The sequence below is a fragment of the Lactuca serriola genome, chromosome 7 (assembly GCF_051521515.1).
Source record: "Lactuca serriola cultivar US96UC23 chromosome 7, Lser_US96UC23_V15, whole genome shotgun sequence".
NCBI classification, from domain to species: domain Eukaryota; kingdom Viridiplantae; phylum Streptophyta; class Magnoliopsida; order Asterales; family Asteraceae; genus Lactuca; species Lactuca serriola.
Window position 1 is genome coordinate 161,939,263 of NC_136414.1, and position 72,089 is coordinate 162,011,351.

Sequence of the window (72,089 nt, forward strand, 5' to 3'; positions counted from 1 at the left end):
GGATCTTTGGGGACTTTGCATTCATGTTGGAACTTGACAAAAACATACATCTTATCTTTATAGTCATACTGATTAGTGATTATATTGTTTATGTTTATATAATTGGTCTATATTTTTACGTTAAACAAGTTTATGTGTAGTTGGTTTACTGGTTGTAAATAATAACATGATAGAATTTTCAGATATATGTATTGTTATCCGAATCCATATCCGAAAAATCAAATATCCGAATTTCGGATATCCGAAATTCCGGATACGGATTCGGATAACAATATATACTATCCGGAATTTTTGGATATTCGAAATTCCACCTATGTTTCCTCAGTCCTGAGGTCACTCATACAAACTTTAAAAGACCCCAATGGTGATTAAGCAGCTACGAAGCGGTTATGCATCATAACATAAGGCTGTTAAGCCTTCATTCTTGTTATTTTATACCCCTAAACCCTCCCACAAGATGATCTTGTGATTTAGAGAAGGAAGAATGGATATGAGGCAATGTTGTGTGCGTATGGATTGGATTAGAGAAGAAAACCTAATGAGATAATCAATTTCTCCATTTTTAAGTTAGTAGGGAATTGATGGTGTTTTTGATGAGTTGAGCTAATAGAGTTAGATTATGCTAAGAAAGTTAGCATAGTTAATGAAAGTGTTTAGATACATTAAACAAGCTTGTATATGATTCCCATGAGTGAGATCAATCCTATGAGAGTTAGGGTTTGAAACCCTAACTGATGACGTTATGTTGAATTGATGCATTAGAGTAGATTATGATGAATTTGGTATTATGAGATGCTTAATTCATTAATTGGATTGGATTAAGATTTAGAGAATGAAAAGATGTAATTTTGATCCATTAAGTGGTCATTTTGACCTTAAGAGTCATTAAGCTCTTAGTAGGCTAATACAAGTATTAAGCACTTGTATACGTGTATGATTAGGCCTAAGAGCAGAGAAGATGGATCTAAAATCCATCACTTACATAAATGAAGAAAGTAGGACAATTAGTCTTCACTAACTAACAAGGTGGGTTATAGTTGTGACATACAAACATACACACACACACACACTCTCTCTCTCTCTCTCTCGCTTTCTCCTTTTAAATTGTGTTATACATTTTATGCATGTACACATGTATGTTTGTATGTAAAGAGTCATGTACCTGAGCATGACATAGAGGAAGACAGGATATGATTATAATGATTATAATACTATGTAAGATTGTGTAAATGTGATTATACGTGTAAGACATATATTTAAGCATGTATGTATAACCAAAGTATGTGTAGGTGGGTAAAAAATGGAATAAGATTACTATGAGTAATACCTATAAGAGTAAAGAAAGATTAAGAGTATATGTAATATAATCCTATGTATGAATAGATGATGAGAATGGTGTTTATGGATACCTAAGCGAAAGTAGAAAGAGACAGAGTTTGATTATATGTAGAATGATCATAAAAGTATGTATGTATGTCTAGACATCACTGGTGTTGTGTAGAATGCGTATATGTTACTAGACATATATAAAGATTGAGTACTTAATGTGTTAAGTACTAGATGAGAAATAGAATATGTCTTGAAGAGATAAAGATATAGATTGTCCATGGGACTAGTGTTATGTGATGAGCCAGATAACAAAGATAGAGATGAAGAGAAAGATGGTTCCTTCGATGACAAGAGATAGAAGGTTCCTACGAATTAGAAAGATGGAGGCTTCAATCGATGTAGGAAATGGAGAAGCTATAGAAGAATTGAAGCTATAATCTTTGTAGAAGACGGTGGGAAGCACAACATGGTGGAAGAAGGAAATAGGTGGCAATTGAATGAGGAATGGCCGATCGGAGGATGATAAGGTTATGACATGCAAACACAGCTTGAAAAAACCGGGTATTGAGTCAGCTCAATATCATCATTGTTCATAATCCAATTATAAATTAATAGTACGTATAACGATAATAATGACATATCAAAATTATGAGTAAATTACAAAAGTGGTCCATGTGGTTTACCAAAATGTGTGGTTTTGGACAATTTTTTTCACGCACGGATGGTCCAAAACTGAAACTTCAATGCAAAATCTATCCTTCAAATTAATTGTCCATCTAAAACTTCCATTAAGTTCACTTGTCTTTAAAATTTAGGCATTTTCATCCTTTCAGGTATTTTTTTCCTTTTTAGTTTTATTTTAAAAAAATATTAATCTATTAAAATATTAATCAATTCAAAGAAATATAGTTTTCCCAAAAATCACATATCCGTGCATTTTCATCCTTTTAGGTTGTATATACTATCCCCACTTCTTATCCCTACTGGTAATCCATCGTCCCCTACGTATGCTTGCTTCCATCCCTTCTGATATTCCTTTGCCCATTTTCTGTCAATTGGGATATCGTCTCCCCCACACACCTCATCAATCTCATCCCATTGTCCAAAAAATTGCAAGAACTTGTTACCAATCTAAGGCTTATGAACGTGGCAGTCAGAGGAGGAGGCGGTCGATCTACGGCTCAGTCCATAAAGGCGATAGACGAAAGAGGATGATGGTGAAGCTAAAGTTAGGTTTCTGCAACTAGAGAAGATGAAGGGAGGATGCAATGTTCCAAATCAGGAAACCATGAGCATCTATCCACTTCTCTATTTTTTTTTTATAAAACCATAATCGAATTGGTTTTCATTTTTATTTACTAGATGTTTGTAGATGTGGAAAAATGAGTTTCTAAGTTTTTGTTTGTAGATCTCAAAAACCTAAAGATTTGTTTTTGTTTTCATTTTGTATGTACATAAAATCGAGTTTGTTAGTTCATGATTCTAGGGTTCTCGATTTTGCAGATCTGGAAAAATATGGTCTTTTTCTTAAGATATAGAAAAATCAAAATTATAAAAATATCCTGTTCTTGAGTGTTCTTGTTCCAGTTTGAGTGTTCTGGAAAAATTGAGTGTTCATGTTTGAGCTTGTAGATCTGAAAAAAAAATTCAAGTGTTTATATTTACACTTGCAGATTTGAAAAAATCGATTGTTTTGTTCTTCAAATCTAAAAAATGTGTTTAGCCGGAGATAGTGGTGGCGATCGACAGCGGTGGTGGTTATATTTAACAGAGGGTAAGTATGTAAAAACCTGGAGGACGAACATGCAAACGAGCAGGGGGCTAGGTGGAATCCATCGTAAATGGCAGTAGCGGCAATGGTTTCCGGCAAAACAACACACACACACACACATAAAGTGAATGTAGGTAGAGTGATATTTTTAATTTTAAATATTAAAATAATAGGAAAGAAACCACAAAAATAACAAATACGTCATTACATGAGGAGAATGTGTGTAATGCCCCGACTCTCAGGTATTAATTTTATAGTTTTATGTTTCATATTGAAAGGTTTACTCGACGAGTTGGAGGCCCTGACTCGTCGAGTAGGAACGTGGTTGGCCGAGTGTTTAAGTGACCAACTCGCCGATTTGGAGGCATGACTTGACGAGTTGGAGCTGGAGGATGAAACCCTAATTTCTGGGTTTTTGCACTCTATTTAAAGGGTCATTAGCCTCCCTTGGCCTCCCTACAGCCCCTTGTGAGTCTAGAAACCCTAAATCGTCGCTTTCTTTTCATACTTGTGTGTTTTAAGCTTGGAAGGTGGACCTGGGTGAGAGGAGCGTGAAGATCAAGAAGTTTGAGGGAAGGAACGTGTGTGGATCTGAAGTCTACCCCAATTTAGCATCATTTAAAGGTATCAAGTCGTTACCTTGATCTCCTTCTAGCTAGATCCTTCTATATTTGAGTTTTAGGTCCATTTTAGCATGTTGGTGTTCATTTCGGGTGATGAACTAAGATCTGAAGTTGCAACTTTAGATCTAGGCTCATCTTGGTCCTTATAATCATAAAGTTTCAACATTTAGCATGTTAGTGCATTTTCCTTGCCTAGAATCTCTTCTTTAGCTTGATTTGAGTCATTATCACCTTGCATGTACGTAAAGTTTGCAACTTTACGTAAGAAGTATGCCTTAGGAGCTTAGATCTGCGTTATGGAGTTTTGGAATGGCTTAAAAATCATCTGAATGGAGAAAGGATTGAAGGGACTCGACGAGTTGCATGGTCGACTCGGCGAGTCCTATGAAGATTGTCGTGCAAGGATTTCTGCATGGACTCGGCGAGTCAGTTAGGGTTTTCCCGACATTTGGACATGCATGAACTCGGAGAGTTGCAGAGAAACTCGACGAGTCAACGGAGGATTTCACGACTTCTCGAGTTCAGGAAGGACTCGACGAGTCGGTGAACTACACTCGTCGAGTCAGGTCAACATAGACTATTGACCTTGACCATTGACTTGGACTTTGACCATGGGTTGACTAGTTGACTTATGGGGTATTTTGGTAAATTGGAAATTTATGAATATGGTCCTATGGTAAATATAGGTGGTGGAGTACGTGGTGGTGATTTGAGAGTTTGAGCTTATCACTTCAGTTCGACAGTTGTGAGGTGAGTTTTCCTCACTATACTCAAGGGTGTAAGGCACCAAGGGCGGCCCTTTTGGATTGTTATCCTGATATGCTATATGCTTGTGTATTTTACGATCTATTAGATCGGTATCCTGGTAGATAGGATGGTATATGTTGTTATGATCCGTTAGATCAATATCCTAGTAGATAGGGTGTTATATGCGGTTATGATCTGTTAGATCGGTTTGTTTGTCTATGGACTGTTATGTGGTTATCTGTTATATGTGCACATGTTTGATTGGTGGTTGAGGCTTATCTGCTTTGTGTGAAAGCTAATAGACCTGAGCATTCCAACCCGATGGTTGTGGGCCGTGAGTATTCCAGCCCGAGGATGATTAGACTCGTAGTATGTGGGCATTCCAACCTATTGGTTGTGGGCCTGGGGTATTCCGTCCCGAAAATGATTGGACTCATAGTATGTTGGCATTCCAACCGGATGGTTGAAGGCCTGGGGTATTCCAACCCGATGATTGACTGGACCCATAGTATAATGTTCGTGATTATATGTATATTGTTGTGTGTATGAGTATTTTGGGGGAACTCACTAAGTTTTGGGCTTACAATTTCAGTTTTGGTTTCAGGTACCTCAGATGATCGTGGGAAGATAAATACGTGATCGTACAACTCCTCACATTTTATGACTTTATTTCTGGGATGCTCTGATATGAAACTATTTTGAAAACAAATTGTAATGATTAATGGTTTTAAATGTTTTAAAAAGTTTTAAATTGGCTTGAATTTTATGGTTGTTATAATGTGACTAACTTAACTGGAGAAAGATAACGGAAGTTATGTCGATTAATCAACTCTGTATCGAAGTTTCAATTTTAGACAATTCGTACATGAAAAAAAAATGGTCCAAAACTACACTTTGAGGTAAACTACAATGATCAATTATGCAATTTATTCTAAAGTTATATATTAGGCCACGCAGTTTGAACATTTAATCTACTAATCTAATAGGCTAACCAATACTGCAATTTACTCTCAAGTTATCTACTAGGCCATGCTGCTTGAACATTTAATCTACTAATCTAATAGGCTAACATCTAACGGTCTAACCTACCAATCTAATAAGCTAATCCGTCGATTAATCCCTTCTTATTTATTATCCTCTTATTCAAAATTTACATGCAATAGTTAACTATTGAAATAATTTATTTTATAATTTAATTTATATGACATCTTAAAAAGGTAATTATATAATAAAAATTAGAACCTTGTCCTACCTAATAAATGAAGGTTTTTTTTGCCACTTGTCATCTTCTTATTCAATTTGTCACATGGCTTTTTCTTATTTTTTTAATTTTTCTTTTTTTTCCACTTGTCATTTTGTTATGTTTTCTATTTTCTTAAATTATAAATATTTATATTTATATTTTGTTTTCTATTTTCTTAAATTATAAATATTTATATTTATATTTGACTAAAGGTTTATCTATGAAATGTATGCATTCAAATAAACACGAGAATAAATGCTCTAGATTATAATCTTTCCAAAATAATACAATTTGGATTTCAATTTACCATTATGTGATTTCTGGTGTTTTTTCCATTTGATTAAATGCCACTATAAATATTATATTTAAGCCTAAATTTAAGAGTATGTTTTTTCTCTACGCCATTGAATATTTTCAAAAATTATGAAAGATATAATATATTTAAAAAAATTCCATGTTATCCCTTAAAATTTGGCCTCTAATTAGCTATTGACATTTAGCCCAGCGGTATCAGGTGGTGCCCTCCCTCTTTGAAGTCGAGGGTTCAAGTCCTGTCGTGGACATAAGTGAAATAGGTGTTGTTAGCTTAGGAGTAGATTAGATTTGCCGGTTCAAAAAAAAAATTAGCTATTGACAGCATAATATACGTAGTATATCTTCACCAAATCGACACCCATGACTATCAACACCACCACTTAGTGTCGTAGTCACCATTACCTTTACCACCACTCTGTGCCGCCGTCTATCTACAAATCCTAAAAGGGCCACCATCAACTACCATTCATGTGTCGATGCTTCTGTGTTACTGCTGCTTCTCCTTCTTTTCTCTTTTCATTAGCGATGGTGGTGTCGGTTTATGGTTGTGCCTTCGATTATGTATCAATTGCTCTTCTTCTTTTGATTTTTGTGTTATAGAAACCTCTTGTAGGAAATGTGTTTTATCGAAGCAAACTTTAATTTTTCAAATTCCTTGTGTTTCTGTCTGTGTGGTTTTGTAGTCCGGTGTCATGTTTCTTTTCCACGTCTCTTTTCATTAAGCTTTTATTTTTCAAATCCTTTTTTATTTCATCAGTTTTATGGCAGGTTTGAATGGACATGTTAAAATTACACGGATTTTTTTTAAAAAAAATCTTTTAAAAACTTATAAATGTGGATTTGTTTCATTTTCAGCTCGATTTTGTGTTTTTAATTTATTTGTTCGGTTGCAATCGGTAGGAGATGAGTTACATGAGATCAAATATGTTAACAGGGCTAAAATAGCATTAAGAGTTTTATATCGACCAATTTTTCTTCTTATATGTAGAATTAGCCTATTTGGAATTACCGAGTTAATCAATAGTTTAAGCCCAATGCGTGATTGAATGATTGTGTGTATCCGTGTGATTAATAACCTCTAGTGGTTTGATTGCTCATTCGTCTCTTATTAAAAGATTAATTTTTGAAGTTTTAATTGGCCTTGGACAAGGACTATATTATTTTATATATAATCTATAATTTTTATATAGTTAAATATAAAGTTATAGTTAATAATTGTTTGGTTAACCTATAAAACCATAACCAAATCGTTAGTTATCGTTTATCAAAAAATAAAAACCAAACCATCGATTTTGAAAATGGTTTTGTTATTATGATTCAGTTATATTGGTTAATTTGGTTTTGGTTTGGTTTTTGGTTATTATGTTCACCTCTATTAAAATGAGTAATGTTTATATTTTTATATTTAATTTTTTTAATCAACCCGTATAATATACGGGTCTCACACCCAGTTAGAAAATATATAAGAAATTTATACAAAATGAGAGTAGTCGGACGCGATGATGACAACTTTTTTCCTTCATGACTATATTCAAAATTCCTCCACTAAATGAAATCAAGCGTCATTTACCATTGTTGTAAAGAATCCTTATATTGTATCATCATTTCATTTATTATAAGAGAGAACATACTTGTAATATTCCATTTGTGATATTATTTTTTCTATCATGGTTACGATGCTTTTTTTTTTCTTTTATGCTTAACAGCTTAAGATTTTTTTTTCCTTTTTTTTTTTCTAATTTTTTCAGATGTAGCAACAAAAATTATGAATTACATTTAAGAGGTTAAAGTTTATTACACCATCCATGTATTATTCAATTTTCTTTTATGCTTAACAGCTTAAGATGCTTCTTTTTCTAATTTTTTCAGTTGTAGCAACAAAAATTATGACTTATATTTAAGAGGTTAAAGTTGGTTACACCATCAATGTATTATTCAACATCAAGTTATTATGGGTGCACCACAAACAAGATTTTGCGAGCAAATTTGAAGATTAGTTCATTTTGATAGAATTTTCCGATCTCGACCAAATCTTATGATTACGATCTTAAGAAATGTAAAAAAAATGTAAGATTCTGATTTTGATAACCTTGAATGAATGAATATAATATGAATCTCTTTATGATTTGTGGCGGTTGATTTGGTTTTTGTTTTTTTCAAAATTTCAAAAGCTTTTTTATCTTCATTTATTTTGCTTTGTAATTTTATGTTTGTAGTTTTAGATTTTCTTTTTCTCGGTATTTGTGTTTGTATTTAAGTTGAGACAAACTTGCAAAAATGGTTCGTGTAGTATGTCAAAAGTAGCATGTTTGGACCAAAAAAGTTTGGACTCGCATCAATGGTCCAATAGTTTGATTTTGTTGCGAATTTGGTCCAAAATGTTTTATACTTTTTATAATGATTGATTTTGCATTGATATTTTTCTTTCAATCATTTTATTACAGAAATCAAAAAAGTAAAAGAAAATACATCTCTCTCTCTCATAGTCATAATGTTTCTCCATACCATCTGATGAACCTAACAACCACCGGCGGAGGTGACGACGAGGAACTCCACCTATGATCTAATTCCTATACCACCATCCTTTATCTCTTGCTTCACACATCACCAGATATGTTTCGAAACCCTAGCACCGCCACCCTTCTCATTGGTCTCTTTTCTAAGCGTCAATGGCGACGAAGGGGTATGAAGGCAACGGTAGGGTTTGATTTCAGTGAAGAAAGATAATAATGGATCCGTAAACACAAAGAACAGAAGCGACGTGTTCGTTATAGGTCTAGAAAGACGATTCTGATGTTCGGAGAAGACGAATTAAAAATAGCAGAGCGTGATTCCGACGTCTGTCAGCAAGAAGGGCGGCGACATATATAAGGTTTTTGTAGATCTTGAACAATTCGAACGGATGTGTATGTATTCGTTTTCAGGTTCATCAATGTGGTTTACATCTCTATATTCGTGTCAATTTTTGGATTTTGTATATGAGAAGGCTAGAGTTTTACAAATCTGGTAATTAGTGCTTGTGATTTTACAAATCTTGTAATAAGGTGTTCTTGTGGGTTAACAAATCTTATTGTTATTCTTGCTTTAGAAATCTGATTGTTCATGTATTAGGTTTGATCTTCATATGTTTAAGAAAAATTGAGATTGGTTGTTGTATGTATATGTTTGTGTTGAAGTTGGTTTAAATCTTCCTCTAGTTCCCAGATCTTCATCTTGTTCATCTTGAGTTTGAGTTGTAGATCTAGAAAATTTTGTTTGAGTACAATAGATGGTAGTTACCGGTGGTGACTGGTGGTGCGATTTTGTTGATCGATGGTGGACTGGTGGTTGTAACATCCCGATATCAAGGTACTTCCAGTGTTGACCCTAATGTTTGAATAATATTACATCTTTGCCCTTGGTATTGAAAAAAAAAAGATTGCAAAATAGCCCATAATGGCAATATGATAATGTTGGCCATTGTGTTGTACGCTGAGCGTACGTTGTGTATGCTAGGCATACACCTCGTACGCGAGGCATATGTGAGGATCATGCAAACCCTAATTTTTAGGGTTTGGTTTATATTTAAAGCTCATTATAGCCTCATATCTCATTCTTATTCAGCCTCCCCCTGTGAGAATCGACCCCCAAGCAAACCCTAAGTGAAAGAGTGCATTCTTAATGCCTTTGGAGTGTTAGAAGTGTTCTTGAAGAAGAAGTGAGTCGTGGAAAGATCTTGAACTTTATGAAGCACCTTGCATCTGAGATTTCTCCTTGTGAGCAAGCTCCAGAAGGTAAAAAGTTTGCATCTTGATCACTCCATCTTGTAGATCTAGACATTTCAATTCTTTAAGTCATTTTTTTGTCCCAAAATGGTGATTCTTGAGCATGATATGTTCTTGACCCATTAAGTCGTCCTTTCAAACCTTAGGAAGGGTCTTGAGTCATAAAAATGTGGTCTTGATGGATGATATTGCTTCATGCATTCTTTAGAAGGTCTTAATGCATTAAGATATTGAGTTAAGCACTTAATGGAAATGCAAAGTCATAATGTTGGAAACTTTATGACTCGTAGTAGTATTTTGGCCTTGGATTTGAAAGATGGACGTAAGGGCTTGAGGCATTAAGCTCTTAATGAAGATTTGGGAAGTCTGGGTGTATACCATGCATAACCTGGAGTACGCAACGCGTACGTGGTCAACCATCCTGACTGCGGTCAAGACTTGAGTACGCCCAACGTACTTTCGAAGTACGCCCCACGTACGCGTTATGTGTCGCCTTGGTTGAGTTAACTCGACTAGGTTGACTCAGTTGACTTGTTAGTTTTGACCAAGTTAACCAAGGGTAATTTAGGAAATTGTGATTATTTTATTAATGGGAAATGTTTGGACAATTAGGACTTGGGTGGAGCCGGTATTCGGGGGTCAGAGTATTGATCAGTTTTCTTCGCCAGGCTGTGAGGTGAGTCTTCCTCCTTGTACTTACGGGTCGAAAAGGCACCAAGGCTGGCCTACTGGATTGTAGATCCTATTACATGATAGCATATTGTTATCTTGTAAAGATCTGTTAAATCGATATTATGGTATATAGGATGTTAGCATGCGGTAGCGATTTGTAAATTTGCATGTTTGTCTAATGTCTGGTTATATGTTTATTTCTTACGTTTATGTCGACATGTTATGGTTGGTTGGGTTGAGGCGTTCTTGCTTTGTGTTGAATGCTAAGATACCCAGGGGGTCCGAATAGACAGTAGGCCCTATGAGGCGGTCCAGTCAGGCCGAAGGCCCGGCGAGCGGCCTGGATAGGCTGTAGACCCTACGAGGTGGTCCAGTTATGTCAACAACTTGGGAGCAGTCTGGATAAGTTGTAGGCCCTGCAAGGCAATTCAGTCAGGCTGAAGGCTCGGTTATGCATGTTGTTGTTTGATATGTTGTATTTGGTGAGCCTTTGGGGGAACTCACTAAGCTTTAGTTTACGGTTTTAGTTTATTGTTTCAGGTACTTCTGATGACCACGGGAAGGCGAAGACATGACCGTACACATCCTCCAATTTTGGCTTTATGATTTTCGGATACTCTGATGTTGATAAACAATTTGGAAACAATGATTTTGTAAATATTTGGTAACTAGGAGTTGTTTTTAAATGTTTAAATTTGTTGTGATTTTTAAGTTGTTACAGTGATGGTGGTGATGGTCTTTTAAAGTAATTATTTTGAGAGAGAGAGAGAGAGAGAGAGAGAGAGAGATGTATTTTCTTTTTTTCTTTTTGTAATAAAATAATTAAAAAAGGGAAAATACTAAGCGCAAATCCGTCATTATAAAAAAATATAAAACACTTTGAACCGAACTCGCAACAAAATCAAACTATTTGACCACTAATACCAGTTAACTTTTTTGGCCCAAACATACTAGTTTTGACATACCAAATGAACCATTCTTGCAATTTTGTCTAAAGTTTATTAAAATTCGAACAAAAAATCAAAAAAGAAAAGTTTTAACCATTTAAGTTGCAGTTGTCCGAGGTTGAAAATCAGGAAATCAAACGACCAAAACTTATTGTGCAGTACACATGATAGGAGATTAAGAGTTATCCACCAAGTCACACTTGTTATTAAATTCATGATCAATTCAAAAGAATATAAAGTTAACTTTTCTTCCGAAAAAATACATCACGTGAAAGGTTTGGACTAAACATGTACACTAGCAATGTATCGTCTATAAAATCTATAGTTTCTTGTTTATGTTATTAGTTAAAACTTGTAAACTAGTTATCAAAGTTTAAAGATCAATGGTGGTTTCAACTCAAGAGATTGCAACAAGCGTATCTAAACCATGGCTAGACCTTAGAGGCAAGATTGTGATGGTTACCGGTGCATCCTCAGGTATTGGCAGGGAGTTGTGTATCGACTTAGCCAAAGCTGGTTGCAAGATCATCGCTGCTGCACGTCGAACCAAGAAACTGAAGGCTCTATGCCATGAAATTAACAACATGGAAATCTCTAATATTCATGCAAACGAAGGTGAAGCCATTACGCATGATGTCTTAGCGGTGGCACTTGAGCTTGATATCAGTGCCAAAGGTCCTGCCATCGAAGCCGTTGTGCAAAAGGCTTGGGCGGCTTTTGGCTGCATCCATGCTTTGATCAACAATGCCGGTTTTAGAGGTAACTTCAAATTCTTTTTATTCTTTTCTCTTTGTGTCGGGTTAAATTTTTGTATATCTCTTCGTAATTTATGTTTAAGCAAGACTAATTTTTAATCCAACGGGCGATGATAGTCGTCCTTTTATCAGATATCAATGGTGATTATTGAAGAGTTTAGATTTAGATACAAAAGTTTTTTTTATTTGAAACGGAGTTTGAATACAAAATTTAGTTTGAAATATTAAGTTATAAAGAAAGTGTGAGTTTTCGTTTGCAATTTATATGGAGTTTTAAATTCTTCATATAAACGTATCTATTATTGAATAGCTAAATATGTGGTAAAATTTGGCATTATCCTTGATGAGTTTGAAAACTTTGAATCTAATCTAAATATATAAAATTATTTATAAGTCGATCCTCCCTAATCCCTATATATCATCTATTAGTAATTAGTAATAAAGTTTCCATAAAAAAAAACTTTTTTCGTTCTTTTGATTCTTTCGACGACATATACATACCATATACAATTGGAAAATACATGCCCTTGTGTTAATCAATGTTTGGCATATATTTATCATAAAATAATGATTTGGTTCATTTTATATTTAATCTAATCTTATAACAACTAAGGACAAACTTAAATTGTTTGATGGATATATTTACAAAAACTTACAATAACTTTAAAAGTAAACGTATCACCATAATAAATATATAGGAAGATGTTAAATCACTTAAAAGTCTCAAATTCATCTAAGTAAAATACTATCATATATTTATTTATGTTAGAATACTTTAAACGAAATATAAAAAAAATTTGAAAGTTATTAAATACTAGGTATAAGACCCATGTATTACATGTGTTAATTAAAAAAAATTAAATATAAATGTTTAAATATTTAAAAACTTTTGATTTATAATAAAATAAGAAAAATAATGAATTATTGAAATTGATTTTTTTTATCTTTTAAATTTAAATAAATAAACAAAATAAATTAATAAGCTTTAATTTTTTTATTTTGAAATAAGAAGGTAAGTTCGTTAATAAAATTGATATTCATTTATTAATACATTTATTGTAATTGTTATACTAAAGTTTTATGTGGAATTTATTAAAATAGAAAAACCATAAAATGATATGTTGAAAAGAAATTAACTCAAAATAACCACAAAATGACATTTGACAAATTGAATGAAAGTGTGATATGTGGCAAAAAAATTCATTTATTAGAATAGATCTATGTATTTATGCATATAATAAAACATTTGTACTATAGATATTACTAGTAATTGAGTATGTGTTTTATCGCGGGTTTTTATGTGTTTTTGTTGCGTATTCGAAAAGTAGATGAGGGAATATATCATTTTATAAAATAAAGGAGTTGCAAGTCACGGATTATACTAAGTTGAAGAAGAAATATGAATGAGTGAAAGTGATATTTTAAAAAGTTGAAGGTGAAGGAGGTGAAGGTGGTATTTAAAAGAATAGAAAATAGTCTTTTAACAAAAAGAAGGGTTGCAAGTAACGGATTATATAAAGTTGAGGGATTAAAGTTGCACTTTACGCATTGACATACTTATACATTGTGCATTAACAATTGTAGTGTTAGCTATAGTGATTTTCACTGTTGAGATGATGAAAGTAACATTCTAAAAAAGAGAGTGGTGGAAAATGCATTTTACAAAGTAAAGGGGGGGGGGGGGGGGGAGAAATCGTATTTATATATACTATGGGATAAGCACGAAAGTTCAGAAAACGAAGGGGTAAAAGTGATATTTTACAAAGTTGAAGGTGAAGTGGTGAAAGTAATATTTTAAAAAGTAAAAGGATGAAAAGTATCAATTTAGAAAATAAAGACGTTGAAAGTAATAGATTATACAAAATTGAGGAATTAGAGTTGCACTTTAAGCATTGATATGTTTGTATATTTTGCATTACCACTTGTACTATTAAGAGGACAGGACACGCACAAAAGTTTAGAAAATAAAATTGTGAAAGTAACATTTTACAAAGTTGAAGGTGGAGGGGTGAAAATGATATTTTAAAAGATAAAATGATGGAAAATATCATTTTACAAAATAAAGGGGTTGCTAGTGACATGTTATATGATATAAGGTTTATGAGTGACGGATTATACAAAGTTGAGGATTAAATTTGAAATGCATGTATTAAACACTTGTACATTATGCATAAAGTCATATACTTTTACCAAGTATATGTAACTCACATAAAATATTTGATTTTTGTGTATATTTATAATGTATTTTCTAACAAAATAGCAAAATTATCTTTCTGTGTTCAATTATATCAAAATAAATCCATAGATATTTTTTATTCAATTATATCAAAATAAATCTATAGATAATTTTTAATGTCTCAGATATCATATACGACTCACAAACATATGCTCTTAGTGTTAACAATGTTTGACCTATATTTATCATTAGGTGTATTTCCGCGCGTTGCATAATAAAACAAATATATAGTTTAAATATGTTGAAATTTATAATTTTATCTATGGGTTTTGGTCATTTTTTTATATAGGCCTATTAAAATTGAAACCTACGACCCTAGAATATTGTAACCAATCTTGGAACATGTTATGTTGGATTTTAATATTCCAAAACTGCTCCTAAAATTATAGGTATTGGGTTTCTAATTTTTTATTACGGAATAAATTGATTGACTAATGAAAAAATAATTAACCATATAAATTTTTGATAACATAAATACAATGAATTATTGGAAAAGTTAAAATTATAAATAAAAGATGTTTATAATTGATGTCAAAATATTTTGTCATTGATTCAAACTATACTAATAATAATTATAAAACTCAAAATGAGTTTTAACCCTCATGTGTTACTAGAAAACATAAGTTATAAAACAATTAAACGATTTGTATTTTTATGAGAGTCTCGTGCCATTGTGTTTTTCATTAGCATAAATAAAATTAGATGTGCAAATTGCAATGGCTAAATCTTATTTCACTTTTAATTATCTTACAGTTAAATCATAAATGTCTCATTTAAAAAGATCATGAATGATTAAATGATTTGTAATCAAATAATAGCTGCAATGATATATAAACAACTCAAATTTACCATTTTTATGGAATATAACAAAATCAATTTTAATAAGCTTTATCAACTACATAATTGTCATCTATAGAACCATTTCCATGTAAGCGATTGTGAATATCCAACACAACATGAAGACCTATAAAATTAAACGCCGACATCCACTCCATTACATCATCCTAAAAATTACACCCAATGAATCTTTTTAAAAGTCTAGTTTTACAATTTGAAGTTGAATGAACATTAACATGCACCATCTTGCAAACTCCATTATAATTTATACGACATGGACTATTAGGTTAAGAATTTAGACGGTTAATTGCATAACTTCCTTTTGGGACCCCGTTGAACATGATTATATCTTTCATGAAAAGAAAATGCAAAACTTTAAAATAAATTGAACCACCAAAATTTTAAAATCAAGAAGCATGAACTATGCTAGTTGTATTCATTCTTGTTTTGTATTGTTGTGAAGTAGTATTATTGTTTGTGTGAATCTAGAGGCAATGATTAGAGCATCTTCATATATAATATTTTTCATTCCAATCAAAATCATAATTATATAGTATAAATTTGGATAATAAGAAAGAAGAAAATGAAGCAATATTTCTTATCATAAACTTCCATATTTCCTTCTCATCGTCGTCTTCCTCTTTATTATTATTTATGCTCTCTATCTCTTCCTTTTTATTATTATTTATGCTCTCTATCGACAATCTTTTTGTATGGAGTTTCTAATCTACCTCTCAACCACTTACATAACTCTTTAAACCATTCTAATAAAAATCTACCATTGTGAACTATATATATTAATGTTAATCAATTGGTATCAAAAGAACCATTAAGTATCAGAAGTTAAAAAAAACTATTGAGTGGTAGTTGTTAATTAAATGCTAATAAAAAGTTATGTAGGTTTAAATAGATAATATGGAATCATTATTATAAAGAAATATGAAAAGATATGAAAGTTTCAAATGATTGCGGTGATAGAAAAAATATCTCCTTTATAAGTATAGTATAATAAAATAAAATTTTGTTCATCTGAAACTTTAATCTAATCTTATAATAACGATGAAAAAACTTGCATCGTTTGACTAATATATATAAAAAAAAAATTAAAAAGATAAATTTCATCACTTAAAAATCTCAAATTTACATAACTAAAATGGTATCATATATTTATTTACATTATAATTTTGTAAATAAAGTTTAAGAAAAAAAAAGCAATTTAAAATACATAAAATATATATGTATTTATTCGTATAATAAAGCATTTGTACAATCACATATAGCTTTTAATAACATGAAAATGATTATATATATATATATATATATATATATATAGGGTAGTTCACATGAAAACACTAAACAATGTGAGAAGGCGATAACGATTCTCAACCAATCATTTTATTTATGAAATAATATTTTAAATATTATTGGAATATTTAAAATTAATCGTGTAAGGAAAAAACTATGAAAATGAAAAAAAAAATCGAATATGTTTCCCATTTTAAGGGATATTTAATTGTTTTATTTTTTAAAGTAAAATGTATTAAGAATTCAAATTTATTAACAGTGCACATTGATATGCTTGATTGAGATTCTTAATCTGATGTCTTACTTATTATTTTATAAAGAATATATTATGTACTAAAAAACCTATGAACACTACATATTCATATTAGAATATCAAAAACATCATATTATTTGTAGCATTATTATACAAATCCAATGTGAATACACAAACAAACAAATTTTATTAAAATTTCCATTAACAATACAACTTTATCAAATACAATTTAAACTAACAAATACAATGAAAATTCAATGTTTTCATGAATCGTGTTTGCAAATTTGACATAATTCAAATTAGAATATCACTTTTTTTACAAAAAGTTAACAACAAACTTTAGCTATGAACATACGAAAAAAATACCAAATAATTTTGAATAATTATATAAATCATAACATATTCAAATATACATTGTATTATGACAATAATAATGATATAATTATTCCTCATAGAATATTCGATATAAGAGTTATTCAGATATGAATATAAGCATATATCGATATGAATGATATCATCTTTCATTAAGAATATCTAAAAAATGGTACAAACAATATTCATGATGTAATATTATCATTATCATAAAAAAAGATATAATTAATATCCATTTAAGAATATATTTTCTTTCATGATGAAATACATAAATAACAAAAACATAATCAAACTAATATCCATATAATAATTATATATAACTTTTAATATATGGCTACTAATAAAAACTACTCTTCACGAAAGAATTATAGAAAGAAAGGTGTCTAACATGATTGTTTAGTAAAAAAAATTATTAACTTTTTAATGAAACGAATTTATAACTAAAGTGAATTTATAACCCATTAGACAAAACTCATATTGCATATTAACACTTTTAAAATCAATATTTAACTTTCATGTAATGTCCTAATAATAAAACCCAAAATTTTCATTTTAAATTAAAAAAACCAGTATTCCATAAGCATCATCATAAGAATCCAGATATGACAAATGTGTCAATCATTACATTATATCAGAGTAAGTTAAGAAAATTAGGAACGAAGTGGTGTGTGCTCTACAATCATCCCGAGCCCTTCCTTTTTAAAACAAAAGTATCTGAAACATAAACTGAAAACCGTAAGCACAAAGCTTAGTGAGTTCCCCAACATACCACATACCAATCATACAAATGGGCCCATCCCTGGGGTTCATTCCAACCTGAAAAGCAAGTATGGGCCCCGCCATGGGGTATATTTCAACCCGAACATATCACACTGGGCCCCGCCCAGGTGTATATTTCAACCCGAACATATCACAGTGGGCCTCGCCCTAGGGTATATTTCAACCAGTCATGCCATATTGGGCCCCGCCCTGGGGTGTGTTTCAACCCGATCACAACATGTATTACACATGAACTAGCATACTATATATTTAGATAATAGGCCGACCTTGGTTCCTTCGACCTGTAATACCGAGAAGAGACTTACCTCGCACTGTTGAATCACACTGATAACTCCCTGACTGCTGATCCGACAAATCCCCGAGCTATCAATATTAAATAACATCCAATTAACAATTGGATTCCAATCCATAACCATCAGACCATAACTAGGGCAAATGACCAATTTACCCTTTACCTAGTTTGGACCAAAACTTAAGCCCAAACCTAATAATCCAAAAGGCACAAATACCAAATAATCATGCAAGGCCCTAACATGGCCTAATTTTCCAAATTGGGCCTAAACCCCTCCATGGGCCTTAATCCAAGGTTCAATAACATTCTTAGCCCAAAAAACTTAAATTCTGATGGCCCTACAAGGCCCTAAACATCTAAGCCCAAACTATGGCCCAAACCGAAGACCAAAAGATCTGAGGCCCACTCTACTGAGTACGTGGGGCATACTCAGCTCGTACGCGCATCATACTTGCCTTAGGGCTTATACGCTAAGTGTACCCTAGCATAGGGGTATCATTTGGACCGGACCGGACCGGTTTTGGAGAATATTGTGGACAGTGGACCGGACCGGATGAGACTTACCGGGTCTAGGTCTAGGTCCGGGTTTTCCAGTTCTTGGTCCGATACAACTTTATATGCATACGGTACAACTTGTTAAAACATGTTTTTGAGTTTGATACAACTCGTTAAAACGAGTACGTTGTTGGGCTTAATACGTTACAACTTGTTAAAATGAATAATTTTTGGGTTGGTTGTGGTAGAACTCAGAAAAACGAATACATTTTCGTTTATTGTGCCCTTTGGACCAGTCAAACTTTAATTATTTATACTTTATACCATTTGTTTGAAGGATTTTAACTCATTGAATATAACACCAAAAACAACAAAATCATAGTCTAAATCATCTGCAAACTTTAAATTACACGTTGGAAAAAAGTGCATGTCAATCCGACTTAAAACAAAGGAGATATACTTGTTTAAAAATTTTCACATAATACAAAAGTTTAAATTTCTCGCTGAAAAGCTGAAATATTTCAACTTTGATATCTCGTCTTTGAAGGATTGTAACTCACTGAATATAACACCAAAAAACAACAACATTACAGTCTAAAATCATCTACAAAATCTAATTACACGTTGGAAACAACTGCATGTAAATCCGACTTAAAACAAATGAGATATGCTTGTTTAAAGAATTTCATAGAATACAAAAAGTTTAAATTTTTTGCTGAATATCCACATCTACTCAACTTGGAATCTGAAGTATCGAAGTGGTCTGGTTCCCTGACAGACTGCCCGCATTGAACCGTTACTAATTTCATTCCACTTATCTCCCAAACTGTCTACTCAACTTCTGATTATTTGAGGTTCCCACTAGAAACAACATCACAGATGATACGTTGCTGCCAACAACCTTACACTTGACTAAAGTGATTAGATATTCCTTCGAGAGAGGCTCATCCTGATGATAACAATTCCATGAACATAATGAGCAACGTGAGACGAACCGAGAGATGAACTTTCCAGGGCTGAACAACATACTGCTTCCTTTTACTACCAAACTGACATACTGTTGTTGAAATTCTGAAGCCCCATTCTTGCTCGACCCCCACGCAGATAGAACCAATCTAATTCACAATCATAAGAGCCTGATATCCCATCAAATCTGAGACCATCCTTTAACCCTGAACCCTTCAACTGATACCCTTGGCATACATATTATTTAATTCTCATCCCACTAAAATGAAGACCTTGCACACCAACACCCGCGATTCCCAATGCGAGTTCTCGCCAAGAACCAACTCGATACCTAACTCAGAACCCAAAATCCAAGGATGTACTCTTGCATCGCACCTGAAACCTCTTGATTTACGACAACCCATCACTAAACCGGGATATAATGGTTCCCAAACCATCGCTGAGACTACCTGTCTCGCACTTAGTCTAGCCACCAGGTTCCCAAGGGTCCAAAAGACAAAGATATCCTTGCCAAAGCATCCCTTTGTGCCACTCACTGACCACACAATCCTAAAACCAATATCCAAAACCTTGACTCAACGGTATCTACCAGGTCCCATCTACATTGCCATATACACACAAGCCTCGCCTATAGGTCCCACCCAACTAGATCTAAATAGGCCCGACTCCGGCTCGGACCTCAATGGTCCTCAACATAAAACGAAGAAATGCCCCTTGAAAATCTTGTCCATCGTGCCCAAGGTACGAATTGATCCCCCTTTACACTTATGACCACCTCAAATGATAGGTTACCTCCAACTGATGAATGCTACGATCCCCTCGCAGTCTTACCATACTGTTAACCAACCATGGTCTTACCACATTCAAATAATCTCAACCCCAATATTTTGAGTCAAACCCGTATCGTAATGAATTCCCAATCAGGTGTCCGGGTCATGCTTCGAACCCTAAAGCGTTCATCATACAAGAACAGACAATGAGGCTCTAACACAACCCTCAACCTGGATCCATCCACAAGCTTGCTATTCAGATGGCGTCGACCATATGTTGGGAGTTTCCTGAACTCCCAACTCACATAACTTCAATCCCGTCCACTAAGGTCGTATCTCCTCCTGAATGGGATGTGAAACTTACCCTAGTTTCACACCCGATCCAATTCCCAGGAATTATAGATTGATACTCCCCCACTTGGACTCATCGAAGCTCTCCTAACCCACGAGACTTGATGGGTTCCCAACCCATCTATCTTCATATACATGAACCCACTATGACCTGCGCTTACCAATACTAGCGTTCCATTGCTAGTCAAACCCGATATTGCCCAAATCCTTAAATTCAAATAGATACTTTCTAAGATCCCAACAACCCGATAACCCCAAATGATTCCCATGATACCACACCATATCCTTAAGTTCTTATACTGGTGACTAAGAACCATAACCCTTACTCTGAACTGGCGAATCTTCTCCCCAACTTTCATCCTCAAATAATCATTGAATTCTAACCATCTATCACCCATGCGAATATGAAATTCCCCTGACACCTCCACTGACTAAACAACTCATGCAACTGTCACCGACATCTTCTTGCTACCGCTCCTTTCCTAGCAATGGTAGTGATTGAACCCAAAGGTTCTTCCATGTAAAACTGTCGATAATACTAGAACACTTGCTAACACGACTGAACTCTGACTTCATTGCAGAACTAATCAGCTAATCTGATCATAAACTCTTTAATCAATACCCTTGAATTAATTTCGACAAAGACCCAAAACAACAACCAAACATCCTGAAACCCTCTCAGCAAGATGCGACCCACTAAAGATTCATGGCATGTAGAAAAACATATAACAATTCTTAATGACATAACCCCAACAATAGCAGAGAACTAAACCAGAGATAATGCTTACCCAAACTAGAACAAAATCCCAAGGCAATATAAATTCTGATAATAACTAAGAAGAAAGCAAAAGATAACATATTCGCAATATTGCCTAAAGAAACCCTGACCCTCTCTTCTTGTCGAAGTACCTGCGATGGAACCTGAACTGTCCCAACTGCTAAGTGGGGCAATTCGCCCTGATATGACCCGACTGATGACAACGATGGCACAATTCTACTTCCAGTGTCCATTCATGGAGGAAATGCCCTTTCGTCCGCACCTGTCGCACTTAGATCTGCTACGCACATCCTCCTGTGCCCCTATATCCTTCATGCAACCACCACGACCTCTCGAATCTCTAACTCTAGCTATGGCAATGTCCAACTGATCTGATCGTCGAGCCAGACTATGAGTCCGCCTCCTCTTCCCCAGTTGCCTATCTGAACCAATCTTCGAATCTTGGGTTACCCTGAACCTCCCATTAATCGCTTGGACAACCAAGATCCGAACCTCGAATCTGGTGACCAACCTAACAGCGACACACCCAAAAATGTTGGGTAACTCCTCGCGTAAGGCTAGCGAAACCTCCACGACGATCCAATCATGGAATCTAACCTCCTGAAAATGTGGCGCATGACCTACCTTCGATCCTAAATGATGAGAACTAGCAATGTAATCCTCCTTCCCAAAGGAATCTTAGGATCTAAAAGCCTTGGGTTCCAGATGAGCCCCTAGTTGCCCTGATACAATCTCATCCTGAAAGCCCCCGATATGACCATCCAATAGCTCTAAAATGCCTTCCTTGACCGAACCAAAGATCACAGGAGTCCATTTTAGCATACCGCGGGTAATCTCCGACGAGAAGAACTCTCGCATGTGCTCATCAATCGACTCAGTACCTGCACCTGAACCGGAACCAGAACTTGAACCCCCTTCTCGAGCGCTCAACACCATACTGAAAAACAACCAACAAAAGATCAGAACATACCCAAGAATCCTCATCCCTCAGGCTTCCTAGATTCTCCAATACTCTCCTCGATTTGAGTATGGATCATGTGCTTTCAATAGTACGGGTCGAATACTACCTTCCACACTTATCCATACTTTCCTCAAGAATCTTCCCGAATCCTCTAAGTCAGATTCTCAAATCCATACACCAAGCACTCGGAAACCAACACAACAAAACCAACTGAAGCAATCCCTAGGCTTTCCTAGGTTCCCGACTTCACCCTGCCATCAACTGCTGAAGAACTCCTCATAATGTCAATTAGTTACTTCATGAACATAATCACATGCAACAAAGCTCAGATAATCCTTCGAGTAAAAGGCTCATCCCTACAACGGTTAGACTCAAACGAGAGCTGTGCAATAGGGTCAAATCCATCACTATGGGATTATTCAATCTTTATTACATGTGACTTAACATGTTCACTTAACAGCTAACTCACATCACTTAAGAGTCCCACAAAACACAAATCAAGCAACATTTGAGCAGTAGCACTCCAACCCATAGAATGATCAAAGAGCATTCAAACTCACACGCCACAACTCATGCTAGGAATCTCCACCCTCACTGTCGATTGCCTTACGCGTGCAAATTATACACAGTACAAGATCAAATAGACTGTCGAATAAAAGACTCTACCCTAGGACCACAACCAAACGAAGAACATGAAATAAGGCCAAATCAATTATTCTAGGGCTATAAGATCCTAACCGTATACAATTTTTAAAGCATACACTTAGCAATTACTTATACCAATATACATTCTTATTCCATCATAGCATCTAATGGTCCCAAGGATACAAAGCATCATATATCAGGCCAATCTATCACTGACTAATCAGCACTGGCATGCAAGTCTACCATCTCATACAATAGGCATACTTAGGCATCTCTCCTAGCATTCTATCATGCAAAAATTGAGTAGATCCTTAGCCCTAACTAGCATGCGATTCACAAATTCATATATCATATCATGTCAAATAACATGTATGGGTATTTTAGGAAGATTTACTTGAGCTCGGCTGATTGCATGCATCACACCCCCTTTATCTTTACAAAACTCTTTTTGGTAGTTTCTTTCCTTTTTCAAAAATCTTTTTAAAACCCGTTTTCTTTTTAAGAAAATCATCAACTCCTCAGTTTGAGTTCAGTCACACTCGAGAGTGTGCCGAATCCCTCAAACCAAGGCTCTGATACCAACTTGTAACATCCCAATAATAAGACCCAAAAATTTCATTTTAAATTAAAAGAACCAGTATTCCATAAGCATCATCATAAGAATTCAGATAAGACAAATGTGTCAATCATTACATTATATCAAAGTAAGTTAAGAAAATGTGGAATGGGGTGGTGTGTGCTCTGCAATCATACCGAGCTCTTCCTTTTTAAAACAAAAGTACGTTAAACATAAACTGAAAACCGTAAACACAAAGCTTAATGAGTTCCCCAACTACCAATCATACAAATGGGCCCAACCCTGGGGTTCATTCCAACCCGAAAAGCAAGTATGGGACCCGCCCTAGGCCCTCACTCTAGGGTATATTTCAACCTGAACATATCATAGTGGACCCCGCCCTGGGGTATATTTCAACCCGAACACGTCATAGTGGGCCCTGCCATGGGGTATATTTCAACCCGTCATACCATATTAGGCCCCACCCTGGAGTGTGTTTCAACCCAATCACAACATGTATTACACATCAACTAGCATACTACATATCCAGATCATGGGCCGACCTTGGTTCCTTCGACCCGTAATACCGGGAAGGGACTTATCTCACACTGTTAAATCACATTGATAACTCCCTGACTGTTGATCCAAAAAATCCCTGAGCTATCAATATCAAATAACATCCAATTAACAATTGGATTCCAATCCATAACCATCATACCATAATTAGGGTAAATGACAAATTTACCCCTTACCTAGTTTGGACCAAAACTTAAGCCCAAACCTAACAATCCAAAAGGCCCAAATACCAAATAATCATGCAAGGCCAAAACATGGCCCAATTTTCCAAATTGGGCCCAAACCCTCTAATGGGCCTTAATCCAAGGTTCAACAAAATTCTTAGCCCAAAACACTTAAATTTTGATGGCCTAACAAGGCCCTAAACATCTAAGCCCAGGCTATGGCCCAAACTGAAGACCAAAAGATCCGAGGCCTACTTTGCTAAGTACACAAGGCATACTCAGCTCGTATACACAGCGTACTTGCCTTAGGGCTTTTACGCTAAGCGTACATGCTTGTACGCCCATTGTACCCTCGCATACAACCAACTTCCATATTAAGCTCTTATTCCACAAAGACTTTACTACACAACCTAGATCTGACTTCCTTGGACTTATTTATCTCATAAAGTTACTAACTTAGTGTTCATGCATGGCTAAATGAAACTCTTAAGCTTAAAAAGACTTAATATGCGACTTAATGCATGCATGAGACCCAACCCCATAAAGTTGGCACCTTTATGCATAAAGAAATCCTAATAAGCTCAGATCTAAAAGGATAAGTCTTGTAATCGTACTAACTCAACAACCAACCCAAAAAGGGATCAAAGACATAAAAAATCGAGCCATAAACAGATGTAAACATCTACAAGCCAAGGTAGGAACTTGATACCTCAAAAGTCTTTCAAAAAGGGTGATGATTCTGGATCTATAGGCTCCTCACCAAGCAAAGCACATTTAATCTTCTTTACTTCCTTCATAACGGGAAAAATAACCACCAAAATCTTCTCAAGAGCTCAAGAACACCACAAAGAAGGCTTAAGGGTCGATTTAGGGTTTTAGGAGGTTTGGGGCTGGTAAAGAGGCCAACCTAAAGACTTAAGGTGCTTAAAGAGGGTACAACACACTCAAAATTAGGGTTTCTTGCACTCCTCCTATGCCCAACGTACTCCTCGTACGCCCAACATACAAGGACGAGGCTTCGCGATCATTCCATCTTGGTACGCTAAGCGTACATCAGTGTACACCCCGCTTACTTCACTTCCCACTAGTACACCCCAAGTACTAGGGTTACCCTTAAACCCTAAAATACTCCAAAGACCATAACTTCTTTATTATAAATCCAATTTCGACGATCCTTATATTCACAAAAAGGTAACGAAAAGCTCTACACTTTTATCAACTCATACGTGCCTTAGGATTTCCCAAACATAAATCCAATTTCCATAAAAGCTCGAGCTGACACTTAACCAAAATACCCCATGGCTCCAAAACATAAACTGAACACTCGAATCATCTAAACTACGTCACCCACACCCAAATAGGAAACGATTCGAGAGAGGACGTTACAATTCAAACACAATATTTTAGTGATTGTACATGCCAAACATAAATGTAAAATAGATGCATTATCATTTATTTTATTTTGACGGAAATAGAGAAGCCAGACTCCAAAAGGCATGGTATCATTTCTTAAATTTGGGCTAAAATTATGTGTAGGTTTATTTTATCTTGACGGAAACAAGAACATCAAATGGATGCTAGAGTTTTTTTCCCATAAAATTAGGGTTTGAATTTAAATTGGTTATTAATGACTATAACAAATACCTAAAATACCTTTTTATAAATATTTTTTTAAAAGATTAATTAAATAAAACGAATGGCTAAGAAGTGTTCTCACATTCCCACTTTATTTGATGTTTTTATTTGAACCTACTTATTTGAAGATCATTGTGACATATAGGGGGAGTTCTTCAAAGGTATGAACCGATTTTGATTTTTGGTTCCGAAATGGGGTTTTAGGGTGGGTTTCGTTTCAGATTATCTTTGGATACAAAGTTCTACATGGATGATGACAAGGGCCCTCTTTATGACTTATGTGGGTTACTTACCTTGACTTTTGTATATACCTATAATTAGGCATGTTGTACTCCCCGTGTGTGTGACAAGATGTAGTTCTTATGTGAGTTGAGATGCTTTAGCCTACGGTAGATAGAGTGCAATTTCTTTTTTTGTAATTTCATCGGAATAGTTGATTACAATATCATGTTCACCAAATCATATCGTGTCGATTGTGTTCTTATCATTTTCCCATGTCAAATTTAGGTTTAATGTCACAACACATTCTCACATTCCTAACATTTTTTATATAACTAAATGGACCTTACTCTCTCTCTCTCTCTATATATATATATATATATATATATATATATATATATATGTGTGTGTGTGTGTGTATGTATGTATGTATTCTTTATTGTTTGTGTGAGACCAAAGTTTCAGTAAAAATATTGACCATTATATATATATATATATATATATATATATATATATATATATATATAAAAGGGTAAGAAAGTGCACAATTTGCATGTTTTTTAGTCAACCAACGAAATGAATCATTAGATGATACAAAATTACATGATTCATAAAACAATCTTGAAAAAAGCATTGATGATTCATTTTTTTTTTACTAAATCAAGTTTTAATTCACTTTTCAGACAACTTTAGTGACTCATCTCAAAAATGAAGCATCGATGTGTTTTTTTGGAATTGCTTTTTCAAATCATATTGTTTTCGTATTATCTAAAGATTCATTTTGTTGATTCGTTAAAATTCATACAAATGATGCACTTCTTACCCTTCCTACCAAATATTTCATTCTTACAGTGTGTGTGTGTGTGTGTATATATATATATACATATAAAGTGTGTGTGTGTGTGTATGAAGGGCTTGTTCTATGGTTTTTATATGTACCGAGGGATAAAAAGGGTAGAGAGAACAAACAAACTTATTTTCAGTTTAGAAACCACATACCAAGAAGCTTCATTTGAGAGCATAAAGAAATGAACCAAATCAGTGTTAATGTTAGGAACATGAAAGGAAGATTGAGGCTTTGGAGTAGTCACGATGTTAATAAAAGAAGTTTAACTGATAGAAGGAGGAGATGGATTCAAGAACAAAAGGTTAAGACTTTATTATTTTTGTATAAGAGGGTTGGGTGTGGTGTTATTAAAAGGAAAAGAACACCAGAAAAACATAAGGATATGGTGTGGTGTCTAGTTGATGGCTTGGTTTAGAGAAAGATAGATACAATAAGTACAAAGAGAGGTATATAAATCATATATCACTGTAGAGAAAAGTAATTTTCGACAAGGTGTTTAAGAGACATGAAAGGATAAGAGGTGGATAGAGAAGGAACCTTCGACGATGGCTAAATATTGTCGCCGAAGGTTGTGGTCGATGACGCAGGGTTTAATGTAATGCTTTGATACGATGATAACAAATAAAATGTTCAAAATACTTTTTGTATGATTCTCATTGATCTCAAATGTATTTATAAAAGACAATACTTAAATATGGAAACTATACTAAACTAAGCCTAAATATGGAAAGTATATTCAAAATATTGTTTGTATATTTGTCATTGATCTCAAAGGTATTTATAGAGTACAATACTTAAATATGGAAACTATACTAAATGTAAATATTGAAAGTAAGATAATCTCTATTAGTATCTAAGACTATATAATATGATTATTACATAGCGGTATTATATTTATATCCATTTTTGTTTTAAGTTTAGATTTGTTGTATATGTCAATTCAGAACATTATATGGGGTTTAGATTTAGATCGCTTTTTTATTTGAATTATCTTGATCTATTAGATGCTTTCACTTCCCCATAAAGTAGTTATACCTTTATGTTTAATGTAACATAAATAAAATTCTAGGAACTTTATCTCAATCTTCAATTACTTTTTAATTTATGTTGCAACATGTGTTTAGGCCCGATAGATAGCGCAATGGATTTTTCAGAAGAAGAGTGGGAAAAAACCTTTAGAACAAATCTTAAAGGATCATGGTTGGTGTCGAAGTATGTTTCTAGTCAGATGCTTGCTTTCAATCAAGGAGGATCAATAATTAACATGTCTTCTATTTCGGGTCTTAATCGTGTCCAGTTTCCTGGAAGTATCGCATATTCTTGTTCAAAATCAGCCTTGAATACCATGACACAAGTGATGTCCATGGAACTTGGGAACCACAAAATAAGGGTAAACTCAATATGTCCTGGCCTTTTTAAATCTGAGATTACAAAGGTGCTCTTTCAACAGAAAATGCTTAAGAATGTGGCCTCAAAGATCATACCATTGAGAGAATTTGGCACTATCGACCCTGCTTTGACCTCGCTGGTTAGATATCTAATCCATGACTCATCGAACTACATCACTGGTAACATTTTTATTGTAGATGCAGGAACCACTTTATCAGGTGTACCGATTTATTCGTCACTTTGAACATACTCATGTTCTGTAACGATATTCCAAAAAACATTTTTATAGGCTTGTTAATATGTCTAATCACAATAAAGATGGCAATATATATTCTATTTATTATATGGACAATATATATGCTACTTATTATTTGGAAATATGTTTTGAAGTTTGATATATATATATATATATATATATATATATATATATATATATATATATATATATATTATATATTGAACGGTTGATTAGTGGTTAAAAGTTAATATCACAAGTTAGTAAAATTCGTCAATGCTCGAAACAGAACCTAGGACCTCCGATCTAAAATGGAAATTTTCTACGAAGCATGTTAGTCTGATATGGTTTGTTATTTTTTGATTGCAATAAAGTGAAATTAATTTATACAAGTAATGTATTATGACTTCATTAAATTAATTTAGGATTTGATGCTATTATCATCTGTTTAAATTTTATTCAAACTACTAAAGAGCCCGCGGCTACGCCGCTTTTGGGGTAATATGGGAAAAATCGGCAAACTTTGAAAGATATGTGCTGAAATTGTAAGTCACCACAAATAGAGGAGAAAGTCGATAACCCCTAAAATTAGATGTCAAAAGTGTACAACCAAAAGAATGGACACTACTGGAGAAAATTCAAAAATGTTGTGGCAATAATGTTAAAGTTGTCAAAGTTGGGAAAATATGGTGACAAAACTCAAAAAGAGTTTTTTTTTTTTTGTTTTTTTTATGTCAAAATATAAAAAGTTTTAGTACAATGACGAAAAGTGTCAAATTCATTAAAGATTTGTGGCAAAAACATCAAAAATGTAAAACTTTTGACTGCAAGGACTAAAAGTGTCAAACTCACTAAAGATTTGTGGCAAAAACCAAAAGGCAGAAAAACTTAATCAAAACGCAAAAATATAAAAGTTTTGAATTTAAGGACAAAAAATGTGAAATGCACCAAAGATTTGTGGCAAAAACCTAAAGCCCAAAAAGTTACTATTGCTAAGGTCCTTGTGATTTAATATATATATATATATATATATATATATATATATATATATATATATATATATATATATATATATATATATATATATATATATATTCGATCAAAATTTTAATATAACAAATTTAAAGGACAAATCTTTATCAATGGTTTGTGTTTTAGAATATCAAGTTTAGTCCTAAATTTCTTTTAGTCTTATGGAAGGTCCATGTGGTTTCAATTTCTAACGTGATTGGTCCTCGCCTATATAAAAAGACTTTTATACTATTTATAATTTTTTTAATTTTTCTTTAAAAAAAATTATTAAAAAAATAAATAAAATAAATATCCTAAGTAAAACGTTTATGTATTCCCCCTCACTCCACACCATGTATGTCTCTCTTCCTCCCATCTCTCCATCTACTTGTGACTAATGCTCTCTCTCATTTTCTTATTTTCTCTCCGGTGATATCAACAACATCCACTCACCTGTTTCAGAACAATAATGAAACTAACCACTACCTCCTTTTTCCCTGATGTCGTCGAACACCATCCTCTTCTTGATCATCCTCGTCGGCATCGCCTTAAACCTTAGGTCGTCAACATTCTGTCACCAATCATGCTGCTTTCGATCTTTCTCTCACCCCTCTACTCTCTTTGTCTCTCTCTCTCTCTCTCTCTTGTATTCTCCTACTAAAAACCACCATCACATACCCACCATTATTCATATTTCTTCTTCCCACAACCACCAACTGAAACCCTAGAAAACCACCATTGTTTTTGGCTTTCTAGACATCGACTTAATTTTGGATTCTAGTTCATTCCATTTAAATTTCATCATGTTCAGATTTGGTTTAGAATGGTTTGATTTTGATTTTATCCATGATTTTCTAGGGTTTTGATTTCATCTATGGTTTCTGTTTAAATGCATATCCATCTATAGTTTTTGGGTTTAACTCATGGTTTTGAGAAATGATCACATAATTTTTGGGTTTGAGCAAGCCACCGTGGTGGTTGCCGGAGATGGTTGCTAGAAGTAGATTTTTTCCTTGATTGAAATAAGGGTTATTTTGGGTTTAAATTAGTGAAGGTTTTTTTTTTTTTTTTTTATCAAATGTATGTTTGATGATTTCATAGTGTTGAATGTTTGGGTTGAAATTAAAGGTGTGTAGTGGTGGTGACATAACTGATGCAAGTTGTTTGTGACGATGGTGTGTAGTGGTGGTAGTGACAGAATTGATGTAAGTGGTTGTAGCCTGATGTGAGAGTCGCTGACTAGGATGAATCATTATGGTGGCGGTGGTAGCCAGATGTGAGAGTTACTGGCAAGGGGTGAGAGAGAGGGCTCCTGTGAGTTTTATTGGAGAGAAAAGTGGGGTGAGGGTAGGCTTATTTTTTCAAAAACGAAAATTGAAAGTAGGTAAAAAAAATAAAAAAATAAAATAAAAAGGGTTTAAGTCTTTTCATACAGGTAGGGGGCCAACCACGATAAAAATTGAAACCACAGGGACCTTCCATGAGACCGAAGAAAAGTTATGGACTAAACTTTGATAATTTGGAAAACTAAATGGACCATTTATGAAGATTTGTGAATTTAAAATAAACATAATTAATTGAAATTAAAAAAAATAATGTTATTATTTGAAATTTAGTTAAATTCATTCAAATTCACACAAGGATTAGTGACAATATTGTTTAGCTTGAAATTTCTGTTTTTTTTTTTTTATTTTTATAATCAATGATCTTGACCGTATTGAGATTGTCAAAATTTTGGACATTTATACTATGCTTGACAAAATAACTAAAAGCTATCGTTAGCTAATAAAGACTAATTGATAAACTAGTTGGAAAATGTAAATGACATAAAAAGTCATTTAGAACAATATAAGGATGATCCGATATGGTAAAGCAAATACGTAATGTGTTTCGTTAAATTAAAGTAAGTGTAATTTTTTAATTATTTATGTTTAAGTGAATTTTTTGATATTCACAATAGTATCATAAATTTATCGCATCTCACACCCTTATTCTGAAATGTTATCATAACTAAATTTAGATAAAATAAAGATGTGTAACTTTCATATAAATGTTATGGTTTGACTTTCAGAGGTTACATGATTATATTTACAAGTTTTGTTATTTCTTTGTATGCGAATGGAGCAAGTAGGACATGTTCCTTCTTACTTATTCTATTAATGAGGTATGGCCTAATCCAAAAGTTATTGTTTTAGATAAAAAAATCTTGGAACTAAGCATGCATTCTTCTAATTAAAAGAGGTTGCAAAACATTACAATGAAACACCATTTTTCTTTCCAATTCATTGACCTTTATATCAGGTGTTAGACATATTGTTAATTAGGAAACATTTAAATTCTTGATGAAAAGATGCAAATGTGGAGGCGAAAGAGAAAAATATTATGTAGTCTGCGTAGAATAATGACAAGAAGATTGATTTAGGCATATTTTCAACTTTTGAAGTGAAGAAGAGGTTAGTATTCTTAAAAGATTCTGGGATTAAAAAAAATCGGGTGAACTTGGTTCAAGAAAATGAACTAGAGTGTAACATTGATGGTGATGAGACTACTAGATATTTTTATGGGACTTTTAATCGTTGAAGAGTACCTTTAGTGATTTGAAGGATAATGGTTGACGATTCTTGTTTGTTGGTTATTTCCATAACCAAAACATAAAATGCGGAAGTTTTAGATCTTAATCTCGAATCTGTTAAAAGAAAACTTTAAACCTTAAAGAACGATTACATACCTGATTCATTATGATTTTCGGATCTGAAGACTAGGATGAGTTTTTCAGTTGATCTCAATACCACCTTTAAGAACCCTCAGCAATGAAACTCACGAATTTGTTTAAGTAATTTCGTGTATCTTGATTTGCTCCTCATCACATGTATTTATAGATGGAGATAAATCATAAAGTGAGAGATGGAAGGAATCTTGAGTCAAACCGGGAACTCAACCCACAAGGTAAGTTAATATTCTATAAATCGGTCCATTAACAATTTATATTTTTACCATAATAATTGGATTTAATAATATATCGTACATATTTATGAAGTGGTCTCATAATTATCCAACAATCTCCTACTGGATCACGAATATATAAATGTATGTATAACTGTATAAGCGCTTTAACGGATGTTATTATAACATTGGTACCCTTAAACAATCTCGTCCACTAATCATAATAGTATAGGATCAAAGCGGTCTTCGTTACAATTTACGTAACTAAACCTATCAATGGTCACATACACATATACAATTTACGTAACTAAACCTATCAATCGTCCACTAATCATAATAGTATAGGATCAAAGATGATGTGTGGTTTTAAAATCTAAATAGATTTCTGACGAGTTCCTCTTTAGATTGAAGTGAGATCAAACTTCAAATAAATGCAACTAATAATAGAGTTAACCGAATTCTTAATTATGTACAGAAAAACATAATTGTTGTTAAACAAAATATAAAGCACCATAAAACTCCCACTAAAACCAAATATCACACCAACGTGTGTAGTATGCTCATGAAAGACCTAGCGAGGTAATCCCCTTATGAGCGGATCCGCTTTCATAGAGTTTGTTCATATGTGCTATATATTTCCATTTTGCACTATTGTTTTAACTGAAGGAAACTTGATGTCAATATGCATTGACTTAATAGAGCTTCTGTTGTTGGAATATAACATTGCTGACTTATTATCACAACTTTAGTGGTCTTTCAATACCAATAATGTGTAACCTCGTAATAAATTTTCGTAACCATATTCCTTGCTACAAATTATTCAGCCATTATGGAAGAAGCTACTGAAGTCTATTCCATGAAATGACACATCATGCTAAAATGTAAAAGTATCCCGATATGGATCGGTAACCATTTTGACATCTAATAAAATCAGATTCTTAATAAAAATGATCTCCAAAATATCTCAAAATCCATTTTGTTGCTTTCTTATGATCCAAACTTGGGTTGCGTAGATATTTTCCCAAAACCAAAAAGACAAATTTACTCTCACTTAATATGTGGTACACAAAATCATCTACTGTATTTTCCTCAAAACCAAAAGAGATAATAAATTGATGAAAAATGTGGTACCATGCATAGGATTTCTAAAGTTGAGGTTGCTGAGTTTGTGTATTCAAAATAGAAGATTGAATAACATTGTCAATCACTGATTCATAATCTGCATACTATCGAAAACAATAATAGGAATCAATATTGATTCCTCCTTAAGGACAGTGTTTTAATCTTGTTTCTCCCCCAAACTCAACATCCTTAAAGAATGTTGCTCTATCTAAAATGCAAGGTCAATATCCATGCAATTGAGAACTAATATAATGCCCTCATTCCATTCCTTAAAGTTAATATCATTGATTACATGGATCATAAATGTGATCAATGTTAGCAGATATAATACCATAATTCAAACATAATCAAATCTATTTTTATGCTCATTAATCCATAAACCGTAATCAATAAATTCAATTTATGACATCTTTATAAGGTATCAACACAACATTAATATTAAGTCTTTGGACAATAATACTAACTTACAAGAGATATCATTGTTTTAGAGATAAACATTGACAATAAATCATGTCAATTAACAAGCCTCTCTTTGGATTGACTTATTAATCACATTAAACCAAAAAAAAAAAAATCGTCACATGTTTATCACCACATATATGTTTATTCAGTCAAATATCAGTCTACATTTGGGTCGGCTAATACCTGCATTAATAAACACATAAACTATAAATTTTGACAATAAAAATTGACAATATATCATATTAATTAATAAACCCCTCTTTGGATTGACTTATTAATGACATATAACCTAAAAATTACCGTATATTTATCACCAAATATGTGTTTATCCGGCCAAATATTAACCTACTTTTAGACTTGTTAATATTCGCATTAATAAACATAAATCATAATATTTAGATTGTTGTGTCAATTAATTAATCGTTAAAATAAATAATGTGTCATAACTAAATTTATTGACAACCTGAAATATTTGTCAAATTGTGATATTGCATATATCTTTAGGGCGTATACAGTTCCATAAACAATATGATATAAATCTTTAAAAATTTACAACCAAATCCCATAAACAATATGATATAAATCTTTAAAAATTTACAACCAAATCGATAAATAGATGTTACTTTTTAGTAACAATATTATATTAATCACCAACCAAAACATAATATTTATAAACCAATCAATCCGAAGAACAACAAGAAGATTTGTTGAAGCAAATACATCCATGGAACGTATGAGATTCCGAAAATGCATTAAAATGCTTGAACTTAGAAAAAAATAAAAAATAAATAAACCGTAATGTGCACAATTGAATATGCATTGGTTTAGTCCAAAAGCAATAAGCCGTTTAAATTTCAAAAAAAGCATCCATCCAATAGTCATACGCCGTTAATTAAAATAAGCATCGACCTTCTCAAATTAATATATAACTGGATTATGCTTCTTTGAATCATTAACTTAAACAAATGCATAATCTAAAGACAAAATTTCACAATTGGTCCTCGTGGTTTACAGAATATCGCATTTTGAGGACTTCTTAGCAAAAAGTCACGCGACTGGTTCCTGTGTTTTGTAAAATTACATGAAAGGTTTTCCTGCCGTTAAATCTAACTTTTCAACAATTAGATTTTAGTGGAAAAGACTATTTTGTCCTTGTACCAATATTGCAATACACTACAAACCTCAAGGACCATTTGTGTAATTTTATAAATTTGAAATTTTATGTATATATATAAATTATAAATTTCGCATTTTGTATTTATATAAATTATATATGTATATAAATAATTTCAACAATTTGATAATTTTTTTTATCTTTTTGACATTTTGTTTTCTATTTTTATTTTATAGTTTTAGTTATTTATGATTTTTTGTTATATTTTTATTTATTTTGAATCAAGTAAATAAACTTAAATTCTATAAACCATGTCGAAATTATTTTTTCTTTAATTTTTCTTATTTGTGAATTGAAGCGTTAATGTTTTTTTTGTTTTATTATTATTATTTTTAATTTTCTGTTGTTACTGGTCATGTTTTTTTGGATGTTCCATAGTTAATATCATTAGCAGCTTTGTGTTTGCATTTATCATGATCATTATTTGACTTTTTGTTTGCTACTTTTGTTATAATTTTAATTATTTATTATTCTTCTATTGTTTTTATTTATTTTGATTCAAGTAATGAAAAATAGAAAAACAAAAAACAAAAACTCAAACACCAAATTATAATATACTAATACATTTTACATATTCATATTTTTTTAAAAAAATTTAGTATTATTTTTTTAAAAAAATTTCATATTATTTTTTAATTATTTCCTATTTTTTTTCGTTGTTTCGTTTTATTTTTCATCAACTTGATAACTTTTTTTGACCTTTTCCAAAAAATGTAAAATGTATGAATATATTAGAGTATATTACAATTTTGGTGTTTGAGTTTGTTTTATAATTTTGGTTATTTATGGTTTTTGTAACTTTTTTTATTTTGATTCGCGTAAATAAAATAGTTAGATTTACAAATATAAATAAAGAAATTAAACATAACTTTTTATACACAAATCAAAATAAAAAAAAAAGTTACGAAAACCATTAATAACCAAAATTAATAAAAAAAAATGTGGAAAAAACCAAAAAAATATTAAAGGTGTAAAATGTATTAATATATTAGAGTATTTTACAACTTTGGGGTTTGAGTTTTTGTCTTTTTTGTTTTTCTATTTTTCATTACTTGAATAAAAAAAAATAAAAACAATAGAAAAATAATAAATAACTAAATATATATATATATATATATATATATATATATATATATATATATATATATATATAAAGAAAAGATGAAATAATGATAATGATAAATGCAAACATAAAGTTGCTAACGATATTAACTATAGAACATCAAAGTAAAATAAATAAATAAATAAATAAATAAACCGTAACTACAAAAAATTAAAAAAAAATTAACGTTTCGTTTCATAATTAAGAAAAAAAAAGGTTTCGATATGGTTTATCGAACTTAAATTTATTTATTTGAATCAAAATAAATAAAAACCATAAATAACTAAAATTATAAAATAAAAATAGAATAAAATGTCAAAAAGATAAAAAAAAATTATCAAGTTGTTGAAAATATATATACATATATATAAAATTTATATTTATAATTTATATAAATACAAGAATTTATATTTATAATTTATATATACGTAAAATTTCATATTTATAAAATTACATGAATGGTTATTGAGGTTTATAGTGTATTGCAATATTGGTACAAGGGCAAAATAGTCTTTTTCATTAAAATCTAACAGCTGAAAAGTTAGATTTAACGGCAGGAGGACCTTTCATGTAATTTTACAAACCATAGGGACCAGTCGCGTGACGTTTTGCTAAAAAGTCCTCAAAATGCGATATTCTATAAATCACAGGTCCAATTGTGAAATTTTGTCTAATCTAAAAGATAAATTGAAAAGTTGTTAAACTTAAAGCATGTAACTATTGTGCTAGCGGCACTGTAAGTAATTGTACGGTCTTTTGCCAATAGTTTTAAATATATACTCATACCACAAATTAAATATTTACTCCAAAGAAAATTAAATTTGCAATGATTAAATATTACATGCCAAAATTAATCGTACAAGTTGAACATATTAAAATAGCTAGCCAATTTATCAGAGCAATTTCATACACCATTAACGAGATTTAAACTAAGATTTAAACACAAATCCAATTCTAGCCATGTATAATAGAGTTACAATAAACACAATGATGCACTTTCATCAACCCAGAAAATTCTATTAAGCTTACTAAAACTTAAATGATTTTTTTTTTGCTTTGCTTAAATTGGATAAACGAATGAACCCTTCAACTTTATCAACATAATATGGTTTTAAAAAAAAATACCAGATGAAGGGTTATGTGGCACGTCTTAAAAATAAATAAGACAAGAGAATTACATCTCTAGTGGTTAATAAAATACCAAAATCTTGTGGGTAATACAATAAAAGCAATTTACATTCTTTTTATCCAACAAAACCTATGCATGACAAAGTTTAATAGGTGGTGTAATGAAGTCAAATGCTATGACCTAAACATGTATCTTTCTGTATTAATTGGAGAATAAAAAAAAATATACAACTGAAGCAACCAAAGGGTAAGATTAAGCAACCAAAGGGTAAGATTAATCAACAACCTTACCACTGGATAAACATATATTTGTGTAAAACAAAAAGAAGAACATGTAAATTAATCCAGACCTCAAGACCTCAAGAACGGAACAAAAAATACATTTTTTTTGTAACAAATTCAAGTAAGCTCTGATACTAATTGTTGGTTATTTCCATAACCAAAACATAAAATGCGAAAGCTTTAGATCTTAATCTCGAATCTTTCAAAAGAAAACTTTAAACCTTAAAGAACGATTACATACCTGATTCATTATGATTTTCGGATCTGAAGACTAGGATGGGTTTCTCAGTTGATCTCAATACCACCTCTAAGTACCCTCATCAATGTATCTTGATTTGCTCCTCATCGCATGTATTTATAGATGGAGATAAATCCTAAAGCAAGAGATAGAAGGGATGTTGACTTGTTGAGGATCTTGAGTCAAATCAGGAATTCAACCCACAAGGTAAATTAATATTCTATAAATCGGTCCATCATCAATTTATATTTTTACCATAATAATTACCATCCATTTAATAATATATCGTACATATTTATGAAGTGGTCCCATAATTATCCAACATTGTTTTGTGAAAGTGAAAAAGGTAAAAAAAAAAAAAAAGAATTACTTCTTTTTTGAGAAAATGACTTAGGAGGGTAACTACCTCTTGTCTGTGTTCACATATTGACAATTTTTTTTTAGTACATAATAAAGCAACTAACTTGTTTTAACTGTTTAAATTACACTAATATTACCGGCTAATACTTATTTTAACCGGTAACTCAAAGAGAAAATGACTTAGGAATGTAACTACCTCTTATCTGTGTTCACATATTAGCAACTTCTTATTTTTTGTACATAAGAAAGCAACGAACTTGTTTTAACTGTGTAACATCCCAAAAATCATGACCAAAAATTTCGTTTTTAATTTAATACTAAAACCATAATTGTCAAACCATTAATTTAATACTCCGGCATCGGGCCCCGCCCGACATCACGCCCCGCCTGGCATCGAGCCCCGCTCAGTATACAAATCTGTCTCTCTTAGGCCCCGCTTGTCTCCGGGCCCCGCCCGCTAAACACATACAATCATATAACATACTAACACATAAATAAACATACTCTATTGTATCCCTGTCCTAAGAAACACACTCTGCTAATAATGAGATACGGAACATCGTCCGTACTCAGCTAGTGATGAGATACGGGACCTCACCCATACTCACCTCTCTACCAGACACATACAAGTATCACACAGACAACAAGTATAATCTAACATGCAAACATTCCTCGGGCACCCGCCCGACATTAGACCTTGGTCTGGAATAACATACTAGCATACAATGCCTAGTGCTAACCCTCGGGTCTTCCTACTCATAGACTACATGGGCTGACATTGTGGCCTTAGACCTATTCACACAGTGAGGAGAATCACCTTGCACTGCTGAAGCCCTGGCTGGAACTAGCTGAGTACGGACGAAGTTCCATATCTCATTATTAGCATAGTATGTTTCTTAGGACAGGGATATAGTAGAGTACGTTTCTTTATGTGTTAGCATGTTATATGATTGTATGTGTTTAGCGGACGGGGCCCGGAGACAGGCGGGGCCTAAGAGAGACAGATCTGTATACCGAGCGGGGCTCGATGCCAGGCGGGGCCTGATGCTGGGCGAGGCCCGATGCCGGAGTATTAAATTAATGGTTTGACAATTATGGTTTTAGTATTAAATTAAAAACAAAATTTTTGGTGATGGTTTTTGGGATGTTACACAGTTAAAACAAATTAGTTGCTTTCTTATGTCTAAAAAAATAAGACGTTGCCAATATGTGAACACAGATAAGAGGTAGTTACCCCCCTAAGTCATTTTCCTTTTGAGTTACCGGTTAAAACAGGTATTAACCGGTAATATTGGTGTAATTTAAACAGTTAAAATAAGTTAGTTGCTTTATTATGTACAAAAAAGAAGAAGTTGTCAATATGTGAACACGGATAAGAGGTAGTTACCCTCCTAAGTCATTCCCCCCCCCCCCCCCCCCCCCCCCCCCCCCTTTTTTTTTTTGTGGATTTGGAGAACTTTCTCAAAACGTCTTAAGACATTAGCTGACCTTATCGTTTGAGATTATTTATTATTTGGACAGTGTGCTCACATATGATGAAATTAGAGAAGTAGTTTGGAATTAAAAAATGAGAAATATCAGATGAATTCACCTTTGAGTTTATAAAATTGTAGTGGGACCTCCAGGAGGATTCCATTAGTTTTGTCAAATAATTTCAAATTAATTCTAGATTTTTAATGGTCATAACTCTTCTTTTAGTGCATTGATCCCGAAATGTCAAGATCTTTTGTTCATGAAGATTATGGGCCTGTTAGCTTAATTAGGCACCAAAAAAAATTGGTGGCGAAGATTCATGCTAATAAAAAATGATGGCAAAAATCTGAATTTACAAATTCCTACCTCTTAATTTACAAATCAAGAAGTTGTCAAACAACCCCTTACTCTGCTTCCTTGGCGATTAATATGTGCCAAATCAAAGTTTTTAAAAAATCGGGAATTCTTGATGGCCTGTTTCTCGTGAACGAGGTAGTGCTATGGGCATAAAAAAAAAGATTAATAGAGTTTAAAATTGATTTAAAAATATTATGATATAGTCAATTGGGATTATATACCTAATAATAATATGAAAATTACAAGATTTGGCACATGATGGAGGGGTTGAATCGGTTCTTATGTAAATTTAGTAAGGGCTTCTGTTTAGATGAACAATGTTCATTTTAAAGAATTTTCTCTTGAGCGTGATTGGTAATCATCTTTCTATGTTTCCCATTTTCTTATTTTGATGGAAGGGGGTTCACATGAAAATAAAGAAGCTATGTCATAAGATAAGATCATAAGAGAATCTTCAAAGCATTTCTAATGGGTTAGAATAAGATAGAGTTTTCTCATATACTTATGTCGATTACATGCTAGTTGTAGGTGGTTGGTTTATTGAAAACACTTGAACTATTGTTCATATCTTTACAATTATTTTACTTAGCTTCGTGACTTCATATTAACTTATCCAAAAGTAGCATATATTTGGACTTTTATCCAAAAGTAGCATATAGTTGAGTCCTTATGCTTAAAGGGAAATATGCATCAAAGTCCATATGTTTTGGTTCTATGGACAAAAACCCACCTTATTTATTTATTATTATTATTATTATTATTATTATTATTATTATTTACAATTTAACCACTGACACAAGTTATTATTTACAGTTTGACTCAATTTTCAAGTTACTGCAAATAATAACAGGTTTTGATGATTAAATTGTAAACTAAATATCAATGATGCATTTTTTTTCATTATGCCAATATATATGTACTTTTATTTCAATACATAATAATTTTAATCTCAAATCATATATATTTTAAGATTAAGAGGGTGTTTGAGATTTCATTTTGAACATCAAAAAGACTTTTAGACAAAATGACTTATTGATTTATGGATGTAAGAAATGAGTTTTTTAAAAAGTGTTTGGATTGGTTTTTATGGTGAGAAAATCAATAAGTCAATAAGTTATTTTTCTTAATATTGTTTATCTTAATTTATACATGTTTTAAGGGGTATTTGACTTTACAACCCAAAAAAGTTAAAAGGAGTTTTAAACAGTTAAAAATCCTAACATATTGAAATCTTTTTTTTTTATTTAAACATCCTCTAAATTATAATATATTTTTATTGAAACAACCATTGCAATTTTTTTGATTTTTAATACATGATAATAAATAAATGCAATTTTTTAATTCTACTTCTATTTAATAAAATATAAAAACGATTAAAATATAAAAACATATTGTTATGAAATGTATTCGTCACTTTTTCATGATGGAATTAAATCAAAATTTGATAAGAAATTTACATCCACGTACCAAGTACTTGGTTGAAAACAATGCATTAATTCATTCATAGACCGATAGAGAAGATGTAAAACAGTCTTGTCCGCATGACATAGAAGATAACTCAGCAATAAGTATTCTTAATTTATATAGAATATAGATTACAATATACCACGAATAGCAATATGCCCATGATTTTAAAAATCCAAACAATAGGCGTCATACAATCTTCTTTTTCTATTGTTTTTTCATAATGGTTACCAATGTCAACAAATGTTTCATAATTATTTAAAAAACTATTTATGTAACTGGCAAAATAAAAAATCATCTGCAGATCGTCTTCATCTTTGTTTTAATCGTTTTTTTTATATACACCAACTCACATGAAGATTTTTCAACCAAGTGATTGGCACATGCATTTATTTCGTATCAAATTTTCATTTAATTCCATCATAAAAAACCAATGATACATTTAATAACAATATATTTTTATATTTTAATCGGCTTTTATATATTATTAAATAGAAGTATAATTACAAAATTATATCTATTTATTATCATATATTAAAAATCAAACAAATTATAATGGTTGTTTCAACAAAAAAAAATATTATATTTAATCTTAAAATAGATAAGATTTGAGGTTAAAAATTATTATGTATTGAAAAAAAGTTACCTATATTTTGGCCTATTAACAGAAAAGTCATTATTGATATTTTGTTTAAAATTTAACCATCGAAATTTGTTATTGTTTGCGAGAACATACAAATCGAGTAAAATTACAATTAATAGCCGGTTCTAGTGGTTAAAATTAAAAAAAAAATCAAGGGCTATTTTTTGTAAATAAAACCAAAATATAAGAACTCTTATATATATATTCCCCTGTTTAAAAGGTTGAATAGATTGTTGTAATGTCTATGTAAGCCTAAAGGATGACTAGATTTCAATCTAATCTCCACTTATTTAACTAGTTTTTTTTTTTTTTTTTTTTTTTTTTTTTCAATCTTTTTCAATCATTATTTATATATGTTTATAAACATGGCCTTTTCTATTATTTATATACATGCTTATGAATCATGTTTTTGTTATTATTTCGCATGCTTATACACTTCAAGCTATTTTAAATGAATATAAGGATGACATGAATTTATTTCTTTTTCTATCTACAAAAGTCATCATTAAAAAAAATGTTCAACAATATCAAATCAGAACCGAAACAATAAAAAAAAATAGCAGAACCAGACTAAAATTAAGGCATGATTTTAAAATAATTTAGTTGTTGTCATCACTTAAAAATGTTAATGTTTGTTTTTAATAATAATGAAGATTTTGATACGTTAATATATATTAATATATGTACATGTCCAGCTTTACGAGCTTATTTAAAATACAATAAAAATTCATAAAGAAAATCAAGGCTGAAAAGGAATGTAGAAGGTGTGTCACACTGTCACATATGTTAACAACTCCAATTTAGCAATATCCATTTGAAGGGCGATAAATATATAATTGCAGCTATAAAGAGATGATATATAAAATTTAAATCCTTATAAAAATTAAACCCATTGTTTTTCAATACCACATAAACGAAAATATAATTCAGTTTTTTAATATTTAATATTAGGTTTTAAAAAAAGAAAAATGATTTGACTAAGCTAATGCTTTTCGTTAGGTCTACCAAAACTAGAAAACTATGTTAGAGTGGCTGCATCAAGCTGGAAAGGCTGGGCCGAAGCCGGGGCCCATTTCAAAAGTACAAAATGGTGGTGCGACCCATTGCCCATAACCTGTTTCCTGTCAAGTGTCAAATCCAAACACCCACACGCACCACTTTTGAAAATTTTCATTTCCTTTTATTATCATTCTATAAATAATCACTAATTGATTTCTAAATTATTGTTTTTGGTTTGTTTATATGTTAAAGATGCCAAATCTCACTTTCATTTAAAAGAATTTATACTGATTGTTTAAATATAAAGGTTAATTTTATATAATGACAACGGATTATATTTTTTTATATAACCAAGCTATGAAGTTTTGAGATTTACCAAGCTTTATTTTAGAGTGATTTATACTAAATATTAACATTAAATATCTATTTTAAACCTTTTCATACAGAGTAATAACATTAAATCATTTTGATGATGGTGACAAACAATAGTATTTAATTTGCTATTTAGGTAATTTATTTTTGGGAAAATACCACAAATAGACAAAAAATTGGGTGAATTTCTAAATTTAGTCATAAAATTTGATTTTTCCAGCTATAAACATACATTCCGCGGAGGACCCTCCGCGTAATGACGTCATCTCCGCGGAATGGATCTTGAGGGTTTTTTTTTTTTTAATATACTTTTTTAATATTTTTTTCTTCACATCGATTCTTCGGGGTTTATATTAATTCCCCAACTAATTATTTTCAAGTAAAGATTATAATAGTATGATAATCTTTTCTTAAAAATAATTAGTTTGGGAAATGAATATAAACCCCGAAGAATCGATGTGAAAAAAAAAACACTAGAGATCCATTCCTCGGAGCTACCTCCGCGGAATGAGTTCATTCCTCGGAGGTAGCTCCGCGGAATGGATCTTTAGTGTTTTTTTTTTAATACATTGGTTTATTTACGATTTTGCCATTCCGCGGAGCTACAGTAGATTCCGCGGAGCTTCGCGGAGCTACCTCCGCGGAATGCATGACTATATCCGGAAAAGTCCATTTTTATGTCTATTTTTTGAAAACACTCCCCATTTTTTTTTTGACTATTTACGGTATTTTCCCTTTATTTTTTAGTTGTAATAAATAGAAAAATAAACAAAGTTTGGGGTTCTTATTGTTAATATCAAGGTTGTAAAAATTATTCGATGGTAGCTCGACGGTCGACTAAGATTAAAGGATTAATCGGTACTGACAGAGATTAATCGAGAATTAATCGGAGACCACAGATTATTATAAAAATATTAAAATTAATCAAAGATTAATATATCTTAAGAAAAACGAGTACTTAAAAATTAAAAAATAAGAAAATTTGAAAATATGAACATTTTAGTATAACATTTGAAAATTTTGGAGTAAAAAAAAGTTGATTTTATTTATTTATTTTTACTTTTTTTTACTTTATTTTTTTTTATTTATTTATTTTTTTTATTTTTTTTACTTTTGTTGATTTTTGTTGACATATTAATCCCTCCAAGACCGATTAATCCCGCCAAACCCGATTAATCTCTAATTTCCGTCAAGCACCCATAATCATAGTCGGTTGGAGAACGCCAAACGATTAATCCATTATTGATCCACGATTAATCCCATTTTCTGCAACCTAGGTAAATATATATGTTTTGTATATTTATTGTTCGGCCCTTTTTGTGAGTCTTTGGCTCTTATTCTTGTACCTATATTATATATACATTTTAATGAGAAGGCTTATGTTTTGATGGAAATTATATCAAATAACATGATATCAGAGCACACTTAGAATTTTTTACCTTAGCTACTAAATCCTTCCTTTTTCCATTAACCCTTCTCATGCTAAGCATATTTCTCCATCCCTCGTGTCTCTTCTTCTTTGTTAAAACATGGTGACTGAATCATCCTCCACCAACACAAACTCTGAAAAACCCTATGGTATCATAAACATAAAATCGTCTATCCTAATCGTTCTTGATCTGGATAAACTCAATTATGATGCATGGCATAAAACTATTCTACACTCACTGTACTGGATTTGGAGTGGTCGATCACTTAAAGCAGCCAAGTCAGAAAGCTTCTAAAATCAATAAAGAATGGGAGGGAATTGATTCCATAGTTTAGATGTGGATATTTGGTACTATCTGTGAACCTTTACTTCAAATGGTTCTAAAAAAACAGAGTAATACGTTTGAGATGTGGTAGGATTTAGAGAACCTCTTTCGTATAAACAAATATGTGAAAGCCATACAACTCCATAATGAAATTCACACAATTACCCAAGGTGATTCTGATGTCTCTATTTACTGCACTCGACTCAAGTCTATTGTTGATACGCTCGAAAACATTGATTCTTCGGTTTCCAGAATAGAATCTTGTCGTGTATGTTATTAACAAATTAAACCTAAAATTTGAAAGTGTTGCAACCATTATTTGACATACCAAACCTCTCCATACTTTTCTGGATATCCAGTCCATGCTAATAGCTCAAGAGTTTTGGATAAATCAACTCACTCCTACTTCGACTCCCACCGCCACTCCCCCTTCTTTTACAAATTTTATCACCGAGCAACAACATAACTATTCCAATCGCAAAGGTTTCAATCGTAGATCTCACAACAATGACAGAGGTAGAGGTCGTGGCTGAGGATGTTAGGGTGGTCACTGATCGAACTCGTCAGGTCAATCTCTCAAAGCTCTACCGGGATGGGGGTTTGGATGGTCCCTGCTGCAATCTAGTCAAGGACTCTTGCAAACCCACCATAGGAGCTTACATCTCATTAGCCACAATGGGTCGGTCAATATCAACCAATAGCGACAACATCCGTTGGACCAACCTTTTCTGATAGCCATCAGGATTTCACAGCCTACCAGTCCATCAAATCTCCTTCACTTTGGGTTTGGCCTCAACAACCTTCTTCTGGTGGTTGACAACCAACTGCTATTCCAAATATTTTTGATGTCATGTCGCTTAATGCCACATCTACTGACAGGTAGGTGATAGATAGACACCTGGGCCACATCGCACCTCCATTCCAACGTAGGTATACTCAATTTTGTTAGCAATACAAGCTCTAATTTACCTTCGATATTAGTCAGAAATGGGTCTAAAATGTCTATAAGTAATTTTGGTAATGCGTTTCTATTGGATTAGTGTCTAAGGCTATAATTATCTTTGGTAAGTACTTGACTCGATTATGCATGGTCCTTTTGGGTTGCCTTCACCATAGCAACTTGACAGGATGATTTGTTAAGAGATAAGAAATATTATTGTTAATATATTATGAGAATAATATATTAAAGGAATAATATTGTTGTTTGATTAATATAAGTCATATATTAATTAAGAATTAATTTGGTGACTTAAAGAGGTTAATTGAATAAAGGGGCATAAACTGTCAAATGTGTGATAGTTGTGTTTTGGGCTATGTATCCTTATGGATATGAGGGTGGACGAAATTTAGGGTTTGGGAACCTTAAATTCGTCCAAGCCTAGTATCTAGGAGGATCTTGGATTGCTTAGGGCCTAAGTTATTCAATTAGGGTTAAATGTGAAACCCTAGTAGCTCATAGTATAAATAGATCCCTAGGGTGAGGGAAATCGGCACTCATGCAAGGCAAAAAACCCTAGGGCCGATTTCTCACCCTCCTCCCTCTCTCTCAAGATCATCTTCTTGCTAGTTGGTGTTTGTAAGCCATTAGAGGAGTGACAATTGTGACTCTAAGCTGCAAGAAGAAGAAGTATCAAGCAAGTAATCCAAGGTATTGTTCTAGATCCAATTTCATATGATTAGATTCAATTGTTTACATTAAATCTAGTATTGTAAGTCTTGGATTCAATGCATGTTCAATTAGAGAAACCTAGATCCAAGCAATTAGGGTTTTCATGTGCACATAGGAAAGTTCTTGTTGCTCAAACCCATTAGTGGTATCAGAGCCTTTGATTGATTTCTATAAAATTGATGCATTGATTGATTGCTTGTTACTTGAAAAATTCGATTTTGTGCTTCTGCCTGATGAACTCGGCGAGTTCCACTGTGGACTCGGCGAGTAGCTCCAACTCGGCGAGTCCATAGTGGGAACTCGGCGAGTTCGAGCGTCAGAAGGAGGTAGTTTCGGGATTTCTTGCTGTTTTACTTGAGGATACTTGCCTTAACTGTTTTGGGTCATTAAAATCCGATTTTAAACATATATATGAGTATATTCTTGACCAAACAAAAGATAATTACCAATTAGTTGAATAATAATTTCCTTATATGATAACAATTGATTATTTGAATTGAATTGGTGGATTGTCTTGCAAGTAATATCCAATAAGATCAAATTTAGATAATCTAATTAGTTGATTTGTGTTATTTTCTATTTGATCCTTATGTTTTGAAAAAGTTTAAAACTTGTCCCCAAGTTTTGAAATTTAAGTTTTGTAATTAAAAGTCTAATTTGAATAATTTAAATTTCAAACCCTAGAATTTTACAAGTTTAAAATTCAGCCTATACTAATATAATATTACAAGTTTAATATATTTATATGTATAATTAAAGATGTTAGTCTTACCGTTAGTAGGCCTCATTCACGAAGCCAGTCTATAAGGTGGGTATAAGGTTGCTGCCTATAAAATGGCGCTTAATGGGTGTACACTCACACCCACCGCTTGCTTGACTGGTGGAGGGTCGTTAGCCGAACGGGTAGGATAGGGCAAACCTCTTCTCATTAATAAGTATAATGAATCTATTTAAAGTAACTAAACTATTTTATAAAATTCCCAATCTTAGTTACTTTAGGAAAAGTGAATTGATGCAATCCCATGAAATTACACTTTGCACCCTTGTTTAGATGTTAGTGGAGCGTGTGTGGTTAACCGGCACACTAATTGGTTCTAAGCAAAGGTGGCAAAGGGTGATTCGTTGTTTGTCATAGTTCGATGGAGCGTGTGTGGTTTACCGGCACATCAAATAGGTGATTGTAACAATGAAGGCGCCATGTAGATTTTCATGGTTATTCACACCTGCTTTGTGATCCTCGGTATCCCAGTCACAAACTAGAGGGGCATATCGAGATTTAAACATGTTATTGAAAAGTTCAATGAATCTTAAAATCTAGGAATTCTCAATACATTTAAAACTTAAAGCTTATGTTTTTGTGGTGAAGAATTAGTTAATCGTCATTCACTTACCTCAAAATTATTTGCATATTGGATTACAGTATCCCTTTTCTAATATGTAAATAATGTTGTTGGGTCCTAGCCCTAAATTTCCATTTTGGGTGTTAATTAGGGACTTAACTCTAATCAACTTTGTTCCTTTCTATTTGTAGATGTCTAACGCAAACAATGCTGCTGCTAGCTCATTCACGCTAATGAGCCTTTGTCAAAAAGTAACTTTCGATGGATCGAACTTTAGCGAATGGATAAGATACATTCACACGATCGCTCGTTACAAGGACAAGGAGTATGTTCTCGATGAGAAGCTCGAAAAGATCAACACAGAAACTGCTACTCCTGAAGAAATGGCTATGTTTGAAACACATGAGCGTGATGCAATGAAAGTCCATTGCATCATGATAGCCACTATGAACTCCGAATTCCAAAAGTCCTATGAGGACATGTATCCTTATGAGATGCATCTAGACTTGATGGAGCAATACCACCAAAGCGCGAGGCAAGAGCGCTATGAGATCATAACGAATATGATCACTGCTAAAATGGGAAGTGGAGAGTCTCTAACCGTGCACTTGCAAAAGATGAAGAGGTATGTCGATCGTCTTCGCAAGTTGAATGTCAACTTTGGGGAAGATTTGGCTATCCACATTGTGCTTCACTCCTTGCCCTCATGCTACAATCAATTTAGGATGACCTACCACATGACCAAGGAAGAGGTCACCCTAAGCAAACTCCAAGGTCTCCTAAGGACTGCTGAGAGCAACCTAAAGGACAAGTCTGTTGCACCAACTCCCAATCCGTCTGCTGCTCCTGTTTTGGCTATTGGGCAGGGAGGGGGCAAGAAGAGAAAGACTTCTTCAAAGAACCACCGCAAGGGAAAGTCCCAAGATGGTTCCTCTTCTAGTGGGACCAAGGTTGATCCTGGTAAGCCCAACCCTAACCCAAAAGAGGCAGAGTGCCATCATTGCCACAAAATAGGGCATTGGAAGAGAAGCTGCCCAGAATATTTGCAAGCCATCAAGGATGGAAAGATCAAGCCATCTTTTTCAGGTATATACACAATTAAATCTAATGATTTATCCCATGCTATTTCTTGGGTTCTTGATACAGGGTGTGGTTACCACAATTGTTCTGATTTGCAGGGACTAGGAAGAAATAGGGATGTGAAGCTTGGAAGAATAAATCTAATCATGGGGAACAGAAGATCGTCGCCTGTTACCAAGATTGGAGTGTATTCTTTAGTGCTTAGTAATGGATTGAATTTAGATTTAAATAATTGTTGCTACTCACCAGATATGGCAAGAAACATCATTTCTTTTCATAGTTTGTTTAAGCAAGGATTTAGATATTCGTTTAATAATGAGAATGGTTCGATTTATGCTTATCTAAATGGTGTTTTATATTTTGAAGCAATGCCTTGTAATGGAATTTATGAAACTGTTATGGTTGTAGATGACCTAGGAAATGATGTGTTGTGTATGGATTCTTCCAATAGTATGGATAGAGCATCCTTCTGGCATTGTCGTCTTGGACATGTCAACAAGAAGCGCATAGCCAAAATCCAAAAGGATGGAGTGTTGGAGTCATTTGACCTTAGGGAAGATGATACGTGCGAATCTTGTTTACTTGGAAAGATGACCAAGTCACCCTTCACTGGCACTTGTGAGAGGGGTGAGGGTTTATTGGATCTCATACACACAGACGTGTGTGGTCCCTTTAGATCTACCACAAAGGATGAGAACCGCTTCTACGTGACTTTCACCGATGATTATAGTAGATATGGATATATCTACTTAATCAAGCACAAGTCAGAAACGTTTGAAAAGTTCAAAGAATTCAAACATGAAGTGGAGAATCAGTGGGGCAGGAAAATCAAGATGCTTCGATCCGATTGAGGAGGAGAGTACCTAAGTCTTGAATTCCACGACTATCTCAAGGAATGCGGAATAGTTTCGCAATTAACGCCACCTACGACACCGCAGTTGAATGGTGTGGCAGAAAGGCGTAATCGAACCCTGTTAGACATTGTTCGTTCAATGATGAGTCATGCTTCACTACCTATCTCATTCTGGGGGTATGCCTAAGAGACTGCCGCCCATATCCTTAACCGAGTCCCTACAAAGAAGGTTGCCAAAACACCTCACGAGATGTGGACAGGGAAAGCTCCTTCGTTGGCACATATCAAGGTTTGGGGCTGTGAGGTTTTCGTAAGACGAGAGACTCATGACAAGCTCGAACCTCGTAGTGAGCGATGTATTTTCATCAGCTACCCGCAGAAATCCTTTGGATATCTCTTCTATAGATCGAGTGACAATGTTGTCTTCGTTGCGAGGAGAGGGGTTTTCCGAGAGAGAGAACTCATAAGCCAAGGAGACAGTGGGAGGCAAATCGATCTTGAAGAGATTCAAGAGTCGAGTGATGAAGGAACCTCTAACGCTGGCGCTCAACCTGAGGAGGAAACTCCGGTTGAATCGATTGACGAGTCCTTACCTCTTAGACGTTCCGAAAGAGTTAGAGTTCAACCCCAGTTTTATGGTTTTCATATTACTACCGAAGGGGATACGTATATTAGTGATGGTACACTAATAAATCTAGATGAACCTAATAGCTATAAGGAAGCCATGGCAGGCCTAGAGTTTGTAAAATGGAAAGAGGCGATGGACAGCGAGATTCAGTACATGTATGACAACCAAGTTTGGAATTTGGTTGACAATGTGCCCGGACATAAGACGGTTGGGTGCAAATGGATCTTCAAGAAGAAGACCGACGTGGATGGGAAAGTGCACACGTATAAGGCACGACTAGTGGCGAAGGGCTTTACTCAAACTCCCGGAGTTGACTATGATGAGACCTTCTCACCAGTTGCTAAGATAAAATCTATTAGGGTGATGCTAGCCATTGCTGCATTTCATGATTATGATATATGACAGATGGATGTCAAGACCACTTTCCTTAATGGGAAGTTGGCTGAGGATGTTTACATGGCTCAACCAGAGGGTTTCATTGATCCGAAGCATCCTAATAGAGTGTGCAAGCTTGAGAAGTCCATTTATGGACTTAAGCAAGCGTCTCGTGGATGGAATCTTTTCTTCGATGAGAAAGTCAAAGAGTTTGGATTTGTACGAAGTGAAGATGAATCATGTGTATATGTCAAGGCCAGTGGGAGTATAGTTAGCTTCCTCGTTTTGTATGTCGATGACATACTGCTCATAGGAAACGACGTCCCGACTTTGCAGGAGGTTAAGTCCTGGCTCGGGAAGTGCTTCGCTATGAAGGACCTCGGAGAAGCTTCCTATATTTTGGGAATAAGGATAGTGAGAGAAAGAAGTAAGAGACTAATAGGAATTAGTCAGAATACTTACTTAGATAAGGTACTAAAATGTTTTAGTATGGAAAACTCGAAGAAGGGAGAACTACCGATACAAAGTAATGCCAAGTTGAGTAAGACTCAAAGTCCGAGTACTGAAGTCGAGATAGCTGAGATGAGCCGAGTACCTTATGCTTCCGCAGTTGGCTCAATCATGTACGCTATGACTTGTACTCGCCCTGATGTGCCTTTGCTTTGAGCATGGTCAGTAGATATCAAGGGAACCCTGGCAAAGCTCATTGGATTGCGGTCAAGAATATACTTAAGTACCTTCGGAGGACCAAAGAATGGTTCTTAGTCCTCGGAGGGAGTGATGACTTAAAGGTGCGAGGGTATAGTGACGCCAGCTTCCAGAACGACAGGGACAACTACCGTTTGCAGTCAGGCTGAGTCTTTACCCTGAATGGAGGAGCAGTGACTTGGAAAAGTTCCAAACAAGAAACCGTAGATGATTCAACGTGCGAATCAAAGTACATTGCAGCGAGCGAAGCGTCAAAGGAGGCAATGTGGTTGAAGAACTTTATTGATGATCTTGGAGTTGTGCCTGCCATAAAGGAGCCTATGGAAATTTTTTGTGATAATGAGGGAGCGGTTGTCTTGACCAAGGAACCAAGGGATCATGGTAGATCTCGGCATATCGACATAAAATATCACTTTATTAGACATTGAGTAGAAGAAGGACACCTCGTAGTGAAGAGGGTATCGTCAGAGGATAACCCAACAGATCCGCTTACGAAGGGACTGAGTAGGGTTAAGCATTTGCAGCACGCTAGTGATGGGTTTTAGCCATAAGAACTTTCCTATGTGTGCATGCAAAACCCTAATGCTTGGATCTAGGCTTTCTAATTAAACATGCTTTGAATCCAAGACTTCTAATGACTAATTAAGTATAAGAACAATACAAAAACAGATCTAGAATCATACCTTTGAATCTCTTGTTTGATCTTGTTGTCTTGGAGCTATAGAGTCATAATTGTCACTCCTCTAATGGCTTACAAACACCAAATAGCAAGGAGGATGATTTGAGAGAGAGGAGAGGGGAGGGAATTCGGCCAGGGGTTCTTTACTTTTGATGAAGTGCCGATTTCCCTTTGTCATAGGGTCTATTTATACTTGTAGACTCCTTAAGGGTTACAACTTAAACCCTAGTTGGATAATCTTCTCTTAAAGCAATCCAAATCTATTCCTTAGATAGCCTTAGACGATTTTAAGCTATCCTTTAGCTTTTAGAATCCGTCCACCCCTATCCAATATGGATTTATAGTCTAAAGTTTAACTATCAAACAATTGACAGTTTATACCCTCTTATTTAATTAATCTCTTTAAGTCACCAAATTAATACCAATTAATTTATGACTTCTATTAATCAAATAACAATATTATTATTCTTGATATTATTCTCATAATATATTAATAATATTTATTCTCTCTTAATAAATAATCCTATCAAGTTGCTATGGTGAAGGCAACCCAAAAGGACCATGCACAATCGGGTCAAATACTTGCCTAATATAGTTGCACCCTTAGACACTATTCCAACAGTCTCCCACTTGGATAAGTCTAGTAACTATATGCACAAGTACAATCCGATTTGCAATCATAGCTCTCAAAGATGCTGTCAAACTCCGATCTAATCAATCTTGTCCTTTAGATAAGGGATCGTACAGTCCTCTGTTAGATATCATGCTGACAATTCTATGGAATGATTAGTCAAGCATTTAGGTTTCTCGATCTCTGATTTATTTGACATAGAACTTAATCGAACACATCAATTCAGTTCTAACCGGGCCCGACACATAAGTCAAATCAAATCATCGAGCGGCCGAGATATCGCTTTTACCTACTTAGGATAAAAGTTACAGATAAACTTCGACTTATATGCATTTACTTATTCATTAACCAACTATACACAACAATGTGTTTTATAACACCGAGTTACTGATGCGTTTTCACATTATCAATGTATAATCAATTAACAAATAACAAACCATATATCTAGGTTTTAAGACTATATGATATTATCGTCTTGCGATCACCCTTTTATATCATATTCCATAAGGTGATTCCAGCAAGCGCGACTTTGTTCCAATGCTCAAAACCAGTTCATATGCACTCATGAACGTCGTAGCAACCCTTTGCTATGTCTAATACCATTTAGACAATCTACACACCAATTCACGACAATCTTCATTCATATCTACTTCCAACATATGAACGATTGTGGACAATTTGAACAATTCGATTATTCTTAATAAACTCAATTATTCTGGAAGTCAAAACATGCAAAAATGAAACAATAGTTAAACAATTAACATAAGATAGTAACATTACTCATAAATAAAACTCCTTTATTTAATCATCAAATGTAAATTACATTTATCTATTACACGTTTCTACTACTATCTAATCTATGCTAATATCATCCTTCAGCCCAATACTCCTAGCATGCTGCAGGTGCTTAACCCTACTCAGTTCCTTCGTAAGCGGATCTGCTGGGTTATCTTCTGATGATATCCTCTTCACTATGAGTTGTCCTTCTTCTACACGATTTCTAATAAAGTGATATTTTCTGTCGATATGTCTTGATCTACCATGATCCCTCGGTTCCTTTGTCAAGGCAACCGCTCCTTCATTATCACATAAAATCTCCATGGGCTCCTTTATGGCGGGTACAACTCCAAGATCACCGATGAAGTTCTTCAGCCATATTGCCTCCTTCGACGCTTCGCTCGCTGCAATGTACTCTGATTCGCACGTTGAATCAGCTACGGTTTCCTGCTTGGAACTTTTCCAAGTCACTGCTCCTCCATTTAGGGTAAAGACCTAGCCCGACTGCGAACGGTAGTTGTCCCTGTCGGTCTGAAAGCTGGCGTCACTATACCCTCTCACCTTCAAGTCATCACTCCCTCCGAGGACTAAGAACCATTCCTTCGTCCTCCGAAGGTACTTAAGGATGTTCTTCACCGCAATCCAATGGGCTCTGCCAGGGTTCCCTTGATATCTACTAACCATGCTCAAAGCAAAGGCTACATCAGGGCGAGTACAAGTCATAGCATACATGATTGAGCCAACTGCGGAAGCGTATGGTACTCGGCTCATTTCTGCTATTTCAGCTTCGGTACTCGGACATTGAGTCTTTCTCAACTTGGCATTACTTTGTATCAGTAATTCTCCCTTCTTCGAGTTTTCCATACTAAAACGTTTTAGTACCTTCTCTAGGTAAGTGTTCTGACTAAGTCCAATTAGTCTCTTACTTCTCTGTCTTACTATCCTTATTCCCAAAATGTAAGAAGCCTCTCCGAGGTCCTTCATAGAGAAGCACTTCCTGAGCCAGAACTTAACTTCCTGCAGAGTCAGGATGTCGTTTCCTATGAGCAATATGTCATCGACATATAGGACGAGGAAGCTTACTATACTCCCACTGGCTTTGACATATACACAAGATTCATCTTCGCTTCGTACAAATCCAAACTATTTGACTTTCTCATCGAAGCAAAGATTCCATCTGCGAGACGCTTGCTTAAGTCCATAAATGGACTTCTCAAGCTTACACACTCTATTCGGATGCTTCGGATCCACTAACCCCTATGGCTGAGCCATGTAAACATCCTCAGCCAACTTTCCGTTAAGAAAAGCGGTCTTGACATCCATTTGCCAAATCTCATAATCATGAAATGCGGCAATAGCTAGCATCACTCTAATAGATTTTATCTTCGCAACTGGTGAGAAGGTCTCATCATAGTCAGCTCCGGGAGTTTGAGTAAAGCCCTTCGCGACCATTCGCGCTTTATATGTGTGTACGTTTCCATCCACGTCGGTCTTCTTCTTGAAGATCCACTTGCACCCAACGGTCTTACGTCCGGGCACATTATCGACCAAATTCCAAACTTGGTTATCATACATGGATTGGATCTCGCTATCCATTACCTCTTTCCACTTTTCAGACTCCGGGCCTGCCATAGCTTCCTTATAGCTATTAGGTTCATCAAGATTTATTAGTGGACCATCACTAATATACGTGTCCCCTTTGGTAGTAATATGAAAACCATAAAACTGGGATTGAACTCTAACTCTATCGGAACGTCTAAGAGGTAAGGATTTGTTAATCGGTTCAACCGGAGTTTCCTCCTCAGGTTGAGGGCCAGCGGTAGAGGTTCCTTCATCTATCGACTCTTGAATCTCTTCAAGCTCGATCTGCCTCCCACTGTCTCCTTAGCTTATGAGTTCTCGCTCTCGGAAAACTCCTCTCCTCGCAACGAAGACAACATTGTCCTTCGGTCTATAGAAGAGATATCCAAAGGATTTCTGCGGGTAGCGGATGAAAATACATCGCTCACTACGAGGTTCGAGCTTGTCGTGAGTATCTCGTCTTACGAAAGCCTCGCAACCCCAAACCTTGATATGTGCTAACGAGGGAGATTTCCCTGTCCACATCTCGTGAGGTGTTTTGGCAACCTTCTTAGTAGGGACTCGGTTAAGGATATGGGCGGCAGTCTCTAAGGCATACCCCCAAAAAGAGATAGATAGTGAAGCACGACTCATCATAGAGCGAACCATGTCCAACAAGGTTCGATTACACCTTTCTGCCACACCATTCAACTGCGGTGTCCTAGGAGGTGTCAATTGTGAAACTATTCCACACTCCTTGAGATAATCGTGGAATTCAAGACTTAGGTACTCTCCTCCTCGATCGGATCGAAGCATCTTGATTTTCCTGCCCAATTGATTCTCCACTTCATTCTTGAACTCTTTGAACTTTTCAAAGGTTTCTGACTTTTGCTTGATTAAATAGATATACCCATATCTACTATAGTCATCAGTAAAAGTCGCGTAGAAGCGGTTCCCATCCTTCGTGGTTGATCTAAATGGTCCACATACATCGGTATGTATTAGGTCCAATAGACCCTTACCCCTTTCACACGTGCTCGTGAAGGGTGATTTAGTCATCTTTCCAAGTAAACAAGACTCGCACGTGTCATCTTCCCTAAGTTCAAATGACTCCAACACTCCATCCTTTTGGAGTTGGGCTATGCGTTTCTTGTTGACATGTCCAAGACGAAAATGCCACAAGGATGCTCTATCCATACTATTGGAAGAATCTATGTTCAAAACATCATTTCCTAAGTTATCAACAATCATAACAGTTTCATATATTCCATTACATGGTATAGCTTCAAAATAAAAGACACCATTTAGATAAGCTAAAATAGAACCATTCTCATTATTAAAAGAAAATCTAAAACCTTGTCTAAACAAACCATGAAATGAAATGATGTTTCTAGCCATTTCTGGCGAATAGCAACAATTGTTCAAATCTAAACATAAATTATTCCTAAGCACTAAAGAATACACTCCAATCTTGGTCACAGGCGACGATCTTCTGTTCCCCATGATTAGATTGATCCTTCCTTGCTCCACATCCCTACTTCTTCTTAGTCCCTGCACATTAGAACAAATGTGGTAACCACAACCGGTATCAAGAACCCAAGAAATAGCATGATTAGAATCGTTAGATTTAATTGTGTATATACCTGTGAAAGATGGCTTGATCTTTCCTTCCTTGATGGCTTGTAGGTACTCTGGGCAGCTTCTCTTCCAATGTCCTATCTTGTGGCAGTGGTGACACTCTGCCTCCTTTGGGTTAGGGCAGGGCTTAGCAGGATCAACTTTGGTCCCACTAGAAGAGGCACCATCTCGGGCTTTCACCTTGAGATAGTTCTTAGACGAAGCCTTCCTCTTCTTTCCCTTCCCTTGACCAATAGCCAAGACAGGAGCAACGAGTGGATTGGGAGTTGGTGCAACAGACTTGTCTTTGAAGTTACTCTCAGCGACCCTCAAGAGACCTTGGAGTTTGTTTAGGGTGACCTCCTCTTTGTTCTTGTGGTAGGTCATCCTAAATTGATTGTAGCTCGGAGGCAAAGAGCGAAGCACCATGTCGATCGCCAAGTCTTCTCCGAAGTCAACATTTAACTTGCGAAGGCGGTCGACATACCTTTGCATCTCTTGCAGGTGCACGGTAAGAGACTCTCCATGACCCATCTTAGTGGAAATCATGTTAGTGAAAATCTCATAATGCTCTTGTCTCACATTTTGGTGGTATCTCTCCAATAAGTCTTGATGCATCTCGTACGGGTACATGTCCTCATAGGACTTTTGGAATTCGGAGTTCATGGTGGCTATCATGATGCAATTTACCTTCGTTGCATCGCACTCATGAGTTTCAAAAGCGGTCATTTCAGCCGGAGTAGCGATTTCAGGGTTGATTTTCTCGAGCTTCTCATCGAGGACATACTCCTTATCCTCATAGCGAGCAATGGTGCGAATGTATCTTATCCATTCACTAAAGTTTGTCCCATCGAAAGTAACCTTTTGACAAAGGCTCATCAATGTGAAAGAACTAGCAGCAGTGTTGTTTGCGTTCGACATCTACAAATAGAAAGGACAAAGATAGATTAGAATATGAATCCCTAATTATCACCCAATAAGAAAAAATTAGGGCTAGGATCCAACAACAATATTTACATATTAGAAAAGGGATGCCGTAATCCAACATGCAAATAATATGAAGGTAAGTGAATGACGATTCACTAATTCTCCACCATGAAAACCTAACTATAAGTCCTAAATGTATTGAGAATTCCTAGATTCAGATGAGATTCATTGAAACTATTCAATGGCATGTTTAAATCTCGATATGCCCCTCTTGTTTGTGACTGGGATACCGAGGATCACAAAGCGGGTGTGAATTACCATGCAAATTCACATGGTGCCTTCATTGTAACGATCACCTATTCGATGTGGCGGTAAACCACAGACGCTCCATCGAACTATGATAAACAATGAATCACCCTTTGCCACCTTTGCTTAGAACCAATTAGTGTGCCGGTAAACCACACACGCTCCACTAACTTCTTATCAAGGGTGCAAAGTGTAATTTCATGGGATTGCATCAATTCACTTTTCCTAAAGTAACTAAGATTGAGAAATTTAAAATATGTGTAGTTACTTTGTATTTCCTATTATACTTTTAATGAGAGGATGAGGTTGCCCTATCCTACCCGTTCGGCTAACGACCCTCCACCGATCAAGCAAGCGGTGGGTGTGAGTGTACACCCATTAAGCGCCATTTAAAGCAATCCAAATCCATTCCTTAGATAGCCTTGGACGATTTTAAGCTATCCTTTAGCTTTTAGAATCCATCCACCCCTATCCAATATGGATTTACAGTCTAAAGTTTAACTATCAAACAATTGACAGTTTATACCCTCTTATTTAATTAATCTCTTTAAGTCACCAAATTAATACCAATTAATTTATGACTTATATTAATCAAATAACAATATTATTATTCTTTACATTATTCTCATAATATATTAATAATATTTATTCTCTCTTAATAAATAATCCTATCAATTTGCTATGGTGAAGGCAACCCAAAAGGACCATGCACAATCAGGTCAAATACTTGCCTAATATAGTTGCACCCTTAGACACTATTCCAACAGCTAGGAGCATTGGGCTGAAAGACAGTATTAGTTTAGATTAGATAGTTTTGAAAGATGTAATAGATAAATGTAATTGACATTTGATGATTAAATAAAGGAGTATTATTTATGAGTAAAGATACTGTCTTATGTTAATTGTTTAACTATTGTTTCACTTTGGATGTTTTGACTTTCCGAATAATTAAGTTATTAAGAATAATTGAATTATTCGAATGGTCCACAATCGTTCATATGTTGGAATTAGGTATGAATGAAGTTTGTCATGAATTGGTGTGTAGATTGTCTAAAAGGTATTAGACATAGCAAAGGTTTGCTACAACGTTCGTGAGTGCTTATGAACAAGTTTTGAGCATTGGAATAAACCCGCACTTGCTGGAATCACTTTATGGAATGTGACACAAGTGATCGCAAGACGATAATATCATATGGTCTTAAAACCAAGATATATGGTTTATTGTTTATTAATTGATTGTGCATTGACAATGCGAAACCGCATTAGTAAATTGATTTCATAAAACGCATTGTTGTGTATAGTTGATTAATAAATAGTAAATGCATATAAGTCGAAGTTTATCTGTTACTTTTATCCTAAGAGAATAAAAGCGATATCACGGCCGCTCGATGATTTGATTTGACTTATGTGCCGGGACCGGTCAGGACTGACTTGATGTGTTCAATTAAGCTCTATGTCAAATGAATCTGAGATCGAGAAACCAAATGCTGGGCAATAAGTTCCATAAGATTGTCCGCATAATATCTAAACAGAGGACTGTACGATCCCTTATCTAAAGGACAGGAGGTTGATAAGATCAGAGTTGATAGCGTCTTTGAGAGCTACGATTGCTAATCAGTTTGTGTTTGCATATATAGTTACTAGACTTATCCAAGTGGGAGACTGTTGGATTAGTGTCTAAGGCTATAACTATATTTGGTAAGTACTTGAATCGATTATGCATGGTCCTTTTGGGTTGCCTTCACCATAACAACTTGACAGGATGATTTGTTAAGAGAGAAGAAATATTATTGTTAATATATTATGAGAATAATATATTAAAGGAATAATATTGTTGTTTGATTAATATAAGTCATATATTAATTAAGAATTAATTTGGTGACTTAAAGAGGTTAATTGAATAAAGGGGCATAAACTGTCAAATGTGTGATAGTTGTGTTTTGGGCTATGTATCCTTATGGATATGAGGGTGGACGAAATTTAGGGTTTGGGAACCTTAAATTCATCCAAGACTAGTATTTAGGAGGATCTTGGATTGCTTAGGGCCTAAGTTATTCAATTAGGGTTAGAGGTGAAACCCTAGTAGCTCATAGTATAAACATATCCCTAGGGTGAGGGAAATCGGCACTCATGCAAGGCAATAAACCTTAGGGCCGATTTCTCACCCTCCTCCCTCTCTCTCAAGATCATCTTCTTGCTAGTTGGTGTTTGTAAGCCATTAGAGGAGTGACAATTGTGACTCTAAGCTCCGAGAAGAAGAAGTATCAAGCAAGTAATCCAAGGTATTATTCTAGATCCAATTTCATATGATTAGATTCAATTTTTTACATTAGATCTAGTATTGTATGTCTTGGATTCAATGCATGTTCAATTAGAGAAACCTAGATCCAAGCAATTAGGGTTTGCATGTGCACATAGGAAAGTTCTTGTTGCTCAAACCCATCAGTTTCTTCCTACTGTTAATTCTCACCATCCTCTCATGCTTAAAAATATCCTTATCACCCCTCAAATTATCAAAAATATGATTTTTGTTCATAAATTTACCTATGAAAACCTTTTTTCCATTGAATTTGATGCTTATGGTTTTTCTGTGAAGGATTTGTGAACCAAGAAAATACTCTTCCGATGTGACAGCTCTAGTGATTTATACCCGGTCACGTCTCCAACTCCTCAAGCCTACGCCTATACCAACTCCACCATTTGCAACCAAGATCTTGGTCATTCCGTTCATGATGCTTTTAATCATTTAGGTTCTTAAAAGTTAATTCCTTGTAAAGACAATAAAAGTTTTTCATTATGGTAATCTTGTCATTTAGGCAAGCATGTTAGGCTTCCTTTTAAACTTTCGAATTATGATGCTTCCTTTGCTTTTGAAATTATTCACTAAGATGTTTGGATATCACCTATATTTAGTAATTCAGGTTTTAAATATTATGTTCTTCTTCTAGATCAATTCACTGATTATGTTTGGGTTTTTCCTCTTAAAGCTAAATCTGAAGTGTTTGGAATATTTGCTCATTTTAGATCACATATCAAAAATCATTTTCAATTTGATATTAAATACTTTCAATGTGATAATGGTAGTGTGTTAAAAAAAGGCTCAATTCAATGATCTTTGTACCTCTAACGGTACCCAAATGCATTTCTTATGTCCTTACACTTTTTTACAGATAGGAAGTCAGAAAGAATGATTCATACCATAAACAATACCATATGTACTCTCCTTTTTCATGCTCGTCCCCCTCTTACATATTGGAATACAACTATTTTCATGGCCATTCATCTTATTACTATCACACGCACCACCACTCTAAAAAATATATCGTTATTTCAAAAACTCTACAACAAACCCCCTTCATACACTCATCTTCTAGTATCTGGTCGCCTTTGCTACCCACACATTCCAACACCTCATAAACTCTCACCTTGCTCCACCCCTTGTATTTTCCTTGGTTACCCTACTCAACACAAAGAGTATCGAGTTTTAAATCTTCACACAAATTCCATCATCAATTCGAGACATGTTACATTTTATGAGACCATCTTTCCGTTCAGTTCATTTACTGTTGATATTGCCATGGATTGCTCGTTTTTGGAATCAACGATGCTCGTAATTCCATTGCCTTAATTTTTTTTCCATATTTCCTTGCACACCTTCAGCAAGATCTTCCACTATTTTCGGATCAAATGTATATCCGACAACCATCCCCACCTCTAAATCGATAACCCCGTCCTCTCTTTCATCCTTGCCTGGAACCATCACCATCTCACCCCCTCTTATCACATCCTCGGCTTCAAATCCTATACCAACTCAAGTTGTCACTTCCACTCAGTCAATGACAACTTGTGCTTGTGTATGGATCCAAAAACCTATCCGTAAATTAAACCTTCATACTCAATCTATATCCCTTACTCCTCGTTCTTACTTACAGGCCTTCAATGACACCAACTGAATTAATGCTCTTATTTCTAATAAAACTTGGGTTTTGGTTCCAAAAATTGTTAGTGCTAATGTTATCAATTTAATTTTGTTATTTAAAAAAAAGGAACAAGTTGAAGGTTCTTTAGCTTGATATAAAGCTCGTCTTGTTGCTAATGGTCGTAGTGAAATGCCCGGGATAGATTATGATGAGACCTTCAGCCATGTGGTTAAAGTGACCACCATTTGTACTGTTTTGACTTTTTCAGTGTCACAACATTGGCCCATTCGTTAACTTGATGTCAAATATCCCTTCTTACATAGGCATCTTCAGGAAATTGTTTAGATGTATCAGCCACCCGGTTTCTATGACTCGAGATTTCTAGATCACATATGCCTTCTGGAATGATATTTATATGGTCTCAAATAGGCCTCGAGAGTTTGGTTTTAGAGGTTCACTCAATTCCTTCAACAATACAGGTTCATCAATAGCCGACGTGACAATTCGTTATTTATCTATAAACAAGGTACTTGGACTACCTATATTCTTCTTTATGTGGATGACATAATCCTTACTGCCTCCTCATCCGAGCTCCTATATAACATTACCACCACTTTCGAATATGAGTTTGCAATGATAGATCTTGGGAATTTGAACTACTTTCTTGATATATTTGTTATGCGAGATTGTCATGGGATGTTTCTGTCTTAGCACAAGTATGCTCTCCAGATTCTGAAGATAGAAAATATGCTCAATTGCAGTCCCGCTCGCACATTGTTAACACCTCTACAAAGTTAGACGACTTTGGGCAGCCAATGTCTGACCCTACTACTTATCGCAGTCTTGCATGAGCATTCTAGTATCTCACCATCATATGACCCGATATTACTTATCCTGTTCAACAAATATGTTTATATATGCATGATCCTTGTGAGCCGCATTTCAATTCTCTTAAACAGATCATTCGTTACACTCGTGGCACTGTTGATCATATCCTACAGTTATACTCCACACCTAATCGAGGCCTTAGTGTTTATTCTGATACTGATTGGGCTGGTTGTTTGAAAACAAGATGGTCTAGCTCAAGTTATTGTGTCTTTATCGAAAAGAATATTATTATCATGGTCATCCAAACGATAGGGTACTGTTTTTTCTCATTCCAGTGGCAAGGTTGAGTATTGAGGGTTGCTAATGGTATGGCGGAGACATCTTGGATTAGCAATTTATTATTGGAGTTGTATTGTCCAACTACTTGTGCAACGACAGTGAATTGTGAAAATGTTAGTGTTCTTTACTTGTTTAATAACTCAGTTCAACATCAATGAACGAAACACATTAAAATCGTCATTCATTTTGCTCATGACAAAGTATCCATGGGTCATATTCATGTCCTGCATATTCCGTGATCTTCTCAGTATGCTGATATCTTCGAAAGGGATTTCACCTTCTCAGTTTGAATGTTCGTCGGTCACCTCCCGTTCAAACTATGCGGGACTGTTAATGTATATGTTTTGTATATTTGTTGTTCGACCCTTTTTGTTAGTCTTGGGCCCTTACACCTTTACTTGTACTATATATACATTTTAATGAGAATTGTTATCTTTAGACAAATATTATACCAAACAACACTTATTATAACAAAATTTCAAACTTATGAAATGGTTTTGAACATTACGTGATATCAATTTTGTCATCTAATCAGACATAATTTATCTTTTGTGTTTATTTTGTGCCATCATGACATTCATTTTGACATCCGATACGATATAATTACTAAGTTGAAATCCATTATAATGTATAATATATATATATATATATATATATATATATATAGTAAAATTAAAAAAATAAGTGTCTTAAATCAGTTTGAATATTATTGTTTGTTATTTTTTGATACTTAACCTAAGTTTACGAAAAATCATTACCTTATTTGAATCTTTGTCTTCTTATAAATATATCGATTAATATATAAGCTAAAAACCTAGTCATATTCAATATTTTGGTTACAAATTATAAAGATTATAGGTAGGAGTGCAAATCAACCAAACTTTTATTATTGATTCAATTTTGATTTGTAAAACTTTACAGATTTTGAGTTCAAATTTAAATAAAGAAATAAGGTTGAATAATATACAAGTGGAGTTCAAGTCTATAAGATTCTCGATTCAAGTTGAATAGAGGGAGAAAAACGTTTTCTCCTTATATTAAGTTTAGTCTTTCACTTTTACATCTTGAGAACTTTGTGAATTGATATAAATTATGACATGTGTCACTGAACAATGTGGTATGGCTAAACATCCTTCTAGAAACAAATGAGTTTACCATTGTGCAACCAAAGTCTAGCTCAAGCTCTGGTCTTCTAAGAAGGTTGTGAAGATTTTGTCAATCTCCAAAGATGTTATGTTCTATAATCTCATGCAAAATTATGGATATAAAGTGTTTAGAGAAAAAAAAAAACTAAAAAAACCTGAATTCGCAATAGCATATTTTCTTCTTATGAATGCAAATGACTTCATATCTTTGATTCACATCTTTAAAAGAGTTGATAGAGCTGAGGTCCCATCTCATTGTTTCTATTATGTTGATTATGGTCATATTAAAGGCTTTTTGATGTATTACTATGCAAAAATAAGATTAACTGATATTAAATTGGCAAAAGCTTACAATAAGACAGTTTAAAACCCATTCATAGGCTTAAAAGATATTTATACGTAAGATGATGGAGAGATTTTGATGAAGCGAAAAGGAATCGTGTGTTTTGGAAAGAAGACAAACAATATGCAGAGGAAATACATGCTCTAAACTAACTACAAAGAAATGTTCTCGATTGTGCATTTGAAGAACTAGTTAGTAAGGAACGTGAATTGCAAGAAAATTTTTGCTGAGGAATTACAAGGAATGAGGAACCATATTTTATGATATTTTAAGATTCAAAAGTACCTATTGGGGTAATTCAAAACTTTCAACCACCTTCAAGATTAAAAGCATTTTTCACAAAGGGGAGATTGTAGATGTTATTATGTTTAGAAGAAATTACTTATTAAAGTGACTATCTCAAGGCTGCTCATATCGAAGACCCTGATGTACTAGATCAATCTTTATGAAGTGTCGTACTCTATATCGAAATGGATATCATTTCAATATATATTTTTATTATGTGTAGTAATGTATTTATTGATGGTTTTTAGCCATAAGAACATCCTATGTGCTCATACAAACCCTAATGCTTGGATCTAGGTTTCTCTATTGTACATGCAATTCATCCAAGACTATAAACCCTAGATCTAGTATATGATAATCAATATAACATATGAATTAGGGTTTAGATCATACCTTGATTGTTATGTAGCAATAACAATCTCAAATCCTCCTTGTATTGAATTAAGAAAGCTTAGAGTCACAAATGTCACTCCTCTAATGGTTCACAAAAACCAAGAGCAAGAGGATGAAGAAGAGAAGAGAAGGAGGCTGCCCAAAACGTGTGGAAACCCTAGAAGGAAGCTTGACCACGTTTTTGGGGCATAAGGGTTCTTTAAATAGTGAGGCTATTAGGGTTATCTAACAAGGAAACCATAATTTGGATGCTTAAGCCCTAAGAAACCCATGGGCTCCTTCCTTAAAGGCCTTGGACGATTTCTAATGGGTTTCCCCATAGAATTCGTCCACCCCTTTAATATGGAGTCCATTAGCTCAATATTCAACTATCATACAATTGATAGTTCTAGTCCCTTAGTTTAATTAATGTCTTTTAGTCACAAACTTAATTAATTATTGACTAATATTAATTAAACAATATGATTTCTCCTTTAATATATTATTCCCATATTATATTAATAAATCATATTTAATCCTTTCTCTCCATTATTCATCCTATCAAGTTGCTTTAGTGAAGGCAACCCAAAACGACCATGCACCATCGGGTCAAATACATACCAAAATAGTTATGGACTTAGACACTAATCCAACAGTCTCCCACTTGGATAAGTCTAACAACTTATTCTGCGTATGACTTCAGATCCTGATCTGCAATCGTAGCTTTCCAAAGCTGCTGTCAACTCTGATCTATCAGATACCCGCGTCCTTTAGATAAGGGATCATATATTCCTCCATTCTAGATATCGTATAGACTGAGACATGGATCTAAATCATTCTCTCTGTCTGTGTGTTGTTTCCCGAATTCAGATTTATGACGACTGACAACAGACTATAATTTGAACACATCAAATTAGTCCCGGCTTGGCCAAGCACTTAGGTGCCATCACAAAATCATCGAGGGGCCCACAGATATCACTTTTATCCTACTTTGAATAAAAGGAATGGATAAACTTTGACTCAATGCTCGCTTGCACTCACTTACCAAATCACACACAACAATATGTTTTATAACACCAAGTTACTGGTGCGTTTACATATTATCAATGTGCAACCGACTCGCAAGATAGAACTCACACATCTCGGTTTCAAGAATATAAGATGTTATCGTCTCACCAATAACTCGTGATAAAATCCATGAAGTGATCTAAGTGAGCGTGGGTTTAATCCAATGCTCAAATCATATTCATAAGCACTCATGAACGTTGTAGCAAACATTTGCTTATGTCTAATGCTCTTTAGACAATCCACACACCAATTCACGACAGTCTTCATTCATATCTACTTCCAACATATGAACGACTGTGGCCCGTTCGAATAATTTGACTGTTCTCAACCAATTAAATTATTCAGGAAGTCAAAACATGCAAAGTGAAACACAAGAATAATATTAATCCCATATGACCTCAAGCCTTTGAGTATAAATAAAACACCTTTTATTTATCACCATATCGATTATTCATTATTTGTTGTTTCGGGTAATCAATTTCTTACTTAAATTATTACTACATTTGTCCTATGCTCCTAGCATGCACACAATGTTTACCTATGGTTCTTACTTTGTGAAATATGTCAAATGAATACATTCCCAATCATACTCATTTCACAACTCCTAATCATTTTTCACAAGTGAAAGAATATGAAATTCTTGCCACTTATAGAATATGCTAGATTCTAACATTTTATGCAATAATCCTTTTGCAATGTCATAACACAAAAGTCACAAGTACTATTGCCAATGAAATTACAAAGTCCTCTATTGGAGATTGTTACAATACAGTTCCTTAGATGTGATGTCTCTCACTCAAAGTACATTCCTTTGAACATCCTTTTGCATAAAAGTTTCTAATGTAGACATAGACTCTCAATATCCAACTCCCAATATGGAAACATTTCCATACTTTCCATATGACAGCTCATTCTTAATAGAATCTTTTCTATTCATAACAATGTCGATATGGTCCATCCAATACTATACTTCCAACTACTCACAAGCGACCAATCCTCGGCGAACTTTGGATTGTCTTTTGATAGTTGTTTAATTATTTTAGTAAAAAAAAAAAAAACGATTCTTGTCCTTTTTCCCTCTAAATGAGCTAGACATTTGGAAAATTTTAGAATGGTCAAATATTATAGCATTTGCAATCGATCCTATACACGAAGCGTATGGGACACGATGCATAATGTCTTACATGAAGATTTAATACTTTATCAATCTTCTGCCATAATATTTTATGTGCTACGTTCTCACAATTCGAATTATGAAGAGGAATGCCGTAATCATAATCGAAATTTAAGAACGCACTATGTTTCATTGACTAAATTTATTAACATTCCATAACCTAAGCCTTTAGATTTGAAATGATGCATAATATTCTCTCCCTTAATTATAGCAAAACAATTTTACAACCATTGCGACTTTGCAAAGTATAACTCTTGTTTTCTATAATTAATATTGCTAACTTGCAATACTTGCCTTAATAATCATACAAACATAACATTTATGCTCCCACTATCACGATGATTATTATAAACATAACACTTATGCTCCCACTAGCTTTGACATGTATTCAGAAACCAGCTTAACTTCCAGAAAAACAATGCCTATTGAATTTCTTTAAGTCCATATTTCTAATACCCAATGCTTTGATAATCTTTTATCAAGGCTTCTTAAACTTATACACCTTTGCCTTAGATAGTTTATATGTGTGTCTTAAACAATTTAGACTAATTGCCAAATCTCATAATTCGAATAATGGAAAGGGATACCGTAACCATAATCGAATTCGAGAATACAATTTTCACAATCACTATCTTCTTAAAATCTTCCTTAGTGAAAGCATTTCCTCACAGTCATTTTCATGAAGGAGGGAATCTTATGACACTTAGATTTTTAATGGTGTATTTGTTCCTATCCATGTGCATTTGTCAAAACCAAAGTTTGCGAAAAATCCAAACTCATATGGACCGAACCTTCTCAATCTTGATTTCTTGCCTTATGGTAACACGGATGCCCACCATGTCTTCCAAGTAGTTAAGCAGCTCACCCTTTCTTATCAATGTACTTTCAATTGATCAAGGTCCTTGCCTTTTATGCATTCAAATGAGAACTCATAGTGATCACATGCATAATTAACTCAATTGGAATGACACAGAAACAAGGGAATGTCAACACGATAGGTTGTAAACCTCTACTCGTGTGCTAGTGATGATCGATAAGGTTTATTCTTGATTTGTTCTTGAAACCTTTCAAGACCATTAAGACTCCCACTGACTCCTTGACATATAAGATTCTCTTGTCTATAAACATTTCTTGACAAACAAATATTCAAGAGTTAGTGTAGCCTTTATCAAGACAAACATTTCATAAAATTGGTCCTAGTTGGTCTTTGTCTTATCTAAGACATCACAACTTTCCAATATCAAATGTGCGAGAATAGGAAAGCCTTTTTCCAAATTCTACATTTGATGAATGTTATAAACCTTCTTAAGACTTGTCACTCAATATTACAATCTTAACTCTAAGACTTGTTTTGGAATGAAGTATGATTGACTTCTTGATTTAACCATTTCTTCAATTCTTGATTCCTCTTCTTATACATACAATTGTACTAAGACTCACTTAGAGGATCAATTGAGATATGGTTCTTAATCATTAAGTCATATCATAAAGCATAAAAGGTACTCTCCCTTCTTCTTAGAATAGAGAAACTTTTATCTTTCTGCCTACTTGATTCTTCTTATTCATTCTGCTATTGATTTAAATTCTCACAGTCAATTCAGAATTACACTTATTCTTATAAGTATAATCATATTTACTAAACCTTTAGTAAATCATAACGAATATCTTTGTTACTCTTGTGGTGGACTTGATCAACACACAACTTTGTGTGCTCGATCTCATATTCCTTCACTTGACACTTTGTCAACGAATTAGTCTAATTTCCAAATATGAAAATTTCTCATTCATCGTGCAACCAAGTTGCATGATTCCAAGTTTCTGTCCAATTGAAACTTGGGCGATGAGAAACTCTCCCTATTTGGTAAATTCTTGACATTTCCACAATTATCATAATTAAGAATCACATCCACTCGTTGTAGAAATATACGAACATCAATTTTTTCATAATGATTTCATCGCAAGAAAATTAAATAAATAAATAAATGAGTCAAACCAAAATTTATTTTATTCATAAAAGCAACGGAAAACATTTGTCCTTACAATGCAAAATCAACTGAAAACTATGTAGAAAAATTCCTAACAACTCTATCATAACTTTCTAAGCTCAAAATGTAATCTTCAAATCCATGCGATCGAGATCCATTTCTTCGTGATTAGATTTATCTTGCTTTTCCATCAAGCTTCCTCTCTTTTCACTGATCCTGCAAAACATTCAAATGCAATCTTATCACATCATGTATTAAGAATCAACGAATAGGAACTTAATGGAGTTAGATTGTGGATTTTACCTGAAACACAACCATACTCTTTGACTCTCCCATCTTCTGGACTCTTCAGGTTTTTAGGCGGACTTGTATCCAACGCCCTTTCACTTGGCAACAAACACAGGTCAGTTCTCTTAGAACATCCTCGGAAGCATGGTTGGTTGACTTTCCCAACAAATACGCTCCATTGCTTTGCCATATCATTTCTGATTCAACAACAATGAGCATGTAAGTTAGGTCAATGAGGTTATCGTCATGATCCATCATATAATACTTTCTTTTGAACTCATTATATGATTCAGGAAGTGACTGTAGAACCCAGTTCACAGCCAACTTATTAGGGGATGACGCACCCAACATTATCAACCTATCAATGTGTGATTTCATTCCTAGAATGTGGGCACACACAGGTTTACCATCTTCATGTTTCATTTCCAATAGGGCTTTAGTGACTTTGAACCTTTCAATTCTTCGATCTTGTGGGTTAGGGAGAATAATTGGAGGAGGTGGAGGAAGTGAAGCATGATTTCTTGTTCCTCGATCGAATCGTGGAATATCATCTTCTTGTGGAATGCTTGTTCCACGGGATTTGGGAAGACCATAGTTGTCGTACTTTGACATCTATAAAACGAGAGAAAAATAAATTCAAGTTAGTTGATAGATTGAGTCCTTAATAAATCACCCAAATGAGATATTAAGGCTAGGACCCAACACAATACGCTACAACCTAGAAAAGGGATGCCGTAATCTAGTTGCAGAATATTTGAAGGTAAGTGAATGACGATTCACTAATTTCCACCATGAAAAACGAAAAAAAATTTAAGTTTTAAATCTATGAAAACTCCTAGATCCTATGAGATTCATTGAACATTTCAATGGCATGTTTAAATCTCGATATGCCCCTCTAGTTTGTGACTGGGATGCCAAGGATCACAAAGAGGGTGTGAATAACCATGCAAACTTACATGGTGCCCCCACATGTTACAGTCACCTGTTCGATGTGCCGGTAAACCACACACGCTCCACCAAACTATGACAAACATTGAGTCACCCTTTGCTACCTTTGCTTAGAACCATTTAGTGTGACGGTAAACCGCACACGCTCCACTAAGTCTTCGCAAGGGCACAAAGTGTAATTTCATGGAATTGCATCAATTCACTTTTGCCTAAAGTAACTAAGATTGGGAATTTGTAAAACATTTAGTTACCTTTTGTACTTCATTATACTTATAATGGAAAGTTCTGTCCTATCCTACTCGTTCGGCTAACGACCCTTCACTAGTCAAGAGTGCGGTGGGTAAGAGTGGATACCCATTCAATCGCCATTTTATAGACAATTTCCTTAAACACCCCTTATAGACCAGCTTCGTGAATGAGGCCTACTAACGGTAAGACTGACTTTTACTCATACATATATATAATGTTAGACTTTTAATGTTATATATAGTATAAGGTGTATTTTACACTTTTAAAATACTAGGTGGTTTAA

General features: G+C 34.1%; 1 protein-coding gene across 1 annotated transcript; it reads left to right on the forward strand.

The window, feature by feature from the left end:
• The first annotated feature begins 11,685 nt into the window (after positions 1–11,685).
• On the forward strand, positions 11,686–28,971 carry LOC145063620 (uncharacterized). The gene is made up of 2 exons (XM_079011219.1): positions 11,686–12,170; positions 28,329–28,971. The coding sequence occupies exons 1-2, from the start codon at positions 11,795–11,797 to the stop codon at positions 28,835–28,837; spliced, it is 885 nt and encodes a 294-aa protein (XP_078867345.1). The 5' UTR covers positions 11,686–11,794; the 3' UTR covers positions 28,838–28,971.
• The last annotated feature ends 43,118 nt before the right edge of the window (positions 28,972–72,089 follow it).

Coding starts and splice junctions, on each gene's coding strand:
- LOC145063620 (XM_079011219.1), top strand. CDS start 11,795: ATGGTGGTTTCAACTCAAGAGATTGCAACAAGCGTATCTAAACCATGG. Junction 12,171..28,328: donor CAACAATGCCGGTTTTAGAG/GTAACTTCAAAT, acceptor ACATGTGTTTAG/GCCCGATAGATAGCGCAATG.